We start from the raw sequence: 72,089 nt of genomic DNA on the forward strand, positions 1-72,089 counted from the left end.
ACCTCAACCCTTTATGCAACAAACAAAGGGTGGATTGGGAAACCTTTGCTCAAGCTATTACGGTTATAGTTCATGTGCATGGCAACCTAGATAGCAAGAGGAGGAAGTTTGATATTCTGATGTCTGGTATTGACTTTACTACAGCTTCGGATGCTTTTCCCAGCAAAGATAACAATTGTATAAAGATCATGGCTATGTATGGTGATGCTCACAAGGATGCAATAGAAGAAATGTGTACTATAGCTGGAACACATCTTGCTTATTGCAAGAGTATAGTGGAGAAAGAATTGTAGCATTATATGGTAGTGATGTGTGTGAACACACGTAGGACCGCCGGGGCACTTTTTCTCTCACTAGGAGGTTTTTCTCCCCGTGCGTATGTACACCCCCTTATCTACTCATTTTGGGGTGTGTACTTATCCTTTGTATCTAGCACACATTTGTTTATTCTAATCTAGTGAGTTTGTGTGCTCTCAAGCTTCTCTATCTTGTGTGCTCTCAAGCTTCTCTATCTTGTGTGTGTGCATTGTTGCAACCCTAACCCTAATTCCAACAATTGGTATGAGAGCTAGCTTCCTTGACACTTGATCTAGTAGTCTGCCTCCCTCCTCACGACCCTGCTTTTCTGTCTCCGATTGAGATACCCTCTTAGGAGAAGAAGGTATATAATGTAGTGTGATGTATACATAGTATACAAAATTTTCGAGGTTCGTGGCACAATTCGAGTGCTTTTTGGACACCGTAAGGTTTCTGCAGATGTTCTAGAGAGGCGTCATTTTGGATTGGTTATGCTCAATTTTGGGTGTTTGGGCTATGCAGCGGCAAAGATTTGGTGTTCATCAGCATCTAAAGTGTCTTCAATAACATCAACCATCATACTTTTGCCTGTAACACTCTATTCTCTACTCTGTGTTATTTTTCATACAGTTTGCAGGTGATTTAGTCAATTGGCAACCATCCAGGGTTGTATTGAGTACTTGTAGTGTGTTGAAAGATTTTGCATTTGGTAGACAGTCATGGCTGGCAGTAGTGATGTATTCAACATGTTGTCTGCTGAGGACAAACTTGATGGGACTAACTACCCATTGTGATCCTATATGATGAGGCATGTACTGGTTGCTAAAGGCCTTGGAATGTCGTTAGTGTTGTAGTGAAACTCCTCCTATTTCACAACTACCAGTGCAACTAGGTGCTGCAGGTACATCTAAAGTAGAATTTGATATAGATGTGGCTCCTCCACATGCACCACCAGTACCTCCCACTACTTCTCAAACGAGATAGGATGGAAGAGATGCTTTCTTGCCTCTTGCTCGCCTCCTTAGCTCTCACACGAACCAGAATCTGATACCATAAAGAGAATGTGGGGGAGAGGGAGAGCTTCAAATCCTAGCAAGAAAATACACACACAAGAGAGAGCAAGACACAAGAGAGAGATGGATAGCTAAATTTTCTTCTATCTTCTTCTTCTCTACTCAACCAACATAACATAAAGATAAGAGTACACACTATATGGGTTAGTACTCAACTACTACAACATACAAGGGTCGGTCCATAATGTGAACCCGACTAAATGAGCTGGCACTATAACTATGCCAGTCTCTAGTAATCCAAAATGGCAGTCCGCAGCCTGTCATCCTACTGGCCACATATCACCCATAATCTCACCAACCATGCTAGTGGTGTAGATGCAGAAGCTATCACCCAGGTGGGTCATCAATGTTTTCCCGTAGCACTAGTAGTTAAGCTCGATATCTCAACATCCTCCACTAGCCCTATACATGCTAGTGGTGTAGATGCAGAAGCTATCACCCAGGTGGGTCATCAATGTTTGCCCGTAGCACTAGTAGTTAAGCTCAATATCTCAACATCCTCCACTAGCCCTATACATGTAGTTGTGCTACTATATAGACCTACCAACATAAAACAACCACCTAGGTTTGTGGTTCCCGATTCTAAAAGAAAAGTTTGTAAGTTATAGAAGGCACTTTATGGGCTAAAATAGGCCCCACAAGCATGATATTAGAGGAGTGATGCTTACTTTATGAGTATTTTTCTCTTACGTAGTCCTTTAGATGCAAATTTGTATGTCTTTTATGAGCAAGGGAAGTATATGGTCATTGTTCTCTACCTAGAACTCATCTTGACAGGGGATCACCAAAAAAAGATCCCAAAAACACAACAGATGCTTAGTGTAGAGTTTGGGATAATAGAACTTGGGCTCATAGATTATTGTTTAGGGATTGAGATTTGGAAGAAGCCAGATAACATTTTCATCTCTTAGCAAACATATGTAGGTGAGATACTTAAGGCATTTGACATGACTAAATGCAAGAAGGCAGCTGAAGGTTGATCTAGAGGCTATCCATCAAAGATACCTCAGACCTTGTGGAGGAGACCTTATATATAAAATTGGATGGTAGTCTTATCTTCTTGTGTATTAGTAAACCAGACATCATGTTTGATGTTGGTGTTTTGAGCAAGTTCTCTAACAAACCTCGGGAAAATCATTAGTAAACCAGACATCATGTTTGATGTTGGTGTTTTGAGCAAGTTCTCTAACAAACCTCGGGAAAATCATTGCAAAGCAGGTATGCAGGTGTTGTGATACATCTAAGGTACTCAGGAGTACGGTATCACCTATCTTGTGTAGGCAAGACCCTCAATGGATTTTGTGTCTCGGATCGAGTGGGTGACTTGGACACTAGGCACTTGGTATTGGGTTTCTCTTAGTTTGGGATGCATTTCTTGGATCAATAAGAAAAATCCCACAGTTACACTACTCTCATCAACAAAGGCTGAGTACAAAAAGCTGCATGCTTTGTATGCTTTGTATCATGTGAGACATTATAGCTTAGGAGAATTCTATAGAATATGGGAGTGATGCAAAAGAAGCCTATAATGCTATAATGTGACACAACCAAAGTTGCATGGCCATTGCTTCATATGTTCCATTCTGGCATAAAACATATTAAGATTCATTATCACTTTGTGCACGAGCTCATCATTGTCAAGGAGGTCAAGATGGTATATTGCCCAACGATAGAGAATTGTGTAGACATCTTCACAAAGGCTCTTAGCAGGGATTAGATGGAGTGACATCTTCATCGATTTGGCATTGAAACAGAGAAGTAGTTTGCCTTCAAGTGGACATTGAGGGGGGGTATATATCAATTCTCCACCCTCATATTGTATTGTTTAGGCACTGGCTAGCTTATGTTTATACAACCCCCATTATGAGGAGTAGCTATGGTTGAGCAACTCGGGTGCCCAACCTCCCTATATATAACGTGAAGGTGGCCTATGAGGCTAGATGGTTTAGAGATGGCTTGGATTAGATTTGGCACATTGCTAAATAAGCTACATGCTACACTAGACCATTATCTCATAATGGTCTACACATGGAGTAGGTGAACTTTACGCTTAGACACCCTACCTTGCCACTACAACGCCTAAACGGGACCCGAGATGAGCTTGAATGGCCATGGGAGGTGCAGAAAGTGCTATGTAATCTTTAATACATATTTATGAGCTTAGGTTACACTATGGGTGGTGGCACCAACTATGACTACAAACCTATAGTGGGGAAAGTGCTATGTAGTCTTTAATACATATTTATGGGCTGAGATTACACTATGAATGGTGGCACCGACTATGACTATGGACCTATGTGGTCATGTTAGGGCTACCCCTCATATACAAGCCAGTATAGATATATGGTTAACCACTTCTCCACACAGTTCAGTAGGGCTACCCTGCATATACATGCCTATATAGATACACGATTAACCCTTTCTCCACATAGTTCATCAGCTATCACTGTGAGTTTACTCCCTGACTTCTTCTAGCATATAGCCTCTGTCTTAGCAGTTCGAGATCCGCTAATCAAAGCTCCCTTCATAGGAGCACATGGGTGTGGGGATTTGCCATCTATTGTATCACTTCATTAATATAATATTCTTCTCTATCTCTATTGTTATGCAATTTGAGTTTTGATGTTTTGTGTCGTGAAAGTTCCTACTGTTCTCTTGTATACACCGCATGTTGTATTCTCTTACATGCTTGTATACTCTTTTGTGTGTGTATGTTTTCTTACAACAAGGAGCTCAAGGTCATCTTTTCCTTTGCATTCTTCTCATGGTATTAGAGTGCTGGTTTGTGTGAAGAGCTCAAGAGGAGGCAAGCAAGAGACAAGCACAAGGAAATGGACCATCTCTTTTTTGGAGCAACAACTTTGGGTAGCTATGAGAGCTACAAGTAGATAGGGAATTCATCTTCTCCTTCGCATTCTTCTCATGGTATTAGAGTGCTGGTTTGTTTGAATTGCTCAAGAGGTAAGCAGCAAGAGATAAGCACAAGGAAACAAACCATCTCTTTTTTGGAGAAACGCTTTTGGGTAGCTATGAGAGTTACAAGCAGATAGGGAAGTCATTATCTCATATTGAGGCATCATCTTGGGTGAAGGAAGAAGACCCTCTACATTAAATAAAATTTTGCACATTTTGGGCCTTGTTTTAGCTCTGTAAGTTTTCATAGGCACTCTGTGAAAGTGCCAATTTTAATTATGTATGCCCAATTTATGCTGAAATTTGTGATGCCATTGAGGGCAAGGTATGAGTAGAGCACCAGGATCAAGAGCATACAACCACATCCCACTTGGAAATTATCCCACATGAGCACATTTGTAAGAAGTGTACCTTGCTCATATAAAAAGGGTCATTTTCAAGCAATGAACACAAGCAGTTCTCAAGCCTATCTATGAGTACAAGTCTCTAACTTATAACCTAATTGTGATTGATTCAAGCTTGATTAAGTCATTAGGATCATCATTATGTTGTTAATTAAGCTACACCCATCAAAGGATTAGTGTTCTTTAATCACAATAATTAGGGTTAAGCACACCATAGCTATGCATGCTTGAGGGTCCATGTTCAATCTTTTAACATGGTATCAAAGCCTTCCCTCTCTCCTTGAGCTTCTCATTAGCACTTCTCTAGAATTATTTTCACTAATCACATCATTAGTGTACCTAATCTCATCTTATCCTCTTCTTCTCTCTTGTGGCAGAAAATTGATTGGGTTGCCATTGCCCATTCCCTTAACCATTTTCCACCAAAACGTATGGGCATCCTTAGCACCCATAGGTGAAGGCGTGGCTTGGAGGAATTGAAGCATCGTGCAGCTGGCGGCCAGAAATTAGCGCAGTTTTGTAAACTGGTTTTTGCTTAAATTCGTCACATGTGAGACAAATTAGGACAAGCTCTTTAAGGTGTGCCTTAGAAATACTATAGGGAGTCTACATCTCAAAGCTCATGTGCCAAATGGTCCATTGAGTAGGCTGCAAAACAAGTGATTTACCAGTCATTGGTTCTTCACCAAATTGATTAACTTTTTAGTAATTTGAGCTGTTAAAGAGTTTACTTGTGCCATTGGTCCTCATCAAGGGCAAGGGGACTATGCAAAAAAGCCCCATCAAAATTTCTTTTCTCTTACTCCATTGAATCCTCCAAGAATCAATCCTATTAATCATTGTAATAAGGTTTAATTAGTACAATTAGCAACAGCCAATCAACCACATCAAAAGCAAAAACTAATGTTGCAACCATAAGTGGAATTGATATTTGACACTTGTGAGCACTCACATACACTCAAATTGTTGAACAATTAGAAAAGGCAAAATTAGAAAATTAGAGTGCTATTCCATTGTGGGAAACTTCTGTTGCATCAAAATTCATCACATCCTCTTGCATTACTCAATTGAAGAGAAATTTCTTCATTATCATCCTTGTACTGGGACTAGACACTGGTCGTGAATCATTATCACATGCAAAGACCTTCCCGACCTTCACACTACAAATTTTTATGAGATTAGACTGCTAACAAAGCAAAATAAAAGCTTGTTAGTAAGACCTTCTCAGTATAGAGCGTGTTGAAGTTGTTTCAAGATTTAATGAGATGATGGTTTTCACATGGCAAAGCAAGACCATGTACTTGCTTATGTGTAAGGGGCTTTGGCACCTTATTGAGGATGAAGAAGTGGAGGTTGAGCCACTTCAAAACAACAAAGCATTGGGCCTCATTGCTCAAAATCTTGATGATGATGTGATTAGTCACATTGCTGGCATGCCAAGTTGGCATGGCAGGAACTCAACAAGATTTTCAGCACCGACTTAAAGAGCTCAACGATCAACCTTCTCATGCAGTTCTACAAGCTTGATAAGAAGGAGACTGAGACCATGGCACAACACATCAGTAAATTCAAAGGTATCAAACAACAACTTAGTGCATTAAAGAAAGTCATTGAGGAAGATGAATCTATTATTGTATTGCTAAAAAGTGTTGACAAAGAACCTTATGAATCAATTGTTGATACACTTAAAAATATTCCCAACACTAAACTTCAAGATGTAGAATCATCTCTACTTGAACAAGAATCCAAATTCAAAGATAAAGAATCATTCAAATCACATTCAAGTGAGCAAGCACTGTATACAAAGGGTGGGAGATTTCAAAGCAAATCAATCAACATCTCAACTTCCAAGATGCTATCACTATGGAAAACTTGGTCGTAATAAAGATAAACCAAAGCTTGTTTGTGACTATTGTGGAAAAATTGGTCACCTAGAAGAAGATTGCTATCAAAAAAAGAAGTAGGCAAACTACATCGAGGCCAAAGCTGTCCTAGTTGAAGACGTGCTCTTCTAGAAAAAGAACCTTGTGCTTGAGTCAAGCTTGATTAAGTTATTAGGATCATCATTATATTGTTAATTAGGCTACACCCACCATAGGACTAGTGTTCTATTATCATAGTAATTAGGGTTATCCAGTATTTTTCCATGTGTACATCTTGTTAATTGCCACCTTAGTGAATCAAGAAGATCAAAGTGAGTAAGTGAGGTGCTGGTGAATTAAAGAGAATGCATAGGAAGATCCGGGCATGCTGGGTGGATTCTAAGCAAGAGATACTCACAATTCTTACAATAGCTACATAGGTAAATTTGTATACATTGCAATACGAGAATTTGAAATCTAAAATGGGTGTAAATGTAATCATAAGATCAGCATCCTTGAAAGCTTTAAAAAACAACCTCGAAGTTCTCTCATTTCTTAGTTGGTTTTAAGGTTTCTAAAAGTTGTAAATCTTTGTTACCTAAATGTGTGGCTTTTTGTGGGGATTATTTCTTCGTTGGTTTTAAGGTTTCTAAAAGTTGTAAATCTTTGGTACCTAAATGTGTGGCTTTTTGTAGGGATTATTTCTTAGAATTTAATATCTTGACTAAAAAGAAAAACAACCCTAAAAGAAAACCAAAAAACAATCTCCTTTAGTGGTTTCGTTTGAGTTGGCTAAACATGAATTTTTGGGGTGGCCAAATGGGTAACATTTGCAATATCTTGAGAGAAGAAAACAAATATAAAATCATCCTCATTTGGTTTCTAAACACGTGGTTTTTAGAGTGGCTAAATAAGTACATTTCTTTAAGCAATATTTTGAAATGAGTACATTTCTTTAAGCTTACTTTCTTGCAAAGAAATATTTTGAAAGCTAAAAATCCACCCTAAAAGCAATCGGCTTGGTGTTTACTTTTGAGATGGCTAAACATGTAGTGTTAGGGTGGCTAAATGGATAACTTCCCATAAGTGCAATTTTTTACGAATGGAATATCCTTGAAGGGGGAGAAAACAAAAGAAGCCAAAGAATGAACCTTCTAATTGGTTTCTTTTAGGCTTGGTACACACACATACATATATAATTTTAATTAATTATATTTTAATTTAGATTAAATTTTAATGGGTGGGGATACGTGGCGAGGTGTGCTCACTCTTAAATAAGTGCATCTTACATATAATGTCTTTTGTCTTTTCTTTACTTCTATCTTCTTTTCTTTACAATGAGAGAGAGAAAGGGAGAGACACCTACATGTTCAAGCTTTCATCATGAAGCTCACCTTTTTAAGAGGGAGCCCTTGATTTTTCATCATGAAGCTCACCTTTTTAGAGGGAGGCCCCTAAATTTTCTCTCCCTTGGCCCTCTCCCTCCTCTCCTTTGGCCAGATGGAAGGGGAATATAGAAGTATAGAAGCTCTCCTTTCAAAAAATCGAAATGAAATGAGATGAGAAAATTCAAATTTGAGAAAGGGACATCGTGAAGCTCTCCCCTTTCTCCCTTGGTCCTCTCTGTGCTCTCTTTTGGCCATGTGGAAGGGGAGTACCTTGTGTTTAATAAGAGTAAAGATAAAGATATAGATAGGGTAGAGTGAAGTTCTCCCCTTTCTCCCTTGGTCCTCTCTATCCTCTCTTTTGGCCGTGTGGAAGGGAAGTAGCCTGTGTTTAATAAGAGTAAAGATATAGATAGGGTAGAGGGGCTGGTTGTATGACACCTAATAAAAACACAGTGTTCTTGGGGGAAATGTGTTTTTCAAATTAAATTTACAATTCAATTATATAGTTGGATTTACCTTTTCGAGAGACAAATATTTTGATACCAAACGATGATATTTTCTACGCGTGAAAATCTCAGAAAGTTCAATATGGAGAGACATAGTGTACAGATAGGCCAGTAAAGTATGATAAATTAGCGAATCATCTTTCTCCTCTCATCAGTAATATTCGAGAAATATTTCTCGGTGATCGAATATTTCTCGGTGATTGGGGACAGATGTACCTTATTGTTAAGGGCCTCTCTGCTCTGTACATGATGCCCTTACATCCCACTTTTTTTTTTCACCATTCAAGAGTATTTTTTTTAACTCTATTTGATGGCACCCAAACATGCCCACATTGAGGCGTGTGGAACCTCGAAGGCAAAGGGAAAAGTAGTCGTCCAGCCTAGCGCAGATTCTTTTGACAAGCCCGCTTATCCATGCTGTGCAAGGTGCTCCTTCTTAAGAGTCCGCTTAGCCTTGGCGTGCAAGGTGCTCCTTAAGAGTTGAGCTATGTATACATCAGACGCTCACGCTCCATACCGCTCTCCCACTCTCTCGCTGCTTGTTTCCCTTCTACCCTCAAGGTCTTCTGATCTTCTTTCGACGCTATGGCGCAGCCCACTCGCCCCTCCCAGATCCTCTTCACAGAGAGCAGGGACTTCCTTCTCGACAAAGAAAATCTCCCTGTCAAGGCAGACTCCATCGAGGGCAAGGTTGTGGGCATCATGATTGGCCCCCATTGGCTTCCCGTTCCCCTTGAGCACGCCCTTTCTGTCATAGCAGAGCCCTTCCAGGAGCTCCAGAAACACCAGAACAACACACCCATCACCTTCGTCTACGTGGCCGTGGATCGCGACACAGATCTCATCGATACCCTCAGGAGGTGCGGCCAAACAAGCCAGCTTGATGAGAGGCCTGATGATGAGTGCTTTAATGATGTGCTGAAGAAGCTGCCAGATGGGTGGCTTGCCGTACCCTTTGATGATGCCGAGACTCGGTCCAAGCTCGTCAAGAGCTACAAATCTGGTATTTTCAGCCTCGCCTTTTTGGGCCCCGACGGACGCCTCCATTCTGACCAGGGTCTGGCTGTCCTGGAGAAATGGGGGGCTGAAGCTTACCCTTTTGATGATGAGAGAATTGCTGCCCTCCATAAAGCTGCCCAGGAAAAGAAGGAAAATCAGAACTTGCAATTGCTTTTAGTTCATGAGGACAGAGATCACCTCATCTCATCAAAGGATGGACATCAGGTATGCCAAATGGACATATCCTCTTTTTATTCACTTTGCATGACCATGCTGTGATCATGGGGTTGAACCCCACATAAATTCGCATAAATTATATGTATGATGGGGAGCGTGCATACATGTCAGGGTGCATACACGTTTTATGCATGGATGTCACTTATACCTTTCGTACATAGTGGGGATTTACAGGATGGCAAGAATGCTATAGTAGCTATGCTAAAAATCAGTGCATTGAGATTCACTTCCTGCTCCTGAGGGAAAGCTAGGGTAATAAAGCATAGTGTGCCATGACACTCTATGCATCTCAGTTTCATTCCTTGCAGGAGGGCCTTTGATCATAGCATTTTGTGAATGGTAGACCCATCACATTCATCGCGTGTACATTGGATCTCTTCCGGATGCCATTTGGATCTATTGGTACAATTTGAGATATGTTAAGGTTTCATTTGTGAAGACATCTTATTTATTATTGCTTGGTCTTCCAGGTCAAAGTTGCAGACCTTGAAGGAAAGATTGTGGCGCTCTACTTTTCTGCACATTGGTGCCCACCTTGTCAGAAGTTCACGCCTGTCCTTGCATCGATATACTCTGAATTGAAACAAAAAAACGAGGAGTTTGAGGTTGTATTTGTCTCCTCTGATGAAGACCAGGAATCGTTTGACAACTATTTCAAAGAGATGCCATGGCTTGCAGTGCCATACACTGATCTGAAGACTAGAAAGATTCTCAGCAACTGGTTTGAAGTGGAAGGCATCCCTACCCTTGTTATTTTGGACAACCAGGGAAAGACTCTTAACAGTGATGGCATGGAACTTGTTTACAAGTATGGGATGAAGGGTTATCCTTTCACTGCAGAAAGACTAGAACAGTTGAAGAAAGAGGAAGAGGCCAAGCGTGCAGCCCAGACACTGGAAACCCTTCTTGTGACAGAGGAAAGGGACTTTGTTATATCCAAGTTCGACCAGGTGATATACAGATCCTTGAGAGACAAGAGAAGTTTTTTTAAAAAATTGGTCAGGTCCTGAGGAAAAAGAAAAGAAAAGTTCTGCAAGTGTCTGCAGGAGGCCAAAATGACCTATGAGACCCAGTACATAATGTAAGCCATGGAAGTTTTATGCCAATGAGAGAGAGAGAGAGAGAGAGAGAGAGAGATTTCTATGGTATATATTATAGCAGAATATAATTTGTTTACGTATTTTAGTTGGTAAGTATTTCTGTGATATCTTTCTCCAATTTTAATTTTGTGTTACCTATTAGAATATACTAGCATATATAATTAAATAATGAAATATCATACATTATTATACAATATCAATTATTTTTGTGTTTTAGTTGTTAATTGTCGTAACAATTATCATTTTTATATTACTAGTTCTTTATTAACCATGGTATTATTTTACAGTATTATCATTCTTTGTATTACGTATATATTAACTAATGAGAGAGAGAGAGAGAGAGAGAGAGAGAGAGAGAGAGAGAGAATAAATTTTAAATTGTGTTATCATCTTATTCCGTTGATAGCAGAAATTTCAATACATTCCATGTACAAAGGCAGGCCAAAAATACTTTCAACCTAATTCGAGTTTCTGGTTGCTAGCATTGTAATTTAACCACTTCGGTGATAATTTAATTGTGCAGGTTAAGGTTGCTTCTTTAAATGGGAAGACAGTGGGCCTTTACTTCTCAGGACATTGGTGCCCTCCCTGCAGGAAGTTCACCCCCAAGTTGAAGTCTGTCTATGATGAGCTAAAGGGCCGTGGTGAGGAATTTGAGGTTATATTTGTGTCCAGTGATAGAGATGAGGATTCCTTTAAGGAGTATTATGACAATATGCCCTGGCTTGCATTGCCATTTGATGACAACTTAAAGAGTAGTCTTTCTCGATACTTTGATATAGAAGGGATACCTCAGTTGGTGATCATTGGTCCTAATGGGAAGACAGTGACAAGTGACGGTCGTGGGCTTATCAGCTTGCATGGAGCTGATTCCTTTCCTTTTACTGAAGATCGGCTTGCAGAGCTTAAGAGAACCATTGATGAGAAAGCTGAAAAACTTCCAAAAAAAGTTACCACCAAGCATGAGCATGTACTAAGCTTGACAGATAATGCCTATGATGGACAGGTCTATGTTTGTGATGATTGTGATGAGCAGGGAGTTGGTTGGGTTTACCATTGTGCAGAATGTGGCTATGATCTGCATCCAGGCTGCGTAAAAGAAAGTGACAACATACCATCACAGAATGGGGATTCGTCTGAAGTGGAAGGGAGTAAGCCCGGTTATGTATGTGAAGGAGATGTTTGCCGGAAAGCATGATCCATGTAATTGGTGCCGCCTGTTTTGCTGCTGCGAAGACTCCCATGCTACATGGCATGATGTGATTAACTGGAGTGACATAAATGGACTAAATTTTCAGGTTTTGATAGTTGGTGAGAGAAGGGTTGCAGAGCTCTTACAACATAATAAAGGCATCACATATGTGCTTAAGTGGGTTTTGCCTAGTGTATTTTCTGGTTTTCATACAGAAGTCACAAAGGGAGCTAGCTACTCAGCCTAGTTACGTTATGTTGTTCAAGTATGTGAAGGCAATATGAGGAACTTTGTAAGCCTTGTTTAGTTCACTTTATGACTGGCAGAGCTGCCTAAAGAAATGTGGGTCTTCGCTCCATGAGTATTAACCACCCCTAGGTGAGTTGATTTCACTTGAATGTGTATGGGTGTGCTTGTGCTTGTCTCTCAACATTTTAATCTTTATCCTTTTTAAAAAAAGAGTTTGATTATATCTATACTGCTATCTTAGCGCCAGGGGTTCAAACCCCAAACCCGCGCATCTGCAAGTTGGGGTGTTACCACGTGGACTAGAGCCCACTGGCTTAATCTACATTCTAACAAAGGGTAGGTTTCTCCCACAGAAAGATCTGTGGGACATGAAATGGATTAATCTTCAAAGAGTTGTTCTCCCACAGAAAGCTCTGTATGAATACTCGTGCAATATGTAAAACCATTGAGATGTAGATGGAGGGGGTGTGAACATGATTTCCTTGTGACGTGTCAACTATGACATATATAGAAGTCCCATAAATAGATTTAGGATAGGAGGCTGGACAAAGTGATGCCTAAGCTTTTGGCCATTAGCTGCATGGTTTTTAGAGTCAATGCAGCACAAGGTTATACTTAAAAGCCAGAAGTGACTCAAGAAATTTGGGAGCTGCACCAATCAAGAGGAGTTAATGTAGTGACACACCAAGGGGACTTAAGGTCGAAATATGTCATTGTTAGTGAATCCAAAACAAAAACATAGCTAAGGTTTCATGAATATGCCTTTTTTAAAACATTATTAGGGTATAGCTTGCATTGCTATCAATCATTTCATTGGCCCCAAGTTGGAGGGGAAATGTTACCATGGACTATGTCTTTACTTATGTGGGATCAATTTTAACAATGGTACAATTAAGTTTTATCTAGTTTGTCACATGGTAGCTTGCTACGCATTGATGTGAGGTTGAGCTAGAAGTTGTACACACGCATGTAGCATGCATGTAGGTCAAGATGTACTTCGCCTCTTGGGATTTTTGACTTTAATGCCTAACCATTTGAAATGCACTAAAGTAAATAAGAGGAAAGGAATCTTGATTTATATGGCATTTGCTTGCTATCTCCAAAATGTCAATGGCTTAATAATCAATACCCACATTCATCAAGATGTATGATATCATCGAAGGTTAGCAACTAAGCATTAGGAGCCTCACTTTCATCAGGATGTACTATATCACCAAAGGTTAGCATGGAGGCACTAGGAACATTCTTAACATTGTGGGAATACCTCATCCTAGGATCTACCCCCCACAAGGGTAAGAAAAGAGAAAGATTTACTTGTTAATTTAAACACAACCAATACGCAAATGAATGCATATAGCAAGCTTTTCCAAAAAAATTCAACCACTCTACTATCTACTATCTAGTAGAGGTGTTGTTTTGACAAGGTGTTTATTATTTCAAGATATGACGATTTGTTTTTATGTATAGTCAAAGTCACTAGGTAGTCACGAAGAAGCTATCATCTATTTAGGCTATACCCGCATATTAAAGCTATACTCAGGCACTAATTAATTAATATTGTCTAAGGTTCAACCTTATAAATGTAAGGTTGAACCTTAGTGATCTAATTAATTACAAGCATCGAATCTCTATCTGCATCGCTTCTTTATCTCATTGTGTCTGCATCGAAGTTTAAAAAACACATGCGCTTCTTTATCTCTCTCTCTTTGTATCATAAATTTGGAGTTTAGAAAACACACCATCTTTCTCTTATAAGCAATTAATAAATGAAAACAAATTGAGGGCACATGTTTATGCTAAATTTTGTCTCCTTGATATGCCAATTATACATATATGCTTGATGTAATTAATGATGGTGAATCAAAATTATTACATGTTGCGGTTTTGTTGCAAGGAGGGGCTAAAAGGAAAGGATATTTGATGTAATAAGGTCATTTTAGAAGAAACAATATTAGTGCCATAAAAAATTAACATTCTATTAGAGAATATTGAATGGTCATGAAAAATTAACATTCAAGTCAAGTCCTTAGTGCAACCATTGTGGTGAGAAGATGTTTGATTAATGTTTCCCATGATCAAAACAATGGTTAAAAAGAGGTAACTAACTTTAGGGTTGGAGAGAATCTTTTGTGCAGTGTTGGGTTGGGAAAGGATGAAGCGGTTGGTGGGGTGATGTTTGGTGTTAGCTTCGTAGGTTAAGACAATTTCACCCACCCAACCTATCGTAAGGCACTGTGCCATCTTCCCCGCTCGAACGGGCACCTATCTTTTGTAAGATAGCGTTGGAACATATAAAGCAGACTTACCTTGAGCTTAATGTCAAATAGGAAAAGTCTAAGAACTTCATATACATACTTGCTTAAGACTAGTAATAGTGACTAGACCATTTTTAATTTCGCATTGGCCTAGTGTGAAAACTAGTCACTTGTACATAAGTCAATTTGTTCTCTATTGGATTCTTCTTGCCTTCTTGCATGATGCTAGATGGATTTCTTGCATAAGTAGGTCTTCTTGTAGGTTACCCCCTCTCATTAGCTTGCATAAGTACGTCTTCTTGTAGGTTACCCCCTCTCATTAGCTTGCATAAGTACGTCTTCTTGTAGGTTGCTCCCTCTCATTAGCTTCTTCTTTACCTGCCTTTGTGAGCAAGAACCATCGTAAAGGATATTCCATCTAGGCACAGAGAGTTCTACCTCCACCCCCTTAGGAGCATTTCCATGTGACAATGGACTGAGGATGCGGAGGGACGGGCTAGCGCATCAATATCCAGGAGTTACATTGTGACTCTCAAAGGCAACACCCAACCTGACACACGATTGCGCAAGGCTAAGGCAAGCTCTTGACTTGAACATATTTGGTGTTGTAGCTAGGGCTTAGCTCGGTTCATCTATCCATTCTAAGCTATTGGGATCACCCAATATTGCCAGTGTTCATTAGAAGGTCATGCTCCAAAAAACATATAGTTTTGGAGCCTCTGATGTTTTAGAGCTTTTTTTATCAAGGCATTCTATTTTCATACCTTGAAAGGGCAAACCCTGGTTTCTTAGTGATTTCCATGAGTTTGGAGCCCACAAGGCTTAGATTTCATCATATTGAATCAAGAAATTACTTTAGAAATGGTGATTAGTAGTGGAATCCACTTTGAAAACATAAGCATTGAGCTCCATTAGGTGTGGATTAGAGTGGGATAGCTATTTTTTGTTCATGCATTGTTAGAATTGGTCTTAGAGCATGCAAAATCAATAAAAAACAATTAAAAAACACTTAATCACTTATACAATCACCATTCTAAACCTTAATCATCTCTATCAAGTAAAAAAAACAAAACTCCAAGGATCGAGCCAAACTAGCTCTCGGGTTAGGAGATGTGAGCCCACAATCCCGCGATAAAAAAGATGCGAGTTAGCACATGTGAGCTTGGAGACGTGAGCTGTGAGCCATGAGCCTGGACATGTGATTCATGAGTCTCGACATGTGAGCCTGGACATGTGATCCGTGAGTCTCAACACGTGAGCCATGAGTCCAGAAGCGTGAGTCAATTTAGCTGAGTTAACCAAACATGAGTCCAGAGGTAGGTATACCTAATATTATTGTACGATATAACCACCTTGAAGTCTTGTAAGAACATACCTACTCATGTCCTTTTATGATTTTCATATCATACAATTTGTACCCTCTATAATTTTCAAGGAAATTTCTTGTCCTTTGTAATTATTGGACATTAAGTTTATTATTTCCCAATGATTACACACCAACCTTATTACATAGGCCTATTTTATAAAAGTTTATGCCTAGGTAGGTGTGAGCTCTCAGGCGTGACATGAGTTCAGCGCACCATACTTGCGTGAGCCTACTTCATAGAAAAAAGGTGTGAGCCTATAGATGTGAGAGGTGTGAGCCTGCATACATGAGTCTAGAGACGTGAGCCTAGAGACGTGAGCTTGCATATGTGAGTCTACATACATGAACCTTACAAAAAAGAAGGTTTAAAAAACCAAAAAAAAACTCAAACTAAAAAAAAAAAAACTATAACGTGTGTAGATGTGAGTCTTAAAAAAGGAGCCTAACAAAAAGAAGGCTTAAAAAACTTAAAAAAACTCAAACTAAAAAAAAAAATTATTAACTTAAGCATAACATGCGTGTCTAAAATCACTTTTAGACCTACCTTAAGAAGCACTAGAACCCATTTCACTAGAGTCAAACCTTTGATGAGAACCTGATCCTCCAGACTAATTGTTGTAAACGATAATATAATTAGCTATAGTGCATCAAACCACACTTCTTCAAACCTACCCAACCTTAACGACTAGCACTCACCACTTAAGAAGGTAAGACTCCTTTGGATCCACCTCAAGCGAGGAGTGTTGGGACGAGATGAGACAACTAAATGTAGACGTGGACGGAGGAACAATGAAACCCTTAGAAACAGGAGGTACCACAAGAATCACCAACTACCTCTATAAACATCACCATAAACTTTGTGAAAAAGGTATTAAACTGCTCTATCTTTGGGTGAAGCTCTAGTGAAGAAGCATGAGCAACACGACCACGAACCTTAAGGTTCAAGATTTGCTCTCTCAAGAAGTGGTCAAAAACATGGATGATGCCACAATGTTTCAAACATTTGGTGTCGAATCTTAACATTTGAGATTGAATCGTGAGCTGGATTTTCTCCCTCAAGAAGTGGTCAAACCATGTCTAATGCCACAATGTTTCAAACATTTGCTGTTGATCTTGAGCTGGGTTTATCCTAAGTTGACCATAGCCAAGAAACCCACCAATAACCATAATTACAACAATTGGGACTCTTGTTGTACCATTATAAAATATACAATAGCAAGCATAGATCGTAGTGCAAGCATGAGTCCCACTTTCTACACGATCCCATTATAGAAGTATCTTCACCACAAAACCAAGTTCCAGTTCCTCTCCATTCGGATGAGGAACATGGAACATGGAACATGGGGAAGGGTAAAGAGCCAATGTGTGGGACTACCTCACGATGGATCCATAAGGGAATTCATATAACATATCCTCAAAACACGCAACAAGCCTACAGCCTCAAAGCCAGAGGGACTGGCATAGGACAAGTACCATTAGAAACCGCACAATCCAACCTCATAAGAAAAGAAATCCCAAACCCTAGTTTTGTGCAACCACTCCCTTATGTTGTACCGCTAGCAAAGTTGGGGAAAACAAAGGATGATGACCAAATTTGATGGAACTAGAGATCCCATTCAATACCTAGAGAAGTTTAATCAAGTTTGTGAAGCCATGGGAAGGATTGATGATACCACCAAGATTTATTTATTCGGATTTTGCCTTGAAGATAAAGTAGGCCAACAAAGAAAGCTAGTGGTTTAGGCCTCTAAACCCATTTGAAAAGGCCAATTACAAGGTCTTGAGACACATATACATTGTGGGATTCTCACCTAATGGAGCCAAATGGAGGCCCATGGCACTACTCTATAACCTTAAGCAAGAGGAGGGAGAGACAATGCGGGACTACATTGCTAGAACCAAGAGATGCAATCCACCTGAAGAGACTAGATGACTTATCGCTCAGATTTATGATCTACCTCAAGAGAAAGAGGCTTCATGACCATCTCTACCGGTCTAGACACTATATCTTTGAGGAGTGCTACCGTCGTGAGGTAGTAGAAGATAATTTTCAAGATAAGGATGTAGAAGTCGTCCACCTGAACCAAGAGATAGGGAGCATCATCCAAAGCCTCAACGACTAAGGTTGACATCTTGGCTCTATGACACATGACATGTTTATCTCATATATCCATACTAAGGTCTATAAACCTTAGTATAAAAGAGCTTAAGGTATCCCCTCACCCCTATCCCTCCACGTTTTTATGTGGTGAACATGGGACTAGAGGGAGGGAAGGGGCCCTGGCCTGTTGGCTACCACCATTGGCTATGATGATCGTCTATATGTGCCTATTCTGATCGTGACATGTGTTGAACTCCAATATGGTATCAGAGCTTGGGAGGGGTATGTATTGCTATGCATGGAGTCAATCAAATGATTATTTTGCGGTCCCCTTGTGAACAGATTCTGTGGTGCCAAAAACAAGCACAACTGAGATGGACAAGTTTGTTGTTGGTGTGCCGGGTGTAACTACTAGTAAGTGGGCATACCGGGCCCCGAGTAGCATCATCATGAGGTAGATAGACCTTTGGGCTGAGTGTTATCGGTGTCCTTGGGTATCACCATATCCATCTCGAAGGAGGGTGTTGGAATGTTGACGTCTTGGTGGCTCTGTGACACGTGGCATGCTTATCCCATATATCCATACTAAGGTCTATAAACCTTAGGTTAAAAGGGCTTAAGGTAGCCCTTAGCCCCTATCCCTCCATGTCTTTATGTGGTGAACATGGGATTAGAGGGAGGGAAGGGGCCCCGGCTTGTTGTGGCCCGCTGCCACCATTGGTTGTGATGAATGATCGTCTATATGTGCCCATTTTGATCGTGACTTGTGCTAAAGTCCAATAGTCAGTTTGTGAAAAAGGAATGCCATCTAGCTTCCCCACGAGATGGCTACCATATCCTTGGTGGATGAGGACACCCTGAACATATCAACATCCCAACCCTCGTCTTCCACTTATAGGCTAACAGCTTAGGTAATCACTAACACTCAACAGGACCTTTCATGATGTTACTTCTCCAACAAATTGTCCTCTTATAATTATAAAGTGTGCATCCAAAATATGTATGAATTCATCCTCTCAAACACATCTTTGTCTTTACCAAAATTATACAATTATCGCGTTATTTGTTGATAAGTTGCAACTAGCTTAATAAGTTGCTGCATCTTATCCTCATTATTAGTCGATCTTATGGAAAACCATAAGAAAGGTATTGAGATATCTCATCACTCCACATGCAATGGTCATGAGATATGAACCTCAACACAGCCACCAAGCCAGGTAAAAGTGGAGACATGCTGCTACACAACCTCAGCCTCTCGCCTCCCAAAGGTGGGTACCTTAAAAAACTAGATACCACTGTTGGACGGCTCTAAAAGCTCTCCACATGTAACAGCCCCATGAGATATGAACCTTAACAGCCACCAAGCCAGGTAAAAGTGATCCAAGTTTGGAGACCAAAAGTGTGAACTACACAATGTCTTCCTCCTCTTCATTCAAGAACATCTCAACAATGACAGCCACATGCCCATACTCGAGGTAAGAAATGCATATACCCACAAGCCTCTCAAAGGTGGGTACAAACCTCAAGCTTTCACGTCCCAAAGGTGGGTACAAACCTCAAGCTTTCACCTCCCAAATGTGGGTACCTAAAGAAAACCAGACACCGTGGTTGGATGGCTCTAAAATCTCTCCACATGTAAGGGTTGTGAGATATGAACCTCAACAGCTACCAAGCCAGGTAAAAGTGGTCCAAGTTTGGAGACCAAACCTCTGAACTACACAACCTATTGCTCGTCTTGATTCAAGAACATCTCAATGACAACTATAGACCCATACTTGAGGTAAAAAACAAATATACCTGCAAGCCTCTCAAAGGTGGGTACCTAAAACTCTGTTTGGCAACTCAAGGATATTACAGTAGGGTACCTAAAACTCTGTTTGGCCACTCAAGGATATTACAATATCACAAACACCTTGTGTATTCCAAAGATGGATCAAATGAAATTCCCTCCTCCTCCTCCCTTCATGTGAACCTTGATCCTGAAGTCAAGGTCAGTTGTCGAAAATTCCTGGTAAAAGATTTTTGCAGTGATAGTGTACGCATGCACACACGCAAGACGAAGGAGTTGATTGTTGATCGCACTTGAAAAAGATGAGGAATGGATGAAGCCAATGCATCTGTCTGTGTCATGCAATACCACCCAACCACTACCCTTGGCGACCATCATGAGAAGCAAGAAGGAACCAACACCAGCAATGCTACGTTTTAGCAAAACCTGAGAACCGCACTAACCTTTTAGAACTGTGGTCGGTTGTATACATGGAAAAAGAATCTGATCGTGGGGAATTGCCTCACAACCTTAAATTGTACTCATTACAATGCTATAGTTCTACTCGTAGAGAGTTTGGGCATGGAGCTCCTCAATCAGAATTCCTACATCAGCCAAGCTTTTGAGCTGTACTTTTGAGTACAATTTGATTCCACGATGGCAAACACCCTCAGGCTATGTAGTGTTTCCATATGCTGGCATCCCTTTCTTCAACTACACAAGGCATCACTTCGATATCAAGGCCACAAAACCCCCACATAGGCTTTTAATATGTACAATACCTCAGCATGATAGACCATGCACCTCTGGATAGCCACTGCCTATGCCAAGGTCACACTTACTCTTGGCACACAGTGGCTTGGCAGTGAGTGGAGGCCAGCCAGAGGTGTGGGATGAGGAAATAACATGCCATTGTTATAGGACAAAATGGGACTACTAGAATTACTTAGAGCAGATCTAGTATTGCCTGCACAACATGGGAGCCTTGCCATTTGATATGAACAGTCCCCTTGATTTACCAGTAAATAAAACAAAGCATCCATGCCAGAATAACAGAGTTAAAGAGTATGAAAGCCAGCCATTGGCTGCAAAATTATGCAACTTACACAATTCCCCATGGCACTGCGTTTAAATAATAACACCTTCCTGTACAAAGTTAATGTTATAGCCAATAGATAGACCCCTTGGCCTAACACCATGTGTATGCAAACAGCAAGTAGCATCCATTTAATGTACATAGACAAGATTTACAACCATGTTCGGTAAACTACCCAAATAAGACAGTATCTGTATCGGCATCATGACCTTCATCAAGCTGTGTTTCTGTATTTGAAGCCTGATCCAAGCCACATCATCAAAAGCATTGCGAATGCGCAGCCACCTGAAAAGAAAAAGAATTCGTTGGCTTTGGTCAACCTGCCACCTATCGTGGCTACAATCGCAACTGTGACAAGGTTCCCTGATACACAAGAAATCCAAGTCATCAAAACAGGTTCTCCTAGACAAGCATGCATTTCGACCACCTGCAGCCACTGTCGAAAGCCAAAAAGATTGAACGACCGATTTCATGGAATTGGGCACCTGCAAATACGCAAATTCAAGCCCAGTGATGCTGAACATTATCTCTCCAGCAGTGACCAAGACATACTGAGGTCTTTGCCAAAGTATAGACACTTGCTTTCCTTCACTGCCCAAGACCAAGACATTTGAGATGCCAGCACTGATGCCAAGTGATGCAGGGCTCTCAAAGTCAGTACTCATGCTTGCACTCGAGTCGATTGCAAGCTGAAGCAACCCTGACATGAGGAATGCAAGTGCCCCCAAAAGCATACCCATTAGCATCCTTTGTACTGGCCTCAAAGAGAGGCCAGCTTTTTCTAGAGATGGGTAAACCACTTGGTCAAAAAATGGGATCATCAGAAGTATTAATACAGGATTCATAGCCTGCAGTAAAATATATAAAAAAGCCATTAGAAATAACAATACAAGCTTTCCAAGTAAAGTTTACAGCATTTCCAAGGTCAGAACATCTGAAACATTTCTACCCCGAAATGTTCCTGAAACATGACGAAACCTCCAGAAAAGGGGGAAAACTTGCTGAATCACCTTTTCAGGACAATTTCAACCCAACCTCATGCTTGTGCAGCCCGTGACCTTCTCCCTCCCTCCATAGCTCCTTCCCTTTTTCTCGTTTCATCCTTTGATCCTTCAATATTTTTTCTTCCCCTTTGCTTCTCTTTTCTTTGATTTGCTTCTTCCCCTTTGGTCCTCTTTTCTTGTCTACCTTATTTCCAACCAATCTTTCCAACTTTCTAGAGACTTCCCCATCTCCCATCTCTACAAGATTTTCAAAATCTCTTCCTATTTTTTTTCCCAATATCCCATAGTGCCTCACCAGAATCCAAATGATTGGGTCATCCTCCTGATTCTGGATAGCGCTCGCTGAAGCTCCCGCTTTCCCCCCCTGCTCGCGCTGCCTGCACGCCCTTCCCCTTCCCACCCTCGCGCCCCTTTCCACCCCCCGTCTGCCCTCGCTTATGCGCCCCCCCTCCGCCTGGCTCTCTTGCGCTGAAGCGCCCGCCCCCCACCTTCTCGCCTTTGCGCCCCCCTCCCCTCTTCAGCGCCCAGTCCCCCCCTCCGCCAGCCCTTTCTTTCCCACCACCCCTCCTTTCGCGCTGCTTCCGCCTCCCCCCCTAGGGTTTTTTTTCCTTCGCCGTCTTACCCCCCCTCCCCTTCTTTCTGGCTTTTTCCGCCCCCTGGTTGTTCTTTCTTTTTTTACCTTCCGCCCCTTTGTGTGCAGCTCGGTTCTTGCAGGTCTCTCCGCACTCGCTCCGCCTTCGCCATAGCTTCAGACTTTGATGGAGGCTCCTCCCGCCCCACCTCAGAGGGACTCTTCCGCAGCCCCCTCACCCGCCCCTGAGGATACCCCCATCAGGCTTTCTCTTTCGCCAGAAGGGGAAGCGAGCCTCGCCGCAAAGGTGGAACGCCTCCAGGCACATTCCACCATCTGCCGTATAGTCGGCACTCGCCCCAGCAGAGGGGAGATCCGGGATATTCTCCAGGCCCGCCTTCTTGCAGATGTGGGCAAGATCCTGGACGTTCAGCTATTGGGCCGTGGACACTATCAGATCGAGTTCGAGACAGCCCAGAGCGTGGCCCAGGTCCTAGCCATGAGTCCCCTTGACATCAGGGGCACTCGGGCATTCTTCAGACCTTGGCAACATGGCTTTGACCCAGCAGCGGCTGAGCACGGAGAGCGCCTTTTCCATGTTACAGTTTGCTTCCCTGGACTCCGTCGCGAGTACCTTCCACTCCTTTCGAGGCTAGGAGCACTGGTGGGCTCGGTGGTCGAGACTGGCCCCCTGGCCCCACAGCAGCTTCAGTGGTGGCTAGAGCAGCTGGGCTACCTTCAATCAGAGTTTTGGTTCCTGACATCTCCTCCCTTTCGAAGGTCATTCAGCTACCTAGGATAGGGAGGGGATGGATTGATCAGAGAGTGGAGTTCTCGGGGCTCCCGAACCAATGCTTTATTTGCAGACAGGTCGGCCACCTGGCCAAGGCTGCCCTCGTAGGAGACCCCGACCTTCACCGCAGCAGCAGGCCCCTGATGGCCCGCCCACAGATGATGGGAGAGTATTAGGGTTAGGTCATCTGGGAGACATACACAGAGAAACAAGGGAGAGAGAGAGAGAGTTGTGGGGATAAGTCAACTCACCAAGTATGAGTGTGTGACTCCCCTATCACACATGTATATTGCACTAGTACACATAGTGCACTTAGTACATTAAAAGTACTAAGTGTACTATGTACTATAACTTATGGGCTTGTACACACTATAAGGGTGGGCATAACGCCTTTACCCCAACAACCTCCCACTTAAAGGCAAAGTGCCCTTAAGTAAAGGAAAAGAAAAAATCAGCATGTACATGATAATATACAAGGCCATATCAAGGCTGAAAGTGGCCTCATCCAATGCCCATCAAGTGTCTGCAATGAGCAAACCGCTCCGGAGGCAAACTCTTCGCCAGCAGATCAGCCGGGTTGTCATCCGTATGAATCTTAACAAGCTGAATTTGCTTGTTCTCTATCACCTCTCTGATGAAGTGATACTTCACATCCACATGCTTCGTCTTTGCATGAAAGACAGGGTTCTTTGCCAACTGGATGGCACTCTGATTGTCACAATGCAACAATGGAATATCCCCTGTATAGCCCAAATCAACCACTAACCGAGATAGCCATAATGCCTCCTTGCAAGCCTCTGTGGCTGCAATATACTCGGCCTCTGTAGTAGATAAGGCTGTGCACTTCTGCATCCTGGATATCCATGACACAGCACCTCCTGTGAATGTAAATACATAACCGGTAGTAGACTTCCGGTTATCTGGATGACCGGCATAATCCGAATCCGTGTAACCATGCACTAATGCATCCTGTTTGCCAAAACAAATGCACATATCCTGTGTGCCCTTTAGGTATCTCATGACACCTTTCACTGCTTCCCAATGCTTCTTGCCAGGGTTGGCCATGTATCTAGAAACCACTCCCACTGCAAATGCAATGTCCGGCCTAGTAGCAACCATGGCATACATGAGACTGCCACAAGCTGAAGCATACGGAATTTTGGCCATATCAGCCCTGTCTCTATCTGACTGTGGGCTGTCCATAGCACTGAGTTTCACATATGGAGGCAAAGGAGTACTAGTCTTCTTCCCCCCGTCCATATTGAACCTCTGCAAGACTTTGCCAATGTATTCCTTCTGAGACAAATACAACACATGCTGATTTCTGTCCCGAAGTATCCGCATACCCAAGATGTGATTTGCATCACCCAAATCCTTCATATCAAAGGTTTCATGCAGCCTCTTCTTCAAGGCATCCATCTCTTTACGAGATTTCCCTGCAATCAACATATCATCAACATACAAAATGAGAATCAATAGACTGCCATCCAAAGCTTTCTTGGTGTACAAGCAGTGATCTATGTCACTTCTCCTGAATTTCTGTGATTTCATGAATGTATCAAATTTATGATACCATTCTCTTGGTGCCTGTTTGAGCCCATAAAGACTCTTTTTCAGCTTGCATACAAGCTTCTCCTTTCCACTTACTGCATAACCCTCTGGCTGCTGCATATATATCTGCTCATGGAGATCACCGTGAAGAAAAGCAGTCTTCACATCCATCTGAATCAAGTCCAGATCATCATGTGCAACAGCCAACACAGCTCTAAGTGTGGTCATTTTGACCACTGGAGAGAAGATCTCATCAAAGTCCACACCATATTCCTGCTTGAAGCCCTTAGCCACTAACCTGGCTTTGTATCTTGGCTTTGCATCTGGTGCAACTTTGAGCCTGTATACCCACTTGCATGGCAAAACCTTCTTGCCTGCAGGCAAATGCACCAACTTCCATGTTCCATTTTTGTGCAGAGAATCCATCTCTGACTTCATGGCACGCTCCCAAAGAGCCTTGTCTGCCCTCTGTAAAGCCTCCTTATAACATGAGGGCTCCCCACAGTCAGTGAGCATCAAGTAGTCAACCCCTGGAACAAACCTGTCAGGGACTCTGGAGGGTCTTGTGGACCTCCGTACCCAATGACCATCATTTGCAGGTTGCTGTCCAGCCTACATATCACCCATTGGTGGCTCCTGTTCCATGCCATAAGGCTGAAAAATCATGCCCGGTATCTCCTCTAACTGTGGTATATCCATAGGGATATCTTCTGCCATATCTGGCTGTCCATTTGGACCATTTTCAGCACCATTTAAGGGCTGGTATTCCTGCTGTAATGGCTGATTTACAGCCCTTTGTTGTTGTCCATGATGTCCATCATCATCAAAGATGACTCTGCCAGGCTCCTGTTGCCTTGCAGGCTCCTTATACATGCATGTTTCATCAAAAATGACATCATTGCTGCGTATGATCTTTCTATTCATGGGATCCCAAAGTCTATACCCCATTTCACCTTTGTCACCATATCCTAGGAATATGCATTTGTGAGACTTAGGATCAAGTTTGGTGCGCATTTCCCTGCGTATGTGCACGTACGCAACGCAACCAAACACTCTCAAGTGCTTGTATGACGGAGGCTTCCCAGTCCATACTTCTTCTGGCACTTTCCCACCAAGCCTCGTGTTAGGTGACCTGTTTATAAGGTGAACGGCTGTCATAACAGCTTCAGCCCAAAAACCATGAGGTAATGCAGCATGTGACAACATAGAACGGACCTTCTCCTGAATGGTCCTGTTCATCCTCTCTGCTGTCCCGTTTTGTGGAGGATCATAAGGAGTAGAGAGCTCCCTCTTGATGCCTTTAGCATCACAAAAGTCCTGAAACTGTTTGGACATATACTCTCCCCCATTGTCGGAACGCAAAGCCTTCAGTGTTTTGCCAGTTTGATTCTCAACAAGAGCAACAAACTTCTGAAACACTGAGAATGTATCACTCTTCAGACGAAGAGGATAAACCCACAGCTTGCGTGTGGCATCATCAATAAAAGACACAAAATATTTTGTCCCTCCCAAAGAAAGCTGAGGCATCTCACATACATCTGTATGCACAAGCTCTAACTGAGCATCTTTCTGTCCAAGAGCTTTCTTGTGGGGGCACTGTAGTTGCCTACCATATATACAATGCTCACAAAACTGAAAACTTGAAAACTTTAGAGAAGGCAAGTAACCCAAACGAGACAATTGCTCCATTCCCTTGACACTCATGTGTCCCAACTGGCTATGCCACATAGAAATTTCCGGCAGCTCGGTTGCATTTACATTAGCATGGTGACAAACACCTGCATGCATGAAATAAAGAGTGTCCACTTTAGAGCCTCTGGCAACAACCAGTGAGCCCTTACTAATTTTCCACTTTCCACGACCAAATGTGGTAACATAATCAGCATCATCAAGCTGTCCAGTAGAAAGCAGATTCTTCTTGATCTCAGGCATCATGGAGCATAAGCTGTGAGCCATCTGAAAACACAAGCCTTACATCACCTCTGCCAAGAATCTTGCATGCATGGTTATCACCCAAATAAACCACTCCTTCATTGCCAGCAGTATACCTGACAAACAAGTCTCTGCAACCTGTGACATGAAAGGAGGCACCTGAATCAATGATCCATGAGTGCATACCATGACCACCTGTAAGAAGTGAATGGGCATCAAGTGAAGACGTAAAGAGAACCTCATCCTCACTGCCACCTGCATGTGACACATTGATTTCTTCAATCTTGACTCCACTTTTGCCCTTTGGCTTTACATCTTTGGCTTCATCCTTCTCTTTGTCTTTGCCTTTTCCCTTTTCTTTTTGATCATTTTTCCATTTGTAGCATTGCTTTTTGATGTGTCCCTTCTTGCCACAATAATGGCATTCCAAATCCTTTTTGGAGCGAGACTTGCTCCTTCCCCTTTCTTGGCTTTTTCCCCTTTGTTGGGATCTCCCACGTGCATTCATTGCATTGGACTTTCCAACAGAGTTGTTTTTCCTGTTCATCTCTTCTTGAAGAAGAGCACCCTCCACATCTGCATATGACAGCATAGCATGCAAATTACTAGTGGCTGTCCTGAATGTGTCCCAACTCTCTGGCAAAGTGCATAACAAAAAAGTGGCTTTGAACTCATCGTCCATTGCCAACTTTTGATTGATGACCTGGCTGACAATACCATTAAACTCATTTAGATGGGCTGTCATAGAAGCCCCTTCCTTCATCTGAAGGCCTATGAGTTTCTTCAACCAATACACTTTGCTTGAGGCACTTTGTTGGGCATACAAGTCCTGCAATCTCTGCCACATTCCCCAAGCTGTCTTCTCTTCACGAATGCTGAAAAGTAATGAGTCTGACACAGACAACATGATAGTAGATCTTGCCAGCTCATCCATATCTTCCCACTCTTCAGCAGTAAGAGAAGCGGGCATTACACCCCTTTCTTTGATAGGCTTGTGCTGCTTTTTCTGGAGCAACACATTGTAGCACTGGGTTTGCCAAATATCATAATCATGCGAGCCTTCAAGCTTCTTGATGTGAAGCAATGAAGAGCTCTCACCTGTGGTTGCCATAGCAATATGCAACCTGTCAATGCCTGACTCCCTGCAAAATGTGCAAACACTGCACCAAAAAGCACACAAAGTGCTCACAGTTTTTCTCCCAAGCTTTATCTCCCACTGCGGAAGCACAAATGCAACTTTTCTCCCACTTTATGTGATGAAAACACCAAAATCTGGTTGCTGCAGATTTTGGACAGCACCTCAAATGTGCTCTGTTGCTCTTCCAAAGTACTGTATAGCAGTACCAAGTGCTCACCAATGATGTACCAAACCTGTACCGGCAAGTACAACAGCTGAAATTGAACCTTTTGGTCACTCAAAACAGTGTACAGCCATGCCAAAACTTGCACAAAGCTGTGCCAAATCTGTACCAGCAGGTACAATAGCAATAAATGCTCTCCTGGCTGTCCAAACGAGTAAAAATCAGACTTTTACAGTCTCGAACACTGCATAAAACAGTCCCGAACAGAAATGGGGCAAAAGCCCCTTGACTGCAAGCTGATTTTTGAGGATTCAAGGCATAAATGTCTTGCCTGCTGCTTTGCCAAGCTCAACAAGCATACAAACTTGAAAAGCCCCTTGATTTAAGATCAATTTCTGATCATACATGGTACATTGACGCACATGAAGGCATCCAGAGTGTTCACGATGCTTCCCCCTGGCCACATATACATCAAATACATGAAAGCCCCTTGATTTACAGGCACATTGAGTGCTTGTAAGGCATCAACACATTATCCACAGCATCAAATGCGATTGCTGCATGCAAATCAACCAAATCGGCACAAAAGCCCCTTGATTTGCACTGCAATTTGCTGCAATTTTGCCCAAATGTGCGATTTCTCACATCATACAGCATGTATGAGTGCTTAATTGCACAATTACATCAAAAGCCCCAAATTTCGACATCCAATTTCCTGCAAATTGATCCTGATTGTGACCAATTTCCTGCAAATTGATCCTGATTGTGACCAATGTCACCCAATTTTGCCAATTTTGCTCAAAATTGAGCAATTGGGCACCTGTACCTGCTCAATTGCTTGAATTCATAAGAAATTCCCAAAATATTGAAGGCAAATACCTCTGAAATTTCTGATTTTTCTGAGTTTCTTGACTTGCAGGCTGAGACGGAGGCGGTGGCGGCGGCGACTTCGGTGCTGGGCAACTTCTGGAGCAGCTGGGCAGCCCCACCTGGCTGTGGGCAGCCAGTTGGGTAGCCCTTGTTGGGCTGTGTGGGCTGTCGTGGGCAGCCACGTATGCTGGTTGGCCAGCCCCTTAGAGGTGGTATCGGCCGGCGACGGCAGGGAACGCAGCGGAGCTCTCGCGAGAGGATGAAGTGTCGGAAGGTGGAACGAACACGCGTCGCACCAGTTTCGCCTAGCGCCAGCCGACGCCTAGCGTTTTTTCGCTCCACGCTTCGACTTCTGCCTAGCGCCTACACGACTAGGTGGCCGGCCGACTCCATATGCCCAGCAACCTTCGCTCAACGCCTGGCGCTTCAGTTTCGCCTGGCTGCTGTGCGCTTCGCTCGTGTTTGCCTGCGCCGTGTAGAGCTGGCCTAGTATTCGATGGACGCCCTCGACCAAGGTACTACCAGCACCCGCTTCATCATCTACGCCCGCTTATGCTGCCTTCGTTCACGCCCACAAAGTTGTGAAGAGAAGAACTACGTGCCTGATTGCTGCCTGTTGCGCTGCCTTGCTGCGCCTGACTCCTTGCTACCATCAAGGAGAAGAGGAAGGGAGGGATCACTAAGGGCTCTGATACCAGTTGATGGGAGAGTATTAGGGTTAGGTCATGTGGGAGACATACACAGAGAAACAAGGGAGAGAGAGAGAGAGTTGTGGGGATAAGTCAACTCACCAAGTATGAGTGTGTGACTCCCCTATCACACATGTATATTGCACTAGTACACATAGTGCACTTAGTACATTAAAAGTACTAAGTGTACTATGTACTATAACTTATGGGCTTGTACACACTATAAGGGTGGGCATAACGCCTTTACCCCAACAACAGATGCGGCTCGGCAGGCAGCCCTTGGGACACCTGCTCAACCCACAGAGACCTCGGAGTGGCAGCCTGGACAGGGGCGCCGTCGAGGGAGACAGCCAAACAGCAGCACGCCCAGAGACCGATGCAGCAGCAGCCACAGTCTCAGCATCACTGGGTTCCCGTGAGGAACAGCTTTGCTCCCCTCCAGGAGGAGACCCCAGCGCCGACTGAGGACCAGGAGATGCCAGCACCCCCTCCTTCGCCCCCACCCCCCCTCCTCCGTCCCCCCCTCCCGCCTCGCTTCCACCTTTGCCTCCTCCCGTCCCCGCTCCGGTTTCGACAGCGGCTCCTTCTCCACCCTCCCCCCCGCTCGCCTCAGCTCCTCGGGAGGCCCTGGCAGTCCCCTGGCGTTCACCTGCAGTCCAGAGGGCTCTAAGCACCGACCTTGCTCGAGCACCGCAGAGGAGACTCACCATGCCGATTCGGGCTTCACGGATATCCTCTATCCGCAGTCGGCTGAGTCGTCTTGACACTAGACAGCGCTCGGAGGCTTTTGATTACTCCTTCACACGGCTTTTTGGAGCAACGAGCCAGCACCCATCAGAGTTCATGTAGTGATACCTCCGGCCCGCGGGGAGGAGGCACTTGATTCAACGGTGGCCTTCTCATTCCCTCTTTGTGGCCCACGCGACCGGGAGTGGACTCTGGAGCTCGCTCTTAGCACTTTGAAGACTCAGGCAGTTGAGTTTTCTCACCATGTGAGCGATCTGGAGGTGACAGATGTGATAGGCCGACTATGGGAGTTGGCTCATTTTTTCTTTGATCCCGGGAGTGCGGATGCTTCAGGGATTCGACATTTGGTCGTTCGCATAGTGGCAGACTTAGCACGCGACCCTGGATATGTATGCATACACGAGGTTGCTCTGTCTAAGTGGGAGGCAGTCGCCATGGGACATAGCCACTGGCGCCTGATCCGAGATTCTTGCAGCACACCGGGTGGGCAGATTCGTAGCCGCTTGGATGGGGACTATTCTCCATCCAAGCCGCTAGCGAAGGCCCGCCATACGGCTGAGACAGCATCCACCTCAGCAGGTCATCCATGAGGATCATCTCATGGAATGTACAGGGCCTTGGCGGCGCACATTATATACGTTATCGTGGTTGCTTGAGGCAGGAGCTTCAGAGATGCTTGGTTGGGGGCAATATTGATATTTTGATGATGCAGGAGCACCATTTGGGTGAGAGCAGGATCCGGAGATATGGTTCGGTGATGCCTGGTAGATGGGACACCTTTTGGTCTGCAGGGTTTGGCCCCTTGGGTGGGCAGGGAGGAGTATGTATGATCATTGCGGAGGTATGGCGGCAGGCCATTATGGATCGCGGGATCATTGTGCCTGGTAGAGCACAGTATGTCATTCTGAGGACGCATGATGAGCTCTTTGGCGTGCTCAATGTCTATGCGCCCAACCATGCTAGTGCCAGAGCAGAGTTCTGGACCCACGTTACGGATGCATTGCCAGAGGCCGCACACTGGTGTGTCGGGGGAGACTTCAACATGCTCGAGGACCCGGCCGATAGGGTGGGAGGCAGTCATGTTACAATGCACGGTACGGAGCTTGCAGCTTGGGAGCGATTTTGCATGACACTGAGGATCACTGATGCATGGCAGCATGAGGCCTTCTCCCGCTCTCAGGACAGTCTTAGTTTCTCTCGGTCAGATCGCCGCGGCAGGGAGGGACTAATCTATCATGGATTGATCGCTTTTATGTGGGCGACAGGTTAGGGGAGCGAGGGGGCTCCGTTGGCATTCTCGCTGGCACCTCTTTTTCAGACCATGCGCCAGTTATTTTGACACTTGAGGAGAGGACACGGGAGACCAGTTTGCAGTTGAGGATCCCAGAGAGGGTGCTTACAGATCCTAGTCTAGCTGAGGACATTGAGAGGATATGGCATGATAGTCAGAGCTCTGACCAGGATGCAGCAGGCCAGTGTGCCCAGGGACTCATCCAGCTCAGCTCTTTTTTGCACGCTGCAGCCTTGACACGGCTAGGAGAGGCTCGCGAGCGGGAGCGTCAGCTGAGACGTAGCCTTGCTTCACTTCAGCGCCTTCAGGAGCAGCAGCCTACATGTGAGTGGGTAGCATCCCAGCTGAGCCAGGCACGCCAGGAGGTTAGAGAGGCAGAGGAGCAGAGACATGAGTTTTACTATCGCCGCCAAGCCTCTCAGTGGACGCAGCTTGGTGATAGAGTGACTGGGGAGTTTTTTGAGATTACTGGACCCCGCCATGCTCAAGCAAGAGTCCGCCAGCTTGGGAGGCCGGACGGTTCGGTAGCTACTGAGCCCGAGGAGATCAGAGCCATTGCCACTGGGTTCTATAGAGACCTCCTCTCAACGGAGCCAGCCACTGAGGCTCAGGATGCTTGCAGACAGACTGTGTGGGCCCATGTGCAAAGGAGGGTCACAGATCGTATGCGTACTCTGGGAGAGCCTCTCTCAGAGGTTGAGCTTGCAGAGGCCTTGAGGGTCCTTCCGCGCCATAGTTGCCCAGGGGAGGACGGATTGACGCCTGCCTTTTTTATGCGCTATTGGGACCTTTTAGGGCCAGGCCTCCGCAGGGGCTTTCCAATTGTTTTGGACACTGGGGTGATGCCACAGAGCTTTTCAGAGGGCTGGATCTTTCTTATCCCCAAGGGGGAGGGAGTATCAGACCATATTCGGCATTGGAGACCTATTACGATCCTCAATACTGTCTACAAGGTCTTAGCAAAGGCCTTGAGTTTGAGGATCCAGCCCTTTCTGGGGGAGTTGATTCATGCTACCCAGACAGGATTCGTCAAGGAGCGTAGTATCCTTGACAACATTTTCACCTTTTGGGAGGCGACGGCCTGAGCTAGATTTCTTGGTGAGGACTTGGTCGTGATGCTTCTCGATTTTGAGAAGGCATACGATAGAGTCGATTGGGGTTTCTTAGAGGGCACTATGCTTCGCTTGGGCTTTGAGCCAGGTTGGATTCGAGGGGTGGCGGCTCTATATTCCACAGCTCGTAGTCAGGTGCTGATTGCAGGAGGACGGGGGCCGAGTTTTGAGTTGACCAGATCAGTCTGTCAGGGGTGTCCTCTCGCCCCGTTTCTTTTTCTCTTCTTTGCTGAGGCTATGAGCATGTATCTGACGGCAGAGGAAGTTGGTTTGAGAGGACTCCAGCTCCCAGTCCGGGGGGAGGACCTGCTCGATGCTGAGTTTGCTGATGACACGGGTTTATTTTTGCATGGCCAGGATGCCAATCTTCAGCGGGCAGAGCAGTCGCTCCAGGTTTTTAGTGCAGCTTCGGGAGCATTGATCAATTGGCGCAAGACAGTGGCCTTTTGGATCAGTAGCGCTCCCACTCCAGCATGGAGCCCAGACCCGGGTTTTAGATGGATTCCTCTTGGCACAGCAGTGCGATATTTGGGATGCCAGATTGGACTAGATTTGTGACCTGAGCAGCACATTGCCCCGCTTCTTCTGAGCATTCGGAAGAAGCTTTTGTATTGGAGTACAGCTCGGCTATCCTTGGCTGGGAGGGTGGTGGTGGCAAATCAGGTGCTTTTAGCGACCATGTGATACATTACGTCTTGCTGGATCTTCTCAAGTTCTTGTATCAGCCAGGTACAGAGGCTGATCAGGAACTTTCTTTGGTCTTGGCGGGATGGTCAACCAGCCCGGGCAAAGGTTGCTTGGGCAGTTATCACACTTCCGTTGGCCCAGGGAGACTTGGGCATTATAGATCCAGTTGATCAGAGTAGAGCCTTATTGGGGAAGCTTATTGTTCGGGGGCTGCTTCCAGGCGCTGAGCCTTGGAAAGAGCTTCTTTTGCACCGGCTGCAGGCTCGGGCTCCCCCAGCACACAGGGGGCACTTGGGCACCAGAGATACGATGGATCTTCATAGAGATGAGGAGGACAGGCCTCAGTAGAGGATGGGAGGACAGATTTGCCTTGAGTATCCTGAGAGCTTAGGATTTTCTGAGACCGGGGCTCTCTCAGAGACCTGCTTCTTGTGATGAGGAGCGGGCCAGACAGCCGCTCATCTGGAGCCCAGCGGTTCGCACAGAGCAGGGTCATATGCTGGGTTCTCGGCCTCGTCTAGCCTGGGGACCATTGGCGGCAGGCCCAGCACGTAGTTTTGGAGACTGGCAGGCCTTCTGCAGTCTCCCAGAGGAGATCCAGGTGGAGCGGCTGAGTCACTTCAGAGGGGGGTTGATTATGAGGGATGACATTCAGGAGGCACTCAAAGAGGAGTGGTTCACGCCTCTCGAGCCCGTGGCCCCACGGTGGATGGGGAAAATAAACACTGCAAAAATCATCAGCAGAAAGAGCATGGCATCAGAGATCCTTTACTTTATTCAAAATAGAACATAGGAAATCCTCTCTCTCTCTCTCTCTCTCTCTCTCTCTCTCTCTCTCTCTCTCCCCACACACACACACACACGTATACAGATGTACATGAATGTATCTTTACACAGTCAATCTCTCAACCTCTAGTATTGTGTGGAAACATAAGTGAACAGACCATCCCCATGTAAACTCCTATCATCTTAAGAGTCAAACTTACCAGATAACAGTCACTCAAGAGTGCTCCCATGACTGGTGTAGCATAGCAAGCAACAATGAAGAGATGGACAACCTCCGTGGCCTGAGTCTCACTCAGCCGGACCCTCTCCAGCAGGAAGAGGGCAAGGATGGTCCTCATGCCATAGAATGAGAAGCGCTCGCAGAACTCATTCCACACAAGATACTTGACACTGGATGGGAAAAGCCTGAAATCTTGAAAAACCAAGCGCTTCCTGTCTTGCTTTTCGACTGTAACTTCTGCTTCACCGTCATCACCATTGGTTAATAAGGGTTTCTCCAGTAAGGACTTTTCTTCCTCGCCGCCGTCGATTTTGGCATCCATTTTAAAGCAGGCCGTATAAGGAAATTATATAGGCAGTTTTCTCCTGCATAAATCGGGATGCTTAACATCACTTAAATGGGATTCTTAACATCAAAATTAGCACTTAAAGGGGATACTTAACATCAAAACTAGCATTTAAAACGGGATTATTAACATCAAAGCTAGAACTTGCAGCTAATTCAAATATTGCAGGAGAAAACCCTAGTTGAGAAGACACCTATGTCGCAGCTTGCAGGAGAAAACGCTAATTAAAGGGGAAAATCCTAGAAGTAGAAAACCAAAGCTTGCAGGCGTAAAGAACCCAAAAGAGAATTTGCAGGAAAAGAAACCTAAAATCATGAATTTAACCTAGATCAGAACTTGAAGAAAACATCAGAAAAGCCATAGATCAGCAAAGACAAAAGGGGCAAAACCTTCCGGGAACCCAGCCGAGGATTCGAAAACACCTAAATCAGTCACCAAACTCCCCGCATTTCAGCCGAAAATTCATCACGAAGCAACAGCGAAAAGATGATTCTCTGAACGAGCGGCTTCACACGCGTTGTGGGTGTCCGCGGTCGGATGTCATCGCGGGCGCTCAATTGTCCTCCCCGACATGATGGCACGCAGCTATGCATGCATCGTCTCTTAGAAAGAATGCAACTTTTGCCATGAGCGTTTGAGGCCTTTAAGGGTCAGATTGCAAATGAGACGTACATTTTCTGCAACAACTGTGAAACAACATCGGCTTTGTGGAACTTTCACAAGAGACAAATGAACATGAGTTTATGTATGTTTGTGATGGCTCATCCCATGTAAGTTGTGGGCAAAATGATTACAGCTAAAGAACCCCATTGCTGAGGTTGCGTGCTCAAATCCCATGGAGCATGTCTACGTAGCAACGATCGAGGAATCCACGTCGATTGTCTTTAACCCAAAACTATATGTGGGATGCCTAAAATTTCGAACCATGCAATCCCTACATTTTTGCACGAATGGGACAAATGATACTTCGTAAAAACCAAGCCCATTGGTAGTAAAATTCTCGATCAGGAAATATCACTACACGTGCTCTCCCCTCTTGATAAAGACAACTCAACTATCTTTTCATTTGCATGCCAAGATTGAGAATGCTTAGCACTTAACAAAGAAGAGTCTAATGAGGTTGGGTGGGGGGTATATCAAAGATACTTAAGAAGCAACCAAAACCTTTTTAGTTCATCACTTTATTGCTTGATGGAGGGAATAAATGAGCTCTCCCTATTACTTTCTTCAAGTGTTTGTTGCTTACTCCTTATCCATTCACCATTCAAGCAAATTGATTAGACTAATGGCACCTATGTGCAAATCACAACACACTCAAAGCAAATAAATAGACCACAAAATGCGAAGAAGAACTGAGCATAGGGTGTTTTCATTAATGATAACATCCTTTGCAAACGAGAGCTTCACAAGTAAAGGCACTAAAGTAAACATGACTACAAAAGTCGGTGGAAATAGCAACCCAAAAGTGCCATTCATTAAAATTCCTCAAAAGAGGATAGGAAGGCCATAAAAGGCAATGAAAAGGGGGGAAAAAAAGGAGCCACATCTACCATTGTTTTTAAATTGAAACTTTTTGTGACAATAAAAATTGCCATATCTTCCATGAATTTTGTCATTAATTTCTCCATTTTTGTGCTCTAAGTTTACATAGAGTAGCATAGAATGGGGAAGAATTGATAAGTTCTTATACGAGGCTACAACTCATCAATTCTTCCCCATTCTATGTTGCTCCTCATTCGGGTTGATTTTTGGTGTCTTGGGCATGGAGTAGCCACACTGATCCATCTTTAGGGCTCAACCAAGTATCAATGTCTATAGCATTAGGACTGCCCTTCGCTAGGACACTTCAGGCTCAAGTCAATACCTAATTCACTTCATGCATGCAAAACATGGGGGATTTATTTCATACCCTAATTGAATAGGGTGACATTCACAATGGTAAAAAATGTTAGTTGAAAATGTGGTCAACTAATGGGTAGTCCCATCTTTCACTTTTTCCATCAAAATCTTTATAGTTTTTTTGGCGTAGACGACCAAATTTTTTTAAAGTGAACGCATAAACAAGGATTTCTACATCTTTCACTTTCCATCAAGATCTTTACAGTTTCCTGGTGTGTAGATGACCAAATTTTGTAAAGTGAACCCATAAACAAGGATCTTTACAGTTTTTTAGCGTAGACGACCAGATTTTTGTAAAGTCAACCCATAAACAAGGATTTCTACATCTTCTAAATTGAGCTTATCTATCTAACATTGACTACCATGCAAGTTTCTCCCCTTCTTTCTCCCTTTAAGCATCTTCGAAGCATATCTCCCTGTCAATGCATTATCCCCTGTTGTTCTGTGCCAATGAACTTCTATTGCATATACATGATTGTTCTCCTCATGAACTTTATTGATTATTGCCAGCCAGAACATATAGCCATTCTCATCCTCTATGGCAAGCATAGCAACCATGTTTGCCATAGTGAGCTCATTTATATTTCCTTCCCATATTTTCTTTTCTTCTTGGCGACGACGAGTTGAATTTCTTGTGCTAGCATACACCTCTCTTGTTTCTCCATGAACTAGTGACAGTAATTCTTTTGACATGGGTGCAAAAATCATTAGCAAGATTCTCTTCACTACCAAAAACTTGATGTTCATGCCAAATAAATGGAACTATCATCTAAAATGAATCATTTTTTAGATCTTCAATGAGTATTTCCTATTCTACAAAAAAACCTTGCCAGCAGCACCACTCTAAAGAGCTTGTTGGAAAATACACATGTGTAGCCTCTACTGTCTCTTTAATCTCTATCAAGCATTGAAGATGATCAATTGTATGGTTCTCTTTTTGAGCTTTAAGTATCTCATTTATTGAGGAAAGAAGCATGTACCTTGCCCTGGAACTGGATGCTCAGGGAAAAAAAGCAAAAACTTCAAACCCTCTTCTGGAAGCCAAGACTCCGAAGTAGAACACTTCTTACACCATAACCTAGTTTCATTGTCTTTCTCCTCAATCTTGAATTGATGTTGAAAGCTATGATGATTAAGTTGCACAAATGAAGAGAAGCTTGAGTCTCCCCATGTTGCAAAATGTCTAAAATCATAAGTCTCTTTGATAATTTCTACCTCTAGTTGAGGAGCATATGCTTCCTTGAGAAAGAGCGAATTTGTGGAAGATCAAATACACTTTTCTTTGCCAATTTCACTAAAAACCTACTAAATATCTGATCAATTTGATCATGTGTGTGACCCACCAATGAAAAACCAAGTTTTATCTTCTTGAAGACTTTCTTTTGCACCAACATAATTAAGTAAGCTAGTAACACTTGATTTTTGTTCCCCCTAGCAGTGTTATCTAACTACACATACAGAACACTTGGTAGAGATCCTTGCCACTCACAGATAATCTTCTGAAATGACAATGATTGTTTAATTTGGATCATTTTGAATGTTAGAAAAATTGATGAACACTCTAGGTGACATTATGCCATTGAAAAACAATGCACCAATAACATGTAACTGTAGAAAATTCTTTTCCTTCAGATTCTTCGGAGAACGCATGAAGTAAGGCAACATGGTTTTCTTCTGATCCATTCCATCGATGACCACCCCCAAGTACTTCTCTTTTTGTTCTTAGCATTTCTTCCTATGCTTTGCTAGTTTTTGGCGCTCTGTGCTTTGTTGTTCTCTATGAATTTTCAAAGCCCATTGAATGGGGACTACAAAAGAAACAATGACCATTAGATCCCAGTGCCACTCTCCCCAAGTGTATACAATTGGTGAATGATGCTGAAGTGAAGGAGAAGCTTGTCTAAATGGGACTCGGGAGTTTGGCAAAGGCAGTCCAGTGTGCAAAGTGAACACAAAGCTTTGTGCCGAGTTCTTAGCCTCCAGCCGTCTCTGATTTGAGGTAACAAATGAAACATGTTTGACTTGTTGATATCCTCGAATCCATTTATATCCCAAAATACTAAAAGAGTTGAGAATTGACCACTATCTTCTTTCTCGCACAAAGAACTGGTCAAAAAGCTCCATCACACCATCAGGACTTCTAGACCACCCCCACCTTGTCACACTTTTTCTGAGATCTTTTGCTTTAAATTTTAGAAAATTGCAACATATTGCAGATTTGATTGAATCGTGTAGAGCCGCTTTTACTCTTGAAATCCATAAAAAAACTTTTGCAATTAGAGTTATAGGCAGAAAGTTATGGCCATTTTACTGAAATCAAGTCTGCAAGAAGAATTTAGAGTACACACGATTCTGTGGATGTTTAGTCATGTGTATTCCAAAATACATTCCCGAGTAGAGAACAACTAAAAGAAAACTCTTGAGTCCCGTTTTTTGTGCTTTTAAAAAAAAATTGTCCCAAAGGGTAGGTTGTGGCCTTCTCTTGTATATTCTAGAATACAAGAAGTTGGGATGTGGGAGGAGCTGGTATTATAGAATACAAGTTCTCAAAATCAAAGAAATCAAGGAAAAAGGTAGGTTTAAGAGGAGAAGAACATAGAGAAGAAGAAGACGCATAGGAAGCATGGGAGGAGCATGGGAGGAGCATGAGCACAGCCGAGGTGTGCTAGCATGGGAGGAGCATGAGCACAGCCGAGGTGTGCTACACACAAGGACATAGGGCACACACGCAGAGGCAAGGTGCACAACACTCAGGGTTGTAGGAGACACGAGCATAGGAGGCATATAGGGCATGCAGGTGCAAGGCACACGTAGGTGAGCAGGGTGTGTCGGTGCGAATGAGCACAAGGAAGGCATAGGCATGGGACACGAACATGCACGAGTGTAGGTACAGGTAGTGTGCACAGGTGTAAGTAGCATGTGCGACTAAGTAGCTACATGAGAGCACGCATGCGGCATGTGCGGGAGGTAGGGTGGTAGCGTGGGTGCACTAGAGGCAGCTTTGCATGCACGAAAGGCATCTCGACACTCCAGAGCATACGTAGCAGAGCATCTCAGCACTCGTGAGCATCTATAGGAGAGCACAGGAGGCAGCTCGACATGCACAAGAGACAAAGCACGAACTACACTTGCATGGGTAACCAAGAGCACACGTGTCAGCTTATTGGAGTAGTAGCTACAAGAGAAAGACAAACTGGATGTGTAAAGCAAGATCGGTATAATCCTTTGTAGTTGTGCTTTTGACTCAGCCAAAGCCAGAAACGAGCTGAAACGTTTAGAGTTTCAGTGAGTGCGAAATAGTTTTTAATGTTTAAGTTTTTAAAAAATTATTGGTATTTTCCTTTGTTTTTGTGCATTCAAGCTTTAGAGTGCTTTTGTTTCTTTCAAAAAATTTCAATGGTTAGAATGGTTGGAAACATTCAATATTTCTTCAAAATTCAACTTTTTGAACAATCAAATATAAAACTTTCTTTAAGATGATTTTGTTCTTTCTCTGAACTAAATGATTGTTTTTCATCTTGCTCAAATCTTTTTTTGTGCTTTTTTTTGCAATAGTCTTTAAACACAATGTCTACTCCCATGAGTGTTTCCCACCTTAGCAAGAAGCAAAGACCTCCAAGCGACCCAGTTCTTTGGGAGGAGCATGACAAAGTGGACATGGGGGTGTCTCTAGGGACGTGACACCATCGGGTTCTTTAGGGACTTGTGCGTCCGCACTTTTAGAGTCCAAGAATAAAAGTGACACTAGGTTGTCAAGAACCAAGGAGACAATTACTTGTAGCTCACCAATTTCCAGGAGACCCTACAAGAAGAGAGGCACAAGAAAGTAGGGAGCTTCCATCTCAAAAGGTAAAGTCCGTGAAAGGGGTTTGGAGTAATGCTCATGCAAAGGAGAAAATAAGCCATGTCTGGACTTTCAGAATGAGTGCACTTGGCTAAAGTTGACTGATTGCGAAAGAAACCCCATTCCTTCAAGTGGTATGGAAGAACCACATAATTTCGTTTATGTGGACGCATTAAAGAAATTAAAGAGAGAAGAACCACAAATCAAATTTTTGTTCTTGTGGAAGGAGAAGAAAACAAGGAAAACGCCATATTTATCCTTAGCTCAAAGGACTTCAAAAGTGCTTTCATTAACCCACAACAAACAAGGTTTGCTGTCCTTTCAAGATGCCATGCAAACACGTGGACTGGTTCTACTCTTTTTGTATCTATATCTCCTTTTTTGTTTGATCATGCAGTTATCCATTTCTTTGCACTTTTTATTGTTTGAAGCAAGTTCTCTCTTTTCTTTATCTTAGAGAAGTATTCTAGAATACAGTTGTGTAAGTCTCTTTGCAACTTCTCTGAGCTAACTGTATTCTAAAATACAGTTGTGTAAGTCTCTTTGCAACTTCTCTGAGTTAACAGTATTCTGAAATATAGGTGTTGAGTTTTTTTTCTTTGTGTGTCTTTCTTATAAAGAATCATCTCAAAGTGTATTCTATAATACTCTTTGAAGTTCATGCATCTCAACTTTGTACTTTTTCACTCTTTGTTCTCACTTTTTTCATTGCACATGTATTTTGGAATACGACGTGCTAGACAATTTTAACTTTTTTTATATTCTAGAATACACTTTAGAGGACACATCAACACTTGTTAGTATTCTAGAATATAAGTACCTACTTAGGTTGTTTTCATGGTTGCTCTTGCAATATCTTTCTTAGTTGTCTTGGTGGTTTTCTTTTCCTACAGTAACTTAATATCTTCTTCTTATTTGTGTTTGCAGAGCTTTAGTGATGCTTTCATGGACAGCATGTTAACCTTCACAAAACCTTAGAGGATGATGAGGAGTACCAAGAAACATAAAGCTCTTCACAGGAGAGTGATTTTGAAAGTCAAAGTAAGGACAAAGAAGCGAATCCTTTTGGATCTATCACAAGTGGTGCAAGAAGAAAGTGCCTAAGAAGTGGTAAGGGAACACAAACTACTGAGCTTTCTGAGGTAGAGATTTTCCCGTTAGGTATAGGATCCCCACTTGGAGGTGATCTAGATCACAATGTGAGTGGAACCTTGTGAGAGAAAAGGCTAAGTAGCAAAATATGGTAGTCGAGAGGCCATTGTTTCTTCCTATGTGGAGAACATCGAGCATCCTCCAATTGATCCTTCTACAAATCAAAGAAGACTTGAGGTTTGTAGCATTGTTGAAAGTCATGTTCACAACCTCAAATTCTTAATGATAGTCATTGTGATCTAGATAGCAATGAGTGGAACCTCGTGAGAGAAAAGACTAAGTAGCAAAATATGGTAGTCAAGAGGCCATTGTTTCTTCGTGTAATTAAAGATTTTAGAAAGGTTACTTTTTGTGAGTCTTAGGCAACGGTCTTCTTTCATGCCCATAACCAAATCTCTACTGAGAGAAAGCTTTCATTGATAACTAAATGGTTCACTAACCTTGCATGTGGTAAGAAACTTATTTTTTAGAGAACTCTCCATTTTACTTCCTTGACTTTTTTGTATTTTAGTTAATTACCTGTCTTTTTTTTGTTGTAGGACTAAGCCCAACATTCAAGGTTACAAACTTGGTAGGCTTTCCTTTGCTGCTGAGTTTGCTACAATCAGTTTTCACTCTCCTTTTGGACTCAATGGTGGGTAGAGGGAGTTTTAATTTTGCTATAAATCCTAATTGCATAAATATTTTTGAAGGCCAAGGGTCTTTTGAAAGCTTAAAGAGTTCAATGGCACCACCAATGAGGTTATGAACACATATCAAAAGCCTCGACTTCTCATGATGGACTTCATTAACCTCCTTTCTTTGAAAGGAGAGTGGATCTTGGATTTGTTTGCTGGCATATGTACAACTACGGCCAATGCATTGAAGAGAGGTCATAATGTTGTTGCAATGGAGCTTGATCTTGTGCAAGTAAAATTCATCGAGCAAAGGGTTGTTGCTCTCAAAGAGCTTCCTGTGATGAGTTTCAAGAGGTGGTGATGAAGAACATGGGTGTAAACCCTCGAGTTGTTGATGCTTCTGGAGAGCCCCAACCTCCATTTGGCCAAGAGGAGAGAGCATGCAGTTTGTTGATCTAGAGCCATATGAAGACGTTGACAGAGTAGAGGCAGATTGCAGAGATGGCCACCACCAGTCTCCACCTCGTACTACATCTTAGGAAGAGGAGCATCAAAGTGAGGAGACGCACGTGGAAGAGGAGCATCCCTTTGTCAATTAGCTAGTTTGAGTCTTATGTTTAATGGGATATCATGTTTTGAGAACTTTAGTTTTTGGAATTCGACATTGTCTTTTTGCTCAAATCTTGTAAGCCATTTTTGGCAAGTACTCTTGGTTGAACATATGCTGAACACATGCAAATTTCAAGGTTTTTTCTAGTGGTCTTTATGTTAGTCTTTGAAAGTACTTTAAAAAATGTCATTTTTTATTCTTTTAATGTAGACGTGAAGTTATAATTAAAAATATTGTATTTATATGCGTAAATTATTTGGAGTCTTTTGTATGCTTTGAAAGATTTCGGTATTTAAGTAAGTTTTTAAATCATAACTCTATTTTGTTTTGCAAAAATTGAAATATTTGATGAAAAGAGGGGTTTTCAAAGGTTATTCATGCAAGTGTGTTTGAGGTGGCTCATTTTTAAAAGTTTTAGATTAGTTGAGGAATTTTGGTCTTTAACATTGTGTAAAGGTCTAGAACTTGTAGATTTTTAGCATTTTTGATAGTTTTCATAAATTTTTTAAAACTACACCTCTCACCCCCTTTGTAGTTTTCAATGTTACATATCAATAGTGTGTCTACGTTTGTGAAACCCAAGCCCTTACATCATTGAAAGCAAATCATATGTTTACCTACACATTAAATACATAAATCATTGATAGTTTTCATAAATTTTTTAAAACTACACCTCTCACCCCCTTTGTAGTTTTCGATGTTACATATCAATAGTGTGTCTACGTTTGTGAAACCCAAGCCCTTACATCATTGAAAGCAAATCATATGTTTACCTACACATTAAATACACTAAATATGCTATTAAAACTCTTCATAAATAAACATCAATCATTTGAATAGCTAGCTTTTGGATATATGTTGGGAATAAACTTCTCAAATTATAGTTTCATCGAACTCCATATTAGTGGCCCAAGATTTAACATATACAAGATTTTGGAGAATGACGACGGTGGCGACACTTTCAAAAAATCTGTGCTTATTTCATACACATCAAAGCCCACCCATATTTACATGCAATGGAAGATTGTATAAGAAATGTCAAAGAGGAAAATTTCTTGATAAACACAATAAAATCTAATACTGAGAGAGATAATCTAGTATATTCATCACAAATAACAACTTTGTTACAATGAACACACAAGATTTCTCTAATCAATGGCTAGTCCATATCCTGAATGCTCACTATCCCTAAGGAATCCAAGAATTGAGAGCTCCCACAAGCACGCTTACTTTTTGTCTTTTAGCTTAAGCAAAAACATGAACATCAAGTGAATGTGAACAATGATGTGGCATGAAGAGTGTAAATGATGATATGGAATGAGGTGGACATGAAGTGCATGTGAATGATGAGGTGGCATGAGGTGAAGTGAACATGAATCATGACATGGCACATGTGAAGTGAACTTTAAAGATGACATGCTATGAACTAAATGGTGTGAATGATGATGTAGGGTGAAGTGATGACATGCTATGAACTAAATGTGAACAATAGTGACATGGTGTAAAGAGGATGTAAACGATGTAAATGATGATCTAGGGTGAAGTGATGACATGCTATGAACTAAATGTGAACAATAGTGACATGGTGTAAAGAGGATGTAAATGATGATCTAGGGTGAAGTGGTTGTGAAAGGTAATTTGGTGTGAATTGAATGTGAATGATGATGTGGCATCATGAAGTCAATGTGAATGTGACATGATCAATTCGAGTTGTTTACAGAGATCATTTCTTGCCTATTCTTCTCTCATCCATCACCCTTAAGGGCTATGCCTCTTTTTACATACTTCTACTCCAAATTACATAAGGAAATGCACAATATAATATTCTCTTTTATTTAGATATATATAAAGATTTCTTTAATCCCGCTCTTCTATCTAAAGTATCCACTTGTTCTCTCCTACTTCCCTTCTCAAGCTCATACACTTACTATTTCCCTTCTCAAACTCATCCACTTATACTACTTCTCAAGCTTATCCATTTACTGCTTCCCTTCTCAAGCTCATCCACTTATACTACTTCTCAAGCTTATCCACTTACTGCTTCCCTTCTCAAGCTCATATTCCACTCCTCTTCCTACCTTCACTTACTTCCCATATCCAAATCTTACTCCATTCTAGCAATAGATTTTAGCAAGAAGAGAGAGAGGTCATGGGAGCTTCCCACACACAAATTTTGGATCTCAACTAGTCACCACTTTCCCCTTGCTAAAGTAACATATAAAAACTCATATGAGAGCAAAGACACTCGCAAGCACCATGAATCTAGAAATTCAAAGGAAGAGTATCACAAGAAGAGAAATAAAGTGCACCCACAATTGAGAACAAAGAGAGGAAGAGCATGTATAGTTTATAATAGTATAGAGAAATTGAATTTTATACATGTCACAAGAGTTTCATTTGGGATATTTGCATTATGTGTCAAAGATTCGTTATTTACAGGTAGGAAGTAATGTATATTTGGGATGCTATAAGTTTAACATGACCAACTACCCATTGTGATCCTATATGATGCACCATGTATTGGTCGTCGCCCCACATGGCTTTGGAATGTTGTTATGAACATTGAGGCATGCCCTATCTCACCAGCATAATAGCATAGTATAGGTACTTTGGATGGTGATACTGTTCGCTTTCTACCTCTGAGAAGTTTTAGGTGTGAACTGAGCTGATCATGGGAACTTTTTACCCTGTGTTGGCAGGGGTTTTTTCCCCATGAGAACACACCCTTAGTGTGTTAGCACCCACGTCAGCCCTAGTGCTAAGGCTACTAGAGTTGTACTCCACTCACTCATTATCACATTTGAGTACATTCTAGCTATCGCCATCATCTCTGTCGCTCTCTGAGCTTGTGTGTGTGTTTTGTCTATGAGTTTGTTTAGAGCATATTCTTTCATATCCAACATTGGTATCAGATCCTTGTTGTTATGTTACCGCTCCTGTTGATCTTCATCTCATTGGTGCCGCCACTCGTTCTGGGTAAGATCTTGCTCTGCACACTTTCAAGGGTTTTGCCCTCTTTTGTACATTGATGTTATTTTTCTTAATACTGTTGTACATTCAAGGCTCACCCCCACACTAGCTGTTTACTCAACTTTCAATAGAGGTTTTTAGCTGCTGGTACTACTCTTGTTGCTGTTGTTCAATCATTCAGCTTTCTTTTGACGTTGGACTTCTGTGCCCGTCAGCTTTGAATTGTCAGCCTCTCAGCATTCCTCTTGAGCATTTGACTTTTGCATTAGTTGATGTTTCTTGGTTAGCTCATTTAAGTGCATCAGTTAAAGTATTGCATTATTAACGAGCTCAGCTCTTCAATTTTTGTATTCAGTGTCTAGCTTTCAATCTTTAGCATTCAGCGCTTTGCTCTCCACTTTTAGCGTGCATGGTTCTCGGCTTTCAGCATATAGCACTTTGCTCTACATTCAGTATTCTATTTTTCTATCTACGATTTCCTATCTTCAATAGTCAACACTTCGCATTTCGAGTTCAGCAGTTGGCTAGGTTTACTTTCAGCAAAGTCAAATTACACGTTTGTCGACTCTGAACTACTGACTCCACGTCATCACTGTTGATGCCATGTCAGCTTTAGAATTGTTGACTCCACGTCAGCATGAGATATGCAGACGCCATGTCAGCTTCAGAACTGTTAATTCCATGTCAACATCAGATCTGCTAACTCCATGTCAGCTTTAGAACTGTTGACTCCATGTCAACATCAGATCTGCTAACTCCACATCAGCTTCAAATCTACTAATGCCACGTTAGCTTTAGAATTGTTGACTCTACCTCAGCATATCAAATGTACTGACGCCACATCAATATCAAAATTGTTGACTCCACGTCAGCATCATATCTACTGACGCCATGTCATCTTCAAAACTACTGACTCCACATTAGCATTAGACCTGTTGACTCCACGTCATCTTTGGATCAGGTGATGCCACATCACCTTTAGACTTGCTAACTTCACGTCAGCATTAAACTTGCTGATTCTACGTCAGCTTTCATTTTACTGATTCCTTGTTAGCTTTGGATCTGTCTCTACATCAACATTGGGCCTACTGTCTCCACGTCAGCATTAGCTTGCTGATTCCATGTCTGTTGCTACCATCTTGCTGATTTCATGTCTGTTGCTACCATCTTGCTGATTTCATGTCAACTAATTCTAACCTATTGCTTCTCCATCCAAATCCACATCTAACGATTCTGCAACCTGCTTTTGGTAAGTTTACACATTCCTCTACAGACATTTGAAGTAAGGAGGATGAGCCGTGCCCCATTGAGTATCCTCCTTCCATAACCAAAACCAAAGGACAGCTAAAAGTTCCCATAAACAAGTTGGGACACTATTTAAAAGCGACAAAATGAATATAGTTGTGTACAAAGGACTTATGGTCTCTGTGATCATGGATGGTGATGGTGGTGTTGGTGTCAACATAATCACGGATTGCTGGGGGAGTCCTACGGTAGCCTGCCACCACTAGGCACCTCATAATGAAATTTGCCAACGGGAATATAGCCAAACCCTTAGGCATCCTACAGGATATGAAAATCAAAAACTTTAGATTAAGCTTCCACCACACATTCGTGGTGATGGTTCATGGTTGGGACACGAATCACATTTATATATACAAAGGCAACTAGGCCTTAAAGATAAACTTGAAAATAGGGAAGACTCATACCATGAGATGAGGCATTCTTGCCAACCTAACATAATTTTACAAACTGCTATGGCTAACATGTGTAAATGTTGACAACCACGATTATGAACCTCTCCCATAGCCTGACAATTATGAGGATTTGGTCCATGTCTTGGCAACCATGGACACTCTTCCACAAAAGCTTGGAAGAATAGGATGGAAATCACCTCCTTGTTCATGCTTAGTACATTCCTTTTGGGTGATAATTTACTTCGAGCCAAGAGTAGCTAGTAACTTATCTAGCAAGGACTCCTCTGCAAAATGATCAACTTCTATGTTACCCACAATAACTCGACCAAGGAGAAACCCACATAGAAAGCCTAAGAAGTTTCTTCTCCCCATGGAGACAGATCTTTATTGGCTTCACTAGCTTGAGGCCATGGATTCACACAAAACCTACACTCAACAACAATAGGGATGCTAACCTAATAGGGTCACCATTCCAATCAAGACAATTGTCTATAAAAGTGATGAGGAGCCCACAAGCTTTGAGCAAGCCAAGATCTATCAAGCTACCAAATGCAAGCTCAATAAGACTGAGGCAAAGACGGAAGTAAAATGGCTGAGGTAGGGATGAAGGCATAGAGAGCTCAAAGATATATCTAAGCCTCAAGAGGAAGATCTGAGGTAAGTTCCCAAGTACTTTAAGTCCTATAACATCAGGGACAGAGTGGTACATGGCAAAGAGAATGCTCAAAGAAGCCTGAGCACAAAGAGCCACATGCTTCATATAATGGCCCACTCGAGGTTAAGGAAATAAATTTCGCTAGTCTAGGTGAAGAACCTAAGCCCATGTTCATTACCAAAGACCTCGCTTTTAAGCAAGAAAGAGAGAATTGATAGCCTTGGTGCTCAAGGAATTTCAGGATGTGTTTGCTTGGAATTTCAAAATGTGTTTGCCTTTAGAATAGGTTGTGTTTTCCTGGAAATACACTGACATGAAGGGAATTCCTTTGGAAGGGGTGAAACACACTATCCATGTGCATGAAGGTGTGAAATGAAGGTGCAAAACCATCCAAGTGGAGATCCTATTACATGAATCCTAAGTATAATCAAATGGGCAAAGAAGAGCAAGATTGAGCACACTGAGATGAGTGGGTGTTACTGATAGTGATTGTTTTAAAAAAACAATGGAAACCTAAGAGTGTGTGCCTCAAAAGTGTTTATGCCATCATAATTTACGACCACTACCCCTTGTCCTTCATAGACCACATGTTGGAAAGAGTCACCGCAGCAAAAGTTTACAGCTTCTTTGATGGCTTCTCTGGCTACAACCAAGTGACGAGATCAACGTAGCCAACCAATACAAGACAGAATTTGCTACGAAATGGAGAATCTACATGTATCGCATCATGCCATTTGGTTTGGCCAATGTCCCCCACCAGTGCTTAATGTGTATAGCCTTTAAGAATCTCCTTCAGAAGATCCTGGAGATATTCATTGATAACCTATGCATACATTCCAAGTGGAAGGAGAATCTTTCTCATCTTTGGCTAGTCTCTTTAAAAGATGCAGACTCCACCCTATCTCATTAAATCCACTTAAGTGCCAATTTTGGGTTAAATACGGTGTGATCCTTGGATAGATTATCTCCAAGAATGGCATCTCAACTTATGAGAACAAGATCTGAGTGATCTTAGAGTTACCACCACCCATCAACTACATGGAAGTGTAGAGATTTATGGGGCACGTGTAAGGTATTATAGAAGATTCCTCTTCTTGTATGCCATACATGCCAGAACTTTGTATAAGCCACGAACTGTCTTCGAATGGATAGACAAATGCCAATGGATACATGAAAAACTAAAGAAGGCATTAGTAAGCGCACCCATCTGAAGATCCCCCAATTGGGATCTAATTTTCTATGTGCATATCTACGCTTTAGCATTTTCTATTGGATGTATGTTAGCACAACCAAGGGAGCACAACATGGACTTTCTTGTGACTTTTTCTAGCCGTCAACTTAATGATCGTGAACACAACCACTGAGAGAGAGGACTAGCCATGTTATATGTTGTGAAGTATAAGAATTACCTCCTAGAAAACCAAGTTTGTTTTCTTTATCGATCATTAAGCATTTTTGTATTTGGTGAATAAGCCTTGCATCATGGGGTGCATCACCACATGGTTGTTGATTCTTTTGGAGTTTTGATTTTGCCATCATCGTGCAAAAGGGGTCTGTGTATGTCCATGTCAACCATGTTTCTAGAATTCTATTCCATCAAAAAGGATAGAGTCAAATGCATCATTAGGAACGTGGCCCTATCAATTGTTAGTGAGAATGCTTAACAAGAAAGGTCAAGATGGCATAATGAGGAAATGTGTTCATAAAGATGACTTTGTCATCACCCATTTTGGCATAAGTAGAAAACACTTTGCCGGGGACACGATTGCCCGCCACTACAAGGTTTTCCAACCAGAAGTTGGTGGCCTACAATCTTTAGAGACGCAGCTAAGTTTATGAAACATTGTAATGCCAAAAGATTTCCATAGTCCAAGAGAGGTACTAAATGCCCCTAACCCCAGTGATTTCAGAACAACCATTTAAAAATTAGGGTTTAGATTTTGTAGGTCGCATTAGCCTAACCACTAAGGGAACCCATGTATGTTTCATTATCATCACCACATATTATTTCACAAAGTGGACCAAGACCAAAGCTACACAAAAGCTGACATGAAAATGCTAAGTTCCTTTGTGAGATGTGGTTGCCCATTTTTTATTACCCACTAAAAATAGTGAGCGATCATAGTACACATTTTATAAATGAAATGGTGGAGTTCTTGGCACTTGCTTAAATAGTTCCTTGTGGTGCACAAAAAGTCTATCCTCAAAAGCAAATAGCTAGGTTGAAAGCAACAAGACCTTATGCACTATCCTCTTCACAAGATGGTAGAAGCATCGAGGAGAAATTGGGAGCACAATTTGTACTCTACTCTTTGGGCCTACCACATTGCATACAAGGTAGCCATCAATATCACACCTTTTCAGCTTGTACTAGGCTTAACACAGTCATGCCAATGGAACACTTGATTCCAATCCTTTTAATTACGGCTAGACATAACCTCAAGGGAAACCCTCTCACGAAGAGGCTAGTTTCCTTAGAGAAACTTAGTGAGCGAAGGCTGTAATCTGCTTACAGAGATTGATGGTTGAAAAACTACAGTGCAGGTAGTGGTTTGACGATCTATTCAAGGACAAGTGTATAGATCTAGGATACATGGTGCTGATGTACAAAGTCAAGAACACCAAATGGAAACTTAAGTACAAAGGCCAAGTTCCCTAGCGAGTGACATAGATTGCTCCTTGAGGTGTGCAATCAAGCTTAAGACCTTGAATGGGATTGAGATGGAAGGTTACCTCAATGGTAGCAAGTTGAAGCACAACTATGGACCTCTCACATGCCCTTCCAAATCTATAAGAAAAAAGAGGAAAAATGAGAGGGTGATAATGAAAAAAGGAGGGCATACCTCGAGGTACCACCCGATAAAAGAAGACCCAAAGAGGCTATAGACACCCAAGCATATAGATCTCTATTAGCCAATATCCACAATGCGACTGAAATAGAAACACCTATGGAGACTTGAGTTGGAGTAAGCCACCTAGCAGCAGTGTGGCCATCCCTGAGGCTAGCCACAATGTTGTCTTATGAGACATGGACCTTGTTAGACCACATGTCCCTCACACCTTCTATATTAACCATTTTTATGGTAAACAATTCCCAATCTATAACCATTGGTTGTTTTGAAGTGGAGTTTCTTTGTGAGTCTAAACCTATGTCGTGCAAGTTTTATGTGACCTTGTAGGTACTGTGAGAGAAAGCATCAATGGGATGGATTGCAGCCATGGATTGCATTATCAGGTGTGCCAAAGAAGGATCGCCAATGCTTGAGCTCCTCTACATAATGGTTACTATACCCCTTTAGTGTGAACGACGTCACCCCAAAACCTATCAACATCCCAAGGCTCGCCCCCCCCACTTATGGGCCCCACCACCTGAGGTAACCTCTTACACTGCACAACACTCTTGCCTTACCATGTCAACCCTCCTCCAACTCTATGGGAGAACCAACTTACCAAAAAAGATGAAGAACACCCCCTAAACCTCAACCTCAACAACCCTACAAGGAATGGGGGTACCCAAGTGTACCACCCTTACTGGGCCAAGGAAACTATGATGCCCATGCAAAGACCTTGCAATATCCACCATTTAGCTCAAACCCCAACCTTTAGTAGAGATATGCCAAGAGGGAGGCAGCCCTATTTCTATCCACACCTCAAGCCCTATCAAGTTGTTAAAGCCCAGGGCTTCTACGAAGGGAACTTGACTATTTGGGTCCCAAAGACATTATCGTCTACACAAACTCTAAAGCTAAAAATATTTAAGCAATGACCTCAGTACCTAGCACCAAACCACATCAATAGCACCACCCCTAGTACTCAACGTTTTGTTGGATCTTGATAAAATTGTTAAAAACACAAGGATTATATGAAGGAAACCCCCACTATTGGGTACCAAAACCAAAGAAACACGTGCCCTGGACCCCCTCAAAAATGCACCCTCAAACGTCAATTCCAAGTGTGTGTGGAGACTTAAGGTCCTACCTCTCTGGGACACCACTCCCAAATTCTAAGAAGGAATAGAGAGTAGAGCACCCTTGATGTGTGGAAGAAGCCTTGGTCATGCCACAAAACCCGTGCAGTGCATATATGTAACGTAGCCCCCCTTGCTTAAGTGTGCGGCCTTGACCTTCACGAGACAAATAATAAAAAACATAACAAGAAACGTCAAAAAACAACCAAAACTATACACATCTACATGTGTTGCACCCATTTACACATTTACACATGCACACGCATGTGCGTGCACCTTTGCACCTCGTGCACCCCACATACATTCCCTTGTATGTGCACACGCACTTGTATGCATACATGTGAACACATACACTTACACCCCATTCATTAGTGCATGCACACACTGACACCCCCCACGTACACATGTACCTCACATTTGTATGCACAAATGCACCTCATGCAGCCAACACACTCGTACAATTACATTGTATGTGTACTACACCAATTTACATTGTACATGTATGCATTGCACGCATACGAGCACACACCACACCCCCCATGCATGCACATTCAGCCACTCACACACACTCATGTGCACTCATGTGGGTGAGTGAATAAATACACACGTACATGCACATGAGTGCAGTGCATGTGCACTCATGTGTGAGTGAATGAACACACACACACACACATGTGTGTTGAAGTTCCAAGCAAGTAAAATATCTGGCGAGAAAAGTTCATTTTTGGAGCTATGTACTTGATGTGTTCCAAGTCTATTTCTTGGTGTAGCAGAGATTATGGACTAGATGAGTTCCAAGTTCATTGCTCGAGGTCTTTTAAGACGTGATGTGTTTATTGTTTATTGTTTGGGGATGATAGGAGCAGTGTTTTCCACATACTCATAATTATATACTTGGAGCCAAATGGATTTCTTTGCTATTTAGGGTGGCATTTTGTCATTTAGGAGATAGGTTGGTAGGTGCATTTTTCAAGGTGTATCTTGTAATCCAGATGCTGGAGTGTCTATGGGGTCGCATCTTCATCCGCTTTTCTTCTTCCGAAATTTGCACACTATGAGCTATAGAGGGGCTATTAGAATTTTGTTCATCTCATTATGTAGGAATTGGCCTTGTATAGGAGGCGCATATGTATTTTCTCTCACCATTTATAGGTCGTGGGTTGATTTATAGGTCATGGGATATTTATTCACTGAGTAGGGCAACTTTGCCTAGTGCCTATATAAATACCTCTCTCCCCTCACTTGTATTCATCCATTTATAGGTCATGGGATATTTATTCACTGAGTAGGGCAACTTTGCCTAGTGCCTATATAAATACCTCTCTCCCCTCACTTGTATTCATCCATTTACAGGTGCATTGCTTAACACCTATCAGCCAGTTGGTATTGCCATTATACAACCTCTTGCTATATAATATGATGTTTATTTTCTAAGATCTCTCTTTCTCTCTCCCTCTCTCCTATGTGTTGCTTCCATTATTGCTATTCTATCACATACCATGTTGTTAGTGGGTTTTCGCTAGAGATATACATAAATCCTCACATTGACCAAGCGCCAATGTCCTATAACTACTCTTGTAAGTTATGCTAGATCTACAAACATTGGCTCTCTTTTGTCTTTAAATCAACAAGAAGAACCCAATAATTTTAAGATTCTTTCACAAAGAGCCCTCAAGGCTAGAATCTTCATCAAAGGCCAAATGATACATTTCTTTTTTGTAATGTGAAGGCCAAAATAGACTTCCTCACAAGTCTAAAATAGATTTTCCACCTTCATGCTTGCAGAGAGAGAGAGAGAGAGAGAGAGAGAGAGAGAGAGAGAGAGAGAGAGAGCCTTCGTGTGTGTTGTTTCAATAGGCGAATGTGTATATCCATTCTCTTCCAATGTCAAAGAGATCTTTGAGGTAATTATTGGGCTTGGATCATGGGCACATGCTTTGCCCCTCATAAAAACACTCCCAATCCTGAGACTAGACTCAATAATCAATGGAGAAATCACATGCTTTGCCCCTCATCAAAACACTCCCAATCTTGAGACTAGACTCAATAATCAATGGAGCAATCACAATGCTATGCCAAAACCCCCATTTTCCATTCTCCTCCAATGTCAAAGCAACCTTTGAGGATGTACATTCATACCGTACAATGTCAAAGAAACCTTTGGGGTAATTTTTGAGCTAGGATCAAGGACACATGCTTTTCCCCTCATCATCACAACACTCCCAATCTTGAGCTTGGACACAATCACCAATGGAACAATAACAAAACTATGCCAAAACCCCCATTTCCCACACTGTTGGATCTTAACATTCGTTTTCCTTGGTAGCATTGGACATAAGCTTCATAGTTTCATGATATGAAACTTATATGATTATGAACATTTTATATGCATAGAGTCCCAGTAGTAGAAGCACCCCTGGTATTATAATTTTTCCTTCACACACGGGGTGACCAAGGTGCATCCAACCTAACCTTAATAGCCCTATATGGACTTTTGGACTTAATAACTATGTGTGTGTGTGTGTGTGTGTGTGTGTGTGTGTGTGTGTGTGTGTGTGTTATTCTATAACACTAATTAGAGGGATTAGGGATTATTTTAAAAAAAATATTTAAGTCAAACTTAATAAAGTAAAATTTCTCCAACCACCTCCTTTCTCTCTAAATTTTCATAAATTAACTTCTCTTTCTTTTTAGTGGGCTTTGATAACTGATTATTTGCACTCTAAAGCGGAATAAGGGGGGTGTTCCTAGGAATGTGAGGGGATTTCACATAAGGGGTACTGTTTTCATGGACATTCAATTTGCTTTTTACATGGGTAATGTAAATAGATCTTGTAATATTTCATACCCCCTCTTTATGTTGGGCCCTGAAAGGTACTTATTGTATGTAGCTCTTCACTCTCAGACATGGAAAATATCTGACTTTTGGCACACACTACACTAAAACTAGTATGGTTTTGATTGGTGGCTAAGTGTATTATCATGGTTCACATCTCAATAGGTCTCCCTTACCTTACCCATTTGAAGGGACTCCTATCTTGCATTACCTATCTTTTGGTATGCATGAGTCTTTACCCCTACGCCAAGCTTTATTACCCTCAAAATGTTCTACTTATGAAGGGGTTTGTTTGAGTAAGCGAGAAGGGTGATGTGTTGCTTTGTAGTACACCACAGTTTGTTCATGGCTGCAACATAGAGATGAAAATAAATACATACCTAGGAGTATAAAAATGAAGAACCATGTTCTTAATTGGGTGGATGCATTCTTTCTTCAACATTCAATCCCCTTACTAACCTTAAAGATGGATTAGGAAGGCCACTTCTCATGTATTATGTTTCCATCCTTTTACTGGCATGTTTCCCTAAGGATGGAATAATTCTATGTTTATTTGTGTATGGTTACTCTAAATATAGATGAGTGCTACCATGCAAGAAGGGCATGTTTCACTAAGGATAGAATAATTTTATGTTTGTTTGCATACAGTTACTCTAAATATAGATGAGTGCTACCATGCTAGAAGGACATGCTGACCTAAGGATGGAGTAGTCCTATGTTTGTTTATTCATAGTTACTCAATAGATGAGTGCATTCTATGTTTGTTTGTTTACTATTATACTAAATATATATGAGTGCATTCTCCTACTTACTTGATATATTTATTTTCTTATTGTTTTACCATGGTTATAAAGGTAAAATTTTCCCTCAAGATGACATGAACATGCTCTTGAACAGTAGTTCCTTGCTTATTATTATATTTGGTGTCGTGTATGATGGTGCATAGATGGGTGATGTGTATGATGGTGCATTTGCTTGTCTCCTCCACCACTATAGATGGTGCATTTGCTTGTCTCCTCCACCACTATAGATGGGTGAAATGACATCATGGGGCTGACCTTAATATTATTGTATACAAAGGTGGTATAGCTACATATTTATGAATGAGTGAACAACCTGTTTTCTGATTTTAGTAGGCATAAGCTTATCTCCTCAATGTATTTGACATTATCTTGCTTGATTGGTAAACATAGAAGGGGTTTCTTTGAAGGATCTGTGTCGTTTTCCCTCAACTTGCTTAGTCAGCATTATTTTTTCTATTTCTTCTTGTGTATTAGTTGTGGTTGTTTTCTTGAAATGGTTTTTCTTTTGTGCTAATTTGAATAACCCCTTGCTAGACTAAAAAATGGTGTGCTATAATGCATGATAAAATTGTTGTCCTTAGTTTTCCCTTATTACTTATAGTTCCTACTTCTTGAGCTAACTTAATCGTACTATTACATCCTAAGCTACATACTCACCCATGTACTTGTGCAAGAAAGGTAACTTAAGACTTGGATTCCACAAATTCTTTTAGATATATGTTTTTAATAAATGTAACTTAATACTTGGATTCCACAGATTCTTAGATTTATGTTTTTAATAAAGGTAACTTGAGACTTGGATTATTCCACAGGTGGCACGTAAGATTCTTTAATAAAGGTGTTTTCCCTATTATTAGTAATAACCTCTATGGTCAAGTGGGGACATCTATGGGATCATTATTTACGTATGTTTATTGGGGATATTCTATTTTGGATGTGCCTTTTATTTATATAATTTTTTAGGATTAATGTGTTTAATTAGCTATGTGAGTTAGTATGATATAGTTGGGATTAATGTGTTTAATCATCTTTTTGCACTTGCTAATATTATTTTGGATATAGGTGATGATTGGGTGGTGGACTATTTTGTTAGTCACAAGTGGAACATTTGTAATATCATATTTTGGAAGACATGTGAACACCTACTATGATTACATATTTTGACATTAATATTTTTTGGAAGGCTAAGGCCTCAAACCTTAGTACATACCAATTAGTATTTATACTTTTGGTAGGCCCAAGACTTGATAATTGTAGCTCGCTATATTTTTGGAAGAGATTTTATGCTCAAAAACTCAAAAATCTCTTAAGCTTTATTTTTGGAGTTGTCTTTTTGAAAAGTAAGCTTTTAATACATATAAACATGGATAAGTGGTACCATAGGCCACCAGGGGAGATTGAACCCAATCTTGTGTCAACGGTGATCTCTCTCTTATTTTTCAATCTTTCATGTTTATTCATTTTGGTATAAGTTTGTTTATGTAAGGTTCATGCTACTAATTTGTTTCAAGTTTATGGTTTACTCTAATTCTTCTCCATGTGTCATAAAGGTCATAGCAGTGGTATCAGAGCTTTGGGGACCACCCAAGGAGAAGATTTTTTGGAGAAAAATTCAAAACAAAATTTTTACACAAGCTTTTGGAGCAAAGGAGGTCGGTCTTCGTCTTTGTCGCATCAGTGACTTCCCTAAAGGGTTGTTGAGGTTGAGGCTGAGATTTGGGAGGTGGTCTTTATCTTCACTGGTAAGATTTTGGACCTCCATAATGGTTTGAGGGGGTGTTCAATGCAGCAAGGAAAGAGGGTTATTGAGTGTTAGAGGCTACCTGAGAGGTGATGTGGCTTGTAAGTGGAAGACAACGCTTAGGATGTTGATAGGTTTGGGTGCCCTCATCCACCAATGGTATGCCACTAAGGGTACAATAACCATCCCTTATTCATGAAGCTTGAGTCATGGTTGTAGTTCTTTTCTGCTAATTGATTACACAATAAGTTGTTGCAATTTGTCACCTCTCGAAGGATGATGCTCTCTTTCATTTACCTTCCAGACACGTGGGGGAGGGGGGGTTCACTTAAAACTTGTAAGATGCATGTTTAGTTCCAATATAAAATTTAGCTTTAAAATAATCGACGATCATGGATTGGGAATTAGTTACCGTGGTGATGGTAGCTACAGATGGTGCAAGGGGTGGGAGGCCCAACCAAGGTGGGCCATGCAGCTAAGTGGTCTTTTTGGGGGACACAATAGACCCTAAAAAGGCCAATGAACTAAAACTAGAGATCCAAAAGAAGAAGACCTCAAAGATCACGCATAAACCCAATGCACGATCCATTGTTGGTGATGAGAGCTTCGAAGCTAGTTGAGACAATAAGCAATCTCCCTTATGGAGTGAGCAAGTAATCTCGTGCACAAACCTGCTCTTCTCCCAAAGAAAAGAAACCCATAGACTATGAAAACCTTCCAAAGAAACTCAAGGAGTTCCTGAAGAAAGAGAATAAAACAAGCCCAAGAGCTTATGAGGAAGGTATAGGAGGATGAACTAGAGCCAATGTTAGATCAAGTGGTCAAGTACAAAGAAAGAGAATAAAACAAGCCCAAGAGCTGAACTAAAAAAACCTGTAGATTATGAAAACCTTCCAAAGAAACTTAAGGAGTACCCCAACCCCTTATTGAAGAAAGAGAATAAAACAAGTCCAACAGCTTGTGAGGAAGGTACAAGAGGCTAAACTAGAGCTAGTGTTAGAGCAAGTGGTCAAGTACAAACCATGAACCGTGCTTGAGCATATCCCAAACCCTATCCTAGAGCCAACTAAAGAACCAGTGAGGGATCCTCAAACTTGCCTTACATAAACCTGTATTCATTCTTAAGAGGCCGTAAAGGTAAGGCAGCTCAGACAAGGAGCTAGTTCAGAATAAGTAGTACATCTCAACAAGTAAAAAACACTACACATAGGTATATCTTCAAAAAAAAAGGGGTCAGATGCATAAGTGACCACATACATCACCAACAACAACAATACACAACATGTGTCCCCCCTCAAATGCAACTACCATAAGAGATAACTTTACTGACAATTGCTAGAAAGCTTAGTCAGCTAAGGAATGATCACCAAGATTAATGTCAAGCATAGCACCAACTAACAATCTTGATTAAGAGTACGGATAATGTCCACGGTCAATGTCATGCATAGTAGCATCATACAATGCTGCATTAGATGAACCTATATTAACTAACAATCCTGCATATGATAGGTATTCCCCCCTTCGATCTGTCCATAATGTTAGGAGCTTGTGTGGGAGTTGCATAGATGGCAACTCATGAACCATATTCTGATGTGGTAATTGCATAAGTGAAGTGAAGGTATAGTGAGCAAAACGAGCATGCTGGAACTCAATATCACGCATAACCTATGATGTGGAAATAGTCATTGCATTAGCATAAGGATCACTACTCATGTTAGACATGTCAAGCTTGTAACATGGGGGTAGAATAGATAATATTTTATCATTAAGATTCAAGCCACTTTCAAAGGTAAAATTTTCCATCTTTGGATTGATTATTCAATTCACATTTATTTCTCTCTCATCAATGTCTGAAAATTCTTAGTGTTAAGGCTAATTAAAGGTAGAAATGGTCAGTGGATGTCTAGAGGCTCATCAATGTCTAAAGATTCTTAGTATTAAGGCTAATTAAAGGTAGAAATGGCCAGTGGATGTCTCAAGTTCTCCAAGTCAAATACAAATGAGATTTCTTTTCTCCTTAATGGTGGCCACTCCACCTCTTGAGGGTTATTACTTTGGGGATCTTTCCTTGCATCTCTTAGTAGGTATCGATGGAATAGTAAAAAACATGTAGAGATTCATTGCAAGTCAAGGCATGTATCTTTTCTAGATATATCCTCTAGTAGGGTGCAAGGAATTGGGGGTTCATGGTTGTATGTGGTTAAAGCGTCCCATCTAGTCAAAGGTATTTGAAAAGGATTAAGCTTGTATGTTGTAAAATTGAATAAAAAGTCTTCAAAATCTTTCTTTGCATCTTAAGAATAGATCTTAAGTATAGACTAGATTGGTAAAAATGATGCTGAAATTCATTACAAGTCAAGTCATGTGTCTTTTCTAGATACATCCTCAAATAGGGTGTAAGGAATTCGAGGTTCATGTGGTATGGTCATGTTGTATGTGGTTAAAGCAAACCCATCTAGTCAAAAGTGAAGGATTAAGCTTATATGCTATAAAATTGAAGAAAGCTATTGAAAAGTCTTCAAAATGGGAGTCTTGAGTATGCAGACTTTTTCCCAAAGGATCTTGTTGAATTGTCACCTCATAGTAGGGAAGTTAATCATGAGATAGAGCTAGAGCATTGTTCTCAACTCCAGCGGCCAAGAGAGCATAAGATGTCCATCCTAGATGAAATTGAGTGAAAGGAGCATCTCTCTCAATTGATTAATCAGTGATTTATTCAATCAAGTGTGTTGCCCAAGTGGGTGGGGGGAGGACCCTTTCTCTTCCAGAATAAAAGAGATTGCACTCTAAGACTATGTGTGGATGACAAGGGCCTTAACTAATGTGCCATCAATAATAAATATCATATTCCCAACATAGATGAGCTCGCTACATTATGCCAAGCATTTCACCAAGATAGATTTGAAATCACGATACTACCTAATCATGGTACGAGAGTAGGTCATTCCAAAAACTATTTTAAAAGATATTTCTATCTTTCAAGAGAAGTTAGATGATTTTTTGCCTATGTTCTTTGATGATATCTTAATGTATTCTAAGGTAAAAAGGAACATGAAATGCATGTAAAGAAGGTTCTAGACACTCTAAGGGAGCAAAAGTTATATTCAAGAAAGAGTAAATGTACATTCTTTACCAATGTGGTTTCAAGGGAAGAGTTAACTCCAAATCGTGATAAGATCTAAGCTATTATTAATTGCCCTACTCCCAAAGTCAACAAGGGACATCCCGAGGCTTCTGGGGATTCACAAGATAGTGTGGAATCTTTTTAAAATATTATGCCAAGATAGCTGCACTACTTATTTCTCAGCTCAAGAAAGAGATACCATTCTAATGGACTCCAGAATGTCAAGTTTTGAGAAGTTAAAGGTGGTACTTGTTTGTGAAAAGATTAGAACTTCAATGAACAATTTGAGGTGGTGGTATCTCTATTGAAGTTGTTGTGATGCAACAAGGTCATCAAGTCATATAGGAACCTTGCAAGCTTTAGCTGCATGAAAGTAATTAACCTACCCATGACTTGGAGTTCTTGGTAGCAGTTCATGTACTTCATCTTTGGAGATAGTACTTTACTAGGATGTATATTTCAGTTACTGATCACAAGAACTTGAAGTGAATCTTCTCTCTAACTTTTAGGTAGAGGAGATAGATTAATTTGATGGATTAAACTACTTCAAGAGTTCAATTTCAAAATTAGATTTGGTCCTAGAAAGGAAAATATATTAGTCGATGCTCTTAGTCATCAAGATTTTAGTATGGAAATCTCTATGCCCTCTAAACAACATCTAGGATCATGTTAAGGGTCTTCTTGATCAAGATCCTTATTTTCAACTAATTGTGCAAGCTTTAAGCTAAACTGCTTCTAGGAGCATGTTAAGGTCTTCTTAATCAATATCCTTATTTTCAACCAATTATGCAAGCTTTAACCTATAATAAGAGAGATCCAAAATTTGAAGGACTTAACTTGGAGTCTGGATGCATGTTTTAGGGGAGGAGTAGGTTGACTACACCATCCACCATCGGCATGCTGTTGGTCATCTCCAGGACTAGGGGAGGTGGCCTCCTCTAAACAGAATGTGGAGGGAGAGGGAGATCTTCAGAATGTGGGTGGAGAGGGAGATCTTCAGAATGTGGGTGGAGAGGGAGATCTTCAAACCCTAGCAAGCAAATACACACACAAGAGAGAGCAAGACACAAGCGAGAGAGATGGATAGCTGAAGTTTCTTCTATCTTCTTCTTCTCTACTCAACCACCAACATAACATAAAGATAAGAGTACATGGGTTAGTACTCAACTACTACAACATACAAGGTTTGGTCCATAATGTGAACCGACTAAATGAGCTAGTGCTATAACTATGCCAGTCTCTAGTAATTCAAAATGGATGTCACACACCTATCATCCCACTAGCCGCATATCACCCATAATCTCACCAACCATGCAAGTGGTGTAGATGCGGAAGCTATCACCCAGGCGGATCATCAATGTCCGTTCGTAGCACTAGTTGAGCTCGATATCTCAACACTCCCCCTCGAGCTCAACTCCACACATTGCACTCCAAGTAAGCTCCTAAACCTGTGGAGCTTCTCTATTCCCAATGCCTTCATGAAGATGTCAGCCACCTGATCCTCTGTGCTGACATATACCAGATCTACATCTCCTGCTAGAACCTTCTCCCTCACAAAGTGTTAATGCACCTTAATGTGCTTCATTCTAGCATGATATACTGGGTTACTAGCCAACTGTATGGTACTCATGTTGTCACAATATATGACAACTGCCCTATCCACGGGCTCTCTTATGTCACCAAGTAGCTTCTAAAACCAAGATACCTCACAAGCTGCCATAGCAGTACCCCTGTACTCTGCCTCTATACTCGATAAGGCAACTGTTGGTGGCTGCTTCTTACTGCTTCCAACTCACAACAGCACTTCCAAATGAGAACATAAAACCACTGGTAGATCTCATGTCTACAATACTACCAGCCCAATCAGCATATGTGTACCCATGCAACTATATCTTTGTACCAGCCTCATAGAAAAGTCCATAATCACCTGTGGACTTTATGTACCTGAGGATCCATCTAGCCACATCCAACTGTGGCTTCCTAGGGGCTTGCATAAATTGACTCACAAGTCCAACATCATAGCTCAAGTCTGGCCTTGTAATGGTCATGTAGATCAAACTACCCACTATGCGCCTGTATGTAACGACGGAAAGCTTTGTGTTTTGCTCCAATGGCACTAAAATAGGCTTACAGCTTGTCATACCATACTTGGACAACATATCCAAGCCATACTGCCTCTACAATAGCAAAATGCCATGAGGTGATCTCACCACCTCTATGCCCAAGAAATACTACAGCTCACCCAAATCCTTCATCTCAAACTTCTACTTCAAAAGCATCCTAACATCATGTATGTCTGCATCACTCTATCACTAGTGATAATCAAGTCATCCAAATAGATGACTTGATAGCATGATCTCTCTATCTGTCTTTTTCACATGTAGTGAAAAATCTGCATTGGATATCTGAAATCCAATGGTAACAAGATACTCCCCGATCTTGTTTGACCATGCTCTGGGTGCTTGCTTCAAGTCATACAAGGCTTTGCGTAACCTGCACACAAAATATAGATGTGCATCACTCTCATAACCTGGTGGCTACGTCATGTACACTTCTTGCAAATCACCATGCAAGAAAGCATTCTTTAGATCCATTTGATGTAAAGACCAACCCTTCGCATAGACTTTAGTCGCTGTACATTCACATGACCAATGCACTTGTGCCATATATCAATGACACTTGTTCCATGCGCAAACATGGCTGCCTTTATCTCAGGCATGTTCACATCCAAAGTAAACATCCTGCCATTTTTGTTACCCTTTACAACCAAGCGACACTTATTTTTGAAGTCTTCCACAAAACATCCTTGAGGATTAAACCTCACTTGTAGACTCTGCTTAACCATCTGTCTAACAGAAACCAGGTTCTTTGTAATATTTGAAACATGAAGTACATCAGCCAAGTACTTCATTTTGCCATCTTGCATAGACAATGGCACTTTACCAACGTGCGCAATGGGATGTGCAATATCATCACCTATTTCTACATAACTTGGTTTTTCCATTTTTTGCATATCTCTAAACCACTCAGCATGACTGGTCATTGGTTAGAGGTGCAAGAATCCACATACCATATATCTTGAGATCCTGACACATCCCCTATTATGGAACTAAGCATGTGCTGCATCACAAACAATTGCTCACTTCTGTCATCACCTCCAAGTTTACTAGATGATGCATAGTTGCCTTGCTACAACTTCCCACTTTTAATGTCATTCTGCTTTTTGTAGCAGTCGTTTGCCATGTATCCTAGTTTGCCACAGTAATGACACTCTATGCTATTTGCATTTTGATTTCTTTGCCAAACAACCTCAGCCTCTTTGGCTTCCCCTACCTCTAGACTGGCCTCTTCCACCTGTGTATGGTGAATCATTAGACTGTTGTTGTCCAGAATTCTGATTTCCTTGTCGGCCACCACCTTCGCCTCGACCACGGCCTCTACCTTTGTCTCTACCAGAATCAGAGTAGAAGGCCTGTTCCGATGTGTTCTTGCTTTGTGAAGAAGAATCCTCACCTAAAGCCTTTTCTTCTATGATCAGCATAGATATCAAGTCCCGAAAGTTGGGAATAGTTTCCCTAACTACAATGGAGGTCTTGAATGGCTTGTACTCCTTGCCAAGCTCATTCAGACAGACACTCACCAAATCATTATCCTCCATTGATACATTGATAGAACCAAGGGATTTAACAATGCCCTTGATCTTTAAGGCATATTCATTGATAGACATGCTTTTCTTTTCTTTTCCGATGTGTTCTTGCTTTTGTGAAGAAGAAAATTCACCTAAAGCCTTTTCTTCTATGATCATCATAGATATTAAGTCCCGAAAGTTGGGAATATTCTCCCTAACTACAATGGAGGTCTTGAATGGCTTGTACTCTTTGCCAAGCCCATTCAGACAGACACTCACCAAATCATCATCCTCCACTGATACATTGATAGAACCAAGGGATTCAACAATGCCCTTGATCTTTAAGGCATATTCATTGATAGACATGCTTTTCTTTTCCACAGTATGCAACTCTTGCTTTAACTGTAACTTCCTTGCCTTTGTGTTAGTCTTCTGGAACATCTGAACGAGATTCTATCATGCAACTATTGGAGTGTTTGCATCCCTATCATAGTGTCTGTGACACTAATTGAAAGCCAGTATATGACTTTTCTTGCACCCTGATTCTAATCCTTAAATGCCTTTATATCCACAAGAGTGGCATTCTCCTCAGATAACTCTGGAGGCTCCTCATTGTCTCCTTCTACATAATCCCAAAATCCTTTACCCATTAAGAAATTGGTCATTCTGAACTTCTAGGCATGGAAGTTATTCTTATCCAGCTTCTCACTAACAAACTAATTTATTTCGTCAGACATGTTTTCTTGCAACAATCAAATAACCTACAAATATACAACTTCTGTATGCAACCTGTAATATAGCAATATCTCCTATAACTACTGCAGCGGAGCGGTACTTCAGCACAGCCTATGTGTCACCAAATGTTACCAGAGTACATGTACATACACCCAATATCAACAATACATGTACATGTACATACACCCAGTATCAACAATACATGTGCAAACCCTATCTGCACTTCCAAAATGCACTGCAATAACCAGATTTCAAGCAGAAACAGTTCTCTACCAGAACTTTCAAAAAACTGCCTCTCGAAAATACCCTACAGCAACAAAACGGAGCCCGAAACATGCCCGAAACGCAAATCTGGCTGAAAAAACAAAGTCTAAGAGGACAATAAACCTGCCTTGTAGCTCCGTTCCTGCGAAGACAGCTCCTCAATCAGAGATGTGTAGCTCCCAAAGCTACTAAGGGGGTGTTGTACCTAAACCAAGAAAGGGAAAGAGATGATGGTGCTCTTACCCGTGTAGTACCACTTCCTTCCTTACTTATAGAGGTCCACTAGAGTAAGCCTACAAGGTACCTTGACCTTCAAGTGAAACCCATTACTCATTATATTCTACTTTGGATAGCCTTTTTTTTAAAAGCCTAGTTTTGAAGGTGGGTTGCATTTGAAGGCTAAAGGGAGCTTTGAAGCCCATTGCATCCTTCAAATTTCAATCGTAGCATTGGGACTTGACTCTCCAAAGGGACTACGTGCTCTCCTTCCATTATTGCTTGAAAACCCTATGGCATTAGCATGGCCCTGAGAATGGTGATGACTATTGCCTCACTTTATGGTTGCCTTCAAAAGCTTGGTGCTGCTATTCGGCACCTTTGCCTACCATGGCGCCTTCATTTTTTTCTATCATGGCCACCCTTGGGTTCATGATAAATTTCACACTACTATAAAAATTGTCAAGAACTTCTCACCACCTGACATTATGTCAACCCCTCTCCATTTGTTGTCACTATTGTCGAGATGAATCTACTATCAACAATGCTTTTTTCTTGCCAAACAATCTTGAAAAAGAAGAGGTAAAGCCTAATCTTGAAGCCATTTGTTATGTGGCCCAAATCCCAATTCACTAGAACGTGTTCGCATGTATACAATGAGAATTACAAACAAAAATACTCAAGAACAATTTGAAAGTGAGCTCGCCATGTAAGTACATTATCACACTCTAGTATAAACCTCTATAACATTGTCCACTTCCAACATTGAAAGTTCTCATCCTCCACTTTCAATACTAAAAGTGCTCATATGACTAAACGGGGGAATGTCATGTTCCTCTATAATTATAAATTTAAAGGGAGAATTGTCCCCCCCAAACCTTATGTACGGCCTTTTTTTTCCACTCACATAGATGCACATGAGAAGGTAAGAAGTGTTGCTATAATTGAAATGATTAATTTTGCCAAAAACTAGTGCTTATTAATACATTGATGTGCATGAATTTTGTGAGGTGCATCTTCTCATCAATAATGGTTGAAGTAAGAATTTGAAAGTATCACCCAATAAAGACTAAAGATCTCATGAGTGGATATGAGGTGGTCTCTATCCAATCTTTTTAGGTTCTTGTTGAATTGTGCATGTATTTATTACATATTAACCATGGACAACCAAGGCATAAGGTGAGGAGAGAAAAAAGAAATCCTGGATTTCTTAAAAATGAAAGGAAAAAATCCTTACAATTGACCCTTTGTATTTCTGATTGACCTTTTGTATTCCGATTGACCCTTTGTATTCCGGCTTCCATTCTTGCATTTCGCTTCTTAATGTCTTTTACATATCGTAACAACGCGCAGGTTGAGTACTAGTACTAACTATGCATCTATATGCATACTATGTGTATACACCATGTATATTATATTATTTTATCTTTGTACACTTGTTCTTATCTATGTATGCAGATGATGTATGTATACTATATATGTACACCATGTATGTTTAGTTACATAATTTCATCTTTTTACACTTGGTTTTATCTATGTGTGTATATTGTGCATACCATGTATATACATCATGTATGTTTAGTTACATTATTTCATCTTTGTACACGTGGTGTACATACATAGATATTGTACATATCTATGTATGTACACCATGTATGTTTAGTTACATTATTTCATCTTTGTGTACTTGGTTTTATCTCTACATGTATCTTATTTAGTTTCCAATATTTATTGAGTATCTCTTAGTCTCTTGCTATTGTATGTCTACATGTGTAGTATATATGTAATCCATTGTATGTTTACTTACATTATTTCATCGATGTATATACTTGGTATAATACCATATATATATCTAGCTTGGTTGTTGCTTATGATCTTAGTTTATAATATATATATGCACTTACATGTTGTTAACCTCTTCATCATAGGTTAACATGGTTTCACTTGCTCGATCTACCATAAGGTGCCTTGCCATCTTACTCACATGTAGCAAAAGAGACGCTCGACTTATAAAGTGGCCTTACCTGATCTTAATGCCAACTGAGGAATTGATCAACTTCATGTACATATAGTTGCTTAGGACTAGCACTAGTGCCAATGAACTATTTTAAGTTTTGTTTAGCCTAGTGTGAAAGCTAATCGTTTGTATATAAGTCAATTTTGACAAGTCTAAGCAATACACATTCATTCCTTATAATAGAATACTTGAGAGCTCTCCCTCTCCTCTACTCTTGCTTGCTTATGTTCTCTTGGATTCTTATATGCTAGATGGTTTCTCGCTTGAATGGATTTGATTGTAGGCTACCTTTCATTAGAGAAGGCTATCTCCTCTTCTATCTATGCAAAGGAAGCTCTACCTTCACCCCTTAGAAAAGGAAGAATTTTGATGTGACAATGTAATGTGAATGTGATGGACGAGCTAGCGCACCCACATGGGAAGTTGCATTTGTAGCTCTACAGGGTGGAAGCATGGCAAGGTGGACTAAATTTTGTGCTTTTAGCATAGGTTTAATACCACATTCCATGGAACTTTATATAGTGGTTTGTAGCTTACAAAATTGCAATGTTTTCATTTAATGAAAGTTTGAAGTTTGTAACTAATCTATAGTTTGTGTCAGTCAACAACCATGATACATGGTGAGCTGAATGCTAGTCCTGTTGAGCATGTGAATCTTGCATCCGAATCTTTTTCTCCCTTCTATTTGCCATGGGGAGATCTTCTCTTCTTCCCTCTCCAACAAATGCCGCTTCCCTGTGTATCCCTCCTTCCCTAGACTACACCATCCTTGGAGTCTTCCCTTCTTCCCTACAAGATGAAATGACTATCAAGGCCTTCCTAGCATATAAACTTCCCTAATGTGTGCTCAGAGGAACCATGGAAGTTTTACATAGGAGATTAGGGGATTTCTATGAGGCTCATGGGTGGATTCTTAGGGATAGAGTCAATCCACGAGGCATTCAGCTAGATGACATCAGTGTTGATGAAGATTGGGAGTTAGTTTTCACATGCTCTAAACGCCTTCCTAAGAAGAAGATGAAATGTTACAATGTGAAGAGAGAACTTTACGAGGACCTAATGATGTTGCATAGGTTTACCAAGATTCTCCTACTAACAAGGAGATTTCACATGCATTTGCAAAGGGATTTACCTAGGAGAACTGCACCTCAACCCTTTATGCAACAAACAAAGGGTGGATTGGGAAACCTTTGCTCAAGCTATTACGGTTATAGTTCATGTGCATGGCAACCTAGATAGCAAGAGGAGGAAGTTTGATATTCTGATGTCTGGTATTGACTTTACTGCAGCTTCGGATGCTTTTCCCAGCAAAGATAACAATTGTATAAAGATCATGGGTATGTATGGTGATGCTCACAAAGATGCAATAGAAGAAATGTGTACTATAGCTGGAACACATCTTGCTTATTGCAAGAGTATAGTGGAGAAAGAATTGTAGCATTATATGGTAGTGATGTGTGTGAACACACGTAGGACCGCCGGGGCACTTTTTCCCTCACTAGGAGGTTTTTTTCCCCGTGCGTATGTACACCCTCTTATCTACTCATTTTGGGGTGTGTACTTATCCTTTGTATCTAGCACACATTTGTTTATTCTAATCTAGTGAGTTTGTGTGCTCTCAAGCTTCTCTATCTTGTGTGTGTGCATTGTTGCAACCCTAACCCTAATTCCAACAATTGGTATGAGAGCTAGCTTCCTTGACACTTGATCTAGTAGTCTGCCTCCCTCCTCAAGACCCTGCTTTTCTGTCTCCGATTGGGATACCCTCTTAGGAGAAGAAGGTATATAATGTAGTGTGATGTATACATAGTATACAAAATTTTTGAGGTTCGTGGCACAAATCGAGTGCTTTTTGGACACCGTAAGGTTTCTGCAGATGTTCTAGAGAGGCGTCATTTTGGATTGGTTATGCTCAATTTTGGGTGTTTGGGCTATGCAGCGGCAAAGATTTGGTGTTCATCAGCATCTAAAGTGTCTTCAATAACATCAACCATCATACTTTTACCTGTAACACTCTATTCTCTACTCTGTGTTATTTTTCATACACTTTGCAGGTGATTTAGTCAATTGCCAACCATCCAGGGTTGTATTCAGTGAATACTGTGAGTACTTGCAGTGTGTTGAAAGATTTTGCATTTGGTAGACAGTCATGGCTGCAGTAGTGATGTATTCAACATGTCTGCTGAGGACAAACTTGATGGGACTAACTACCCATTGTGGTCCTATATGATGAGGCATGTACTGGTTGCTAAAGGCCTTTGGAATGTGGTCAGTGTGGTAGTGAAACTCGTCCTATTTCACAACTACCAGTGCAACTAGGTGCTGCAGGTACATCTAAAGTAGAATTTGATATAGATGTGGCTCCTCCACATGCACCACCAGTACCTCCCACTACTTCTCAAACGAGATGGGATGGAAGAGATGCTTTCTTGCCTCTTGCTTGCCTCCTTAGCTCTCACACAAACTAGAATCTGATACCATAAAGAGAATGTGGGGGAGAGGGAGAGCTTCAAACCCTAGCAAGAAAATACACACACAAGAGAGAGCAAGACACAAGAGAGAGATGGATAGCTAAATTTTCTTCTATCTTCTTCTTCTCTACTCAACCAACATAACATAAAGATAAGAGTACACACTATATGGGTTAGTACTCTACTACAACATACAAGGGTCGGTCCATAATGTGAACCCGACTAAATGAGCTGGCACTATAACTATGCCAGTCTCTAGTAATCCAAAATGGCTGTCACACAGCCTGTCATCCCACTAGCCACATATCACCCATAATCTCACCAACCATGCTAGTGGTGTAGATGCAGAAGCTATCACCCAGGTGGGTCATCAATGTCTGCCCGTAGCACTAGTAGTTAAGCTCGATATCTCAACATCCTCCACTAGCCCTATACATGTAGTTATGCTACTATATAGACCTACCAACATGAAACAACCACCTAGGTTTGTGGTTCCTGATTCTAAAAGAAAAGTTTGTGAGTTATAGAAGGCACTTTATGGGCTAAAATAGGCCCCACGAGCATGATATTAGAGGACTGATGCTTACTTTATGAGTATTTTTCTCTTACGTAGTCCTTTAGATGCAAATTTGTATGTCTTTTATGAGCAAGGGAAGTAAGCAAACATATGTAGGTGAGATACTTAAGGCATTTGACATGACTAAATGCAAGATACTTAAGGCATTTGACATGACTAAATGCAAGAAGGTAGCTGAAGGTTGATCCCTCAGACCTTGTGGAGGAGACCTTATATAGAAAATTGGATGGTAGTCTTATCTTCTTGTGTATTAGTAAACCAGACATCATGTTTGATGTTGGTGTTTTGAGCAAGTTCTCTAACAAACCTCGGGAAAATCATTGGAAAGCAGGTATGCAGGTGTTGTGATACATCTAAGGTACTCACGAGTATGGTATCACCTATCTTGTGTAGGCAAGACCCTCAATGGATTTTGTGTCTCAGATCAAGTGGGTGACTTGGACACTAGGCACTTGGTATTGGGTTTCTCTTAGTTTGGGATGCATTTCTTGGATCAATAAGAATCACTTCATTAATATAATATTCTTCTCTATCTCTATTGTTATGCAATTTGAGTTTTGATGTTTTGTGTCGTCGTGAAAGTTCCTACTGTTCTCTTGTATACACCGCACGTTGTATTCTCTTACATGCTTGTATACTCTTTTGTGTGTGTATGTTTTCTTACAACAACAAGGAGCTCAAGGTCATCTTTTCCTTTGCATTCTTCTCATGGTATTAGAGTGCTGGTTTGTGTGAAGAGCTCAAGAGGAGGCAAGCAAGAGACAAGCACAAGGAAATGGACCATCTCTTTTTTGGAGCAACAACTTTGGGTAGCTATGAGAGCTATAAGTAGATAGGGAATTCATCTTCTCCTTCGCATTCTTCTCATGGTATTAGAGTGCTGGTTTGTTTGAATTGCTCAAGAGGTAAGCAGCAAGAGATAAGCACAAGGAAACAAACCATCTCTTTTTTGGAGAAACACTTTTGGGTAGCTATGAGAGTTACAGGCAGATAGGGAAGTCATTATCTCATATTGAGGCATCATCTTGGGTGAAGGAAGAAGACCCTCTACGTTAAATAAAATTTTGCACATTTTGGGCCTTGTTTTAGCTCTGTAAGTTTTCATAGGCACTCTGTGAAAGTGCCAATTTTAATTATGTATGCCCAAATTATGCTGAAATTTGTGATGCCATTGAGGGCAAGGTATGAGTAGAGGACCAGGATCAAGAGCATACAACCACATCACACTTGGAAATTATCCCACATGAGCACTTTCAAGCAATGAACACAAGCAGTTCTCAAGCCTATCTATGAGTACAAGTCTCTAACTTATAACCTAATTGTGATTGATTCAAGCTTGATTAAGTCATTAGGATCATCATTATGTTGTTAATTAAGCTACACCCATCATAGGATTAGTGTTCTTTAATCACAATAATTAGGGTTAAGCACACCATAGCTATGCATGCTTGAGGGTCCATGTTCAATCTTTTAACATGGTATCAAAGCCTTCCCTCTCTCCTTGAGCTTCTCATTAGCACTTCTCTAGAATTATTTTCACTAATCACATCATTAGTGTAC

At 41.5% G+C, this 72,089-nt stretch overlaps 2 protein-coding genes across 4 annotated transcripts; one reads left to right on the forward strand and one right to left on the reverse strand.

Annotated features, from left to right (window-relative positions):
* Positions 1-8,912: 8,912 nt before the first annotated feature.
* LOC147634247 (putative nucleoredoxin 2) lies at positions 8,913-12,148 on the forward strand. Its single transcript, XM_086805370.1, has 3 exons — positions 8,913-9,667; positions 10,150-10,629; positions 11,303-12,148. The coding sequence occupies exons 1-3, from the start codon at positions 9,029-9,031 to the stop codon at positions 11,975-11,977; spliced, it is 1,794 nt and encodes a 597-aa protein (XP_086661496.1). The 5' UTR covers positions 8,913-9,028; the 3' UTR covers positions 11,978-12,148.
* Positions 12,149-20,837: 8,689 nt separating this feature from the next.
* Positions 20,838-35,483, reverse strand: LOC147634248 (uncharacterized). 3 transcript variants are annotated; one of them, XM_086805371.1, is made up of 4 exons: positions 35,096-35,483; positions 34,341-34,725; positions 21,234-21,654; positions 20,838-21,169 (listed from the first exon to the last, which is right to left on the reverse strand). In XM_086805371.1, the coding sequence occupies exons 2-4, from the start codon at positions 34,680-34,682 to the stop codon at positions 21,021-21,023; spliced, it is 912 nt and encodes a 303-aa protein (XP_086661497.1). In that variant the 5' UTR covers positions 34,683-34,725; positions 35,096-35,483; the 3' UTR covers positions 20,838-21,020. The 3 variants fall into 3 exon arrangements, with proteins under 3 accessions (XP_086661497.1, XP_086661498.1, XP_086661499.1); XM_086805372.1 differs by having other exon boundaries at positions 21,292-21,654; positions 35,096-35,478; XM_086805373.1 differs by having other exon boundaries at positions 21,234-21,291; positions 35,096-35,472.
* Positions 35,484-72,089: the final 36,606 nt, after the last annotated feature.

The sequence above is a fragment of the Cibotium barometz genome, chromosome 11 (assembly GCF_041138505.1).
Source record: "Cibotium barometz isolate CiBa-2024 chromosome 11, ASM4113850v1, whole genome shotgun sequence".
NCBI classification, from domain to species: Eukaryota; Viridiplantae; Streptophyta; class Polypodiopsida; order Cyatheales; family Cibotiaceae; genus Cibotium; species Cibotium barometz.

Coding starts and splice junctions, on each gene's coding strand:
- LOC147634247 (XM_086805370.1), top strand. CDS start 9,029: ATGGCGCAGCCCACTCGCCCCTCCCAGATCCTCTTCACAGAGAGCAGG. Junction 9,668..10,149: donor CATCAAAGGATGGACATCAG/GTATGCCAAATG, acceptor TTGGTCTTCCAG/GTCAAAGTTGCAGACCTTGA. Junction 10,630..11,302: donor TTATATCCAAGTTCGACCAG/GTGATATACAGA, acceptor TTAATTGTGCAG/GTTAAGGTTGCTTCTTTAAA.
- LOC147634248 (XM_086805371.1), bottom strand. CDS start 34,682: ATGGATGCCAAAATCGACGGCGGCGAGGAAGAAAAGTCCTTACTGGAG. Junction 21,655..34,340: donor TCTTGAGTGACTGTTATCTG/GTAAGTTTGACT, acceptor ATTTTACTGCAG/GCTATGAATCCTGTATTAAT. Junction 21,170..21,233: donor GCTTTCGACAGTGGCTGCAG/GTGGTCGAAATG, acceptor CTTGTGTATCAG/GGAACCTTGTCACAGTTGCG.